The sequence below is a fragment of the Citrus sinensis genome, chromosome 2, assembly GCF_022201045.2.
Source record: "Citrus sinensis cultivar Valencia sweet orange chromosome 2, DVS_A1.0, whole genome shotgun sequence".
Lineage (NCBI taxonomy): Eukaryota > Viridiplantae > Streptophyta > Magnoliopsida > Sapindales > Rutaceae > Citrus > Citrus sinensis.
Window position 1 is genome coordinate 24,802,369 of NC_068557.1, and position 70,784 is coordinate 24,873,152.

The following is a 70,784-nucleotide window of genomic DNA, read 5'->3' on the forward strand; positions in this document are numbered from 1 at the left end:
CAGTGCATGAGTACTATACAAGAATGAAGACTACATTAGATGCATTAAGAGCAGTTGGCAACAACATGAGCGATGAAGATTTTGTACTCTGCTTACTTGCTGGCTTAGGTCATGAGTATGACTCGATTGTTACTACAATCAATGCTAGGCCCGAGAGCACTATGCCTTCTGAAGTGTATGGAATGCTGCTGAATCATGAAAATATGATAGAGCATCAACATTCTGTTAATAACATGGACTATCAAGCTAACCTAGCTTATCAAATAGGAAATCAAAGAAGAAACTGGCAAGGAAACTTCAACTTCAATGGAAATAACAACAGCTATGGTGGAAGACTGCCTGGAAACTCAAATGCAAGGCAGTTTAGTGGAGGAAATTTTAATCAAGGATCAAATGCATCTGATAAGGCCAAAGGCAAAAGTCAGATTGATGAAGATGACCCTAAGGGACCTTGTCAGATCTGCTTCAGGAAGAATCACACTGCTGCTCACTGCTGGTACAGGTTCAAAAAGAATTATGTACCAAATCAAATGCCAAATCGAAGAAGTGCTTATGTAGATGAAAATGGAGGAAACAGAGATGGTGCATGGTATCTTGACAATGGAGCAACAAACCACATCTCAAATGATTTCAATAATCTCAACATCAGCTCAGAGTATAAAGGGAGTGATCAGCTTGCAGTAGGTAATGGAGCTAAACTTAAAATAATTTCTATTGGTCATTTATTGCTCAGTACACTTGAACCACACACATTACCTCATATTAAACTCAATCACATACTCCATGTCCCTGAAATAACTAAAAATTTGATTAGTGTCTCAAAACTTTTGCATGACAATGATGTCTATATTGAATTCAATGAATCATTTTGTGCTGTTAAGGACAATAGAAGGGGGAGTGTTCTTATGAGAGGAATGGCTAAAGATGGATTATACAAGCTGCTGTGTTTGCCTCTTAATTCCAGTCAAGCCAAGTCTGTTCTATCATCATCTACTATCAATTTAAGCCTATTCTTAGTAAATAAAGGTCATAAACCAGAGTCTATGCTTTCTGTAAATTGTAGTGAAAAATGTACAAGTAACAAAGTGCTGGACCTGTGGCACTTGAGATTAGGTCATCCTAATGTGGTTGCACTTAGGAAAACTTTGTCAGCTTGTAACATTTCTTTCGGGAATAAAAATGTTGATTTGTCTTTCTGCAAAGCATGTCAATATGGAAAACAGCATAGACTGTCATTCAAAAGCAGTGAAACCAAAACAAAACATGCTCTGGAAATTATTCACAGTGACCTCTGGGGCCCTGCTCCTACTATTTCAAATCAAGGGTTTAGATATTACATAGCTTTCATTGATGATAAAACAAGCTACACCTGGATTTATGGTTTAGCACAAAAGTCTCAAGCACTTACAGCATTCATCACCTTTAAGAACCAGATTGAAAAAAGCCTTGAGCTAAAAATAAAAGCCTTACAATGTGATATGGGGGGTGAATACAAAGCTTTTGAAACCTATCTGAAACATGAAGGAATATCCTTAAGATATTCTTGTCCATACACCCATCACCAAAATGGAAAGGCTGAAAGGAAACATAGGCATCTTGTAGAATCTGGTTTGACTCTTCTTTCTCAAGCCAACTTACCTTTAAAGTTCTGGTGGGAAGCCTTCTCAAATGCAGCCTATCTTATAAACAGAACCAGTACATCTGTCCTCAATGACAAAACACCTTTTGAATCTCTCTATTCAAAGAAACCAAATTATTCCATTATAAAGATTTTTGGCTGTGAGTGTTATCCATTTCTGAGACCCTACAATAGTCATAAGTTCAGTTTCCACACTTCAAAGTGTGTAAACTTGGGGTTTAGTCACTTACATAAAGGTTACATGTGTCTTAGCTCAAGTGGAAGAATATACATTGCTGCACATGTAAATTTCAATGAAAACTCTTTCCCTTTCCAAACAGATCCAGAGTTCATGTGTACCGAACCAAAACAGTCAGTTGAACTTACAAACACCTTTAGTAAATTCCTCACTGTGTCTTTTCCTTCTGAGAGTCACAGTCATGAGGCAACAGCAACTGGTGTAAATCCATCTGATAGTCAAAATTTGGAAATTACTCCTTCTAATGATCTGAGTTCTGATAACAATAATGAGACTACTTGTTCTGTGCTCAACAATGCTTCAAATGCACAATCAAATACTCAAAATCCTTCAAACTGTTCTGACACATCTGAAACCAACCATCTTCAAGATCAAACTCCTGAAATGCCTCAACTCATACCTCAAATAAAATCCTCACATCCCATGATAACCAGAGCTAAAGCTGGAATCTTCAAACCTAAAGTTTTTAATACAGAAAAAGCCTTATCCCTAAACACACCCTCAAGTGTTACTGCAGCTTTGAATGATCAAAACTGGAAACTAGCTATGCAAGAGGAGTTCAATGCTTTAGTAAACAATCAAACTTGGTGCTTAGTTCCTCCAGAACAAAATATGAAGTTGGTGGGAAATAAGTGGATTTTTAGAGTTAAGCAAAATTCTGATGGGTCAATAAGCAGATACAAAGCCAGGTTAGTGGCAAAGGTTTTTCTACAAACTGAAGGAGTGGATTACCAGGAAACTTTTAGTCCAGTAGTTAAGGCTGCAACCATAAGGATTGTTCTAAACCTTGCTGTTGTAAATGACTGGAAACTAAGACAAGTTGACATCAATAATGCCTTTCTAAATGGGGAGCTAACTGAAACTGTGTACATGCCTCAACCAGAAGGTTTGTAAATCCAGATTATCCAAGGCATATCTGCAAGTTACAGAAAGCTCTCTATGGGCTTAAACAAGCTCCTAGAGCTTGGTTTAACAAACTGAAATCAGTGCTGGAGTCATGGAATTTTTGCAGAGCAAAATCAAACACATCTTTGTTCTTCAAACAGAATGGAAATGATGTAGTTATTTTACTGATCTATGTTGATGATATCATAGTCACTGGAAGCAATAACATTGAGATTGAACAATTAGTTCAGGACTTAAGTAGTACCTTTGCTCTCAAGGATTTGGGACAGTTAAATTTCTTTCTTGGTATTGAGGTAACAAGAAATGAAAACACACTAGTGCTATCTCAAACCAAATATCTAAAGGAGTTACTTGCAAAGTTTGATCTACAGAACTGTAATGGAGCTGATACTCCACTTGCAACAACTGATAAGTTGAGTAAGTTTCTGGGAACCAAATACTCTGACCCTACTCAGTATAGAAGAGCTATTGGAGGACTGCAATATGCTGTACTCACCAGGCCAGAAATTGCTTATGCAGTAAATAAGCTAAGTCAATTTATGGCAAGTCCTTTGCAGCCTCATTGGTTAGCTTGCAAACGGGTCCTAAGGTATTTGAAAGAAACTGTTGACTATGGTTTAAGTTTCAGGAAGTCAGACTCATTTGATTTGATAGCCTATTCCGATGCTGATTGGGGAAGTGATCCTGATGACAGAAGATCTACCAGTGGTTATTGCATTTACTTGGGTGATAACTTGGTCAGCTGGAGTTCTAAGAAACAGAGTGTTGTGTCAAAATCATCAGCAGAATCTGAATATAGAGCCATCGCATTAGCATGTGCAGAAATAACTTGGATTTGCTCTGTTCTCAAAGAAATAAATGTAAAGCTCAGCTGCACTCCATTATTGTTGAGTGACAGTACTAGTGCAGCAGTAATTGCTACAAATCCAGTTCTTCATTCAAAAACCAAACACATAGAAATCGACATTCACTTTGTAAGAGACATGGTTGAAAAGAAAGAAGTAGAAGTTGCATTTGTCTCAAGCAATGATCAAATTGCTGATGTGTTAACCAAACCACTTACTTATCCCAAGTTCAGCTTCTTCAGAAACAAACTTAAAGTCTCTTCCAGAGATTTAAGTTTGAGAAGGGATGTTGAAATATTGAATGAAGCTGAACCTGATTCTAGTCATGTGGGAGTATTGACTGAAGCATACTTGCTGAGCAAGGATGTTACACACACGAGAGATAGATTGAAGATCACACGTGACAAGCTAGAAGATTCCAGCTGGCAAAATAGCTATACAGAGATTCCTCTGACTTTACATAATTGGATGAGTTAGTTAGAAATGTACGGTTATGATTAAATTCTTAACATGCATTTCGTGTGTTTGCAAATGTGATGTATAAGCTGGATGCAGCTAAGTAGCTATATAAACCATCTCTCTGTATTTCACATTTAAAGCTTAATAAAATAGTAATATTCAGCTTCTCTCAACTCTCTTCGATCTTAAGAATTCTTTCAATACACACGTCTCTTTGGGTCACAAAGTAGTAAGATTAACCTTCACTTTAAATCAATGACTTCAAATCGAAACTTTGGGAACTTTTATCTTAGTCTGTAGTGAATTTATTTATTTATTTATTTTTTAACTCTCATAATCGAAGTACAGAACAAAATTTTCCTCCGGAAAATTACAAATTCAAGCACTTAACTCAAATTAACTACATACCGTAACTATAAAAGGCTATATCCAACCATGCATGTCCTAATATCGGCAAGAAGCACTTTGGGTTCTAGAGAAAATCGTGCTACTTTGATCGATCCTGCTAAAATATTGCTCACATAATGGAACATGCGTTTGGGTTTTCATCACTGAAGAGTGTAGTGAGCCTCTCGTCGGTTGCATTAGGACTAGGGAGTGCTTGGACCACGTTCTTAACATAACCAGACGGTGCTTTCTTGTCATAAGCCTGAGCCACATATGGGTACGCCACCAAATTGTACGGCACGTAAGGCCAAAACTCAGCTCTCTTGCCTGTGCTTTTCACTTTCTTTAAGACCTTGTTCGGGTCAACATAGCCTGTCACTGTTACCCGGCTTTGCTTCCTGTTCACCTCCACTGACTTGGCACCTAATTAAGACAGCAATTTAACTATGAGTTAGCTAGCGCTCATTTAATTAACAAGGGCCTGTTTGGACGCTACTAAGAGCACAACTCAGATGTTGAGCATTGAATCATCACCACCCAAAACTCTGCAGGAAATTAATGATTTTACTGTTTCCCATACGAGGAAGCTGAAAATATGATCTTCTTTGACTAGTATATATCTACATAATGGACTTGCTGACAGATATTCTGAGATATATATACCTAGCGCCTAGTAGCCGTAAATAAAGGCCCAAAAAATGAGCTGCTAAAGTTGAAGGGAAGAACGAAACATAAATAGAAATTGAAACCCTTTTGAAAGAGTAGTGTTTGAAATGTTTTTAATTTTTTGCATGAATGATGTGTGTTCACTAATTTAACAGGGCCGGCTTTGAAGAGAGAGAGGGAGCTGGTGTAATAAGATTCACGTATGTATATATGTGTACCTCTAATGGAAGAAACAGCATTTCTAACTTTTCTCTCACACCCATCACAGTCCATTTTCACCTTGATATCAACTGTCTGTAAAAAAAAAAAAAAAAAAAAAACAATATTAATTACTCAATAAACGAAGTCGACACAGCGATCCAGTTTAGAGAGTTAAAAAGGTTTTGGGTCCTAGAGATTAGCATACCTGCATGGGCTTGCGTTTCTTCCCTCTTGGTGTAGTTTCAAACAAATCCAATAGATGATCAAGCACACCCATCTTTTGCTAAAAGCAGAGGCAAATTGAAAGCTGAGAGAGTTTGGAAATAGAGATAGAGATGAAACTGAGGTCTTCTATATATTTATAGAGGGATCCTGGTCCTGGAGCAAGTTTTGTACATATAATTTAAAAATGACAATCGATTATGATAATGACCCGTGTCTCTAAAAATTAATCATGCAACGCATACCATATTTCTTCTGAAATTTGAAAATATCACCGCTGACAACTTGTCATTCGGGTTTGGATTCTCATTGGCTCTTAATTAATAAATAAATAAAATTTTATATCTTGGTCTTAGTTGTTAGCTTTTATGACAGGTTAATGAGGAGCTGTAATCCTGCTGTTTTCTTTGCTCCAAAGAAACCAAATTAAACTTAAACTGTTGCACTCTCAGTTTACGCGGTAGTGGCTAGCTACACAAAATGACACTGTAGTGCCCACTGTTTTTTTTCCGCTCATTTCACATTTCAAAATCAGTCTATTCATCGATTGCTATTAATTAAAATCTAAAATGATGATCGCCCCCATCGTTAAATTTGCGTACTAACCTAGCTGCCTAAAGAGTGATAGGTACAGGGTTATCATAAGTAAAAAAAAAAAAAAAATTATAGATTTAGGGGTATCATGACATTTTGAATACAGGTTTCTTATACGGAAATTTTGAGATTTATTGGAATGCCAATGTGTGAGCGGTTGTTTCTGTTACTCAGAAATTCCAATAAGCTATCAATTTTCATAAATATAAAGATATTTGCATTTTTTTTAATGGAAGATTGACATTTTCTCTTTGAATTTTGTCACTTATCCCTTATAGTTTTTGCAATATGCCATTATCCCTTAATGTTAAAGTTTTCACAAAAATAAGTGATTGGTCTGTGGTTGAAATGAATTTTTCTATGAACGTGTTACTCTTTCTTTATAAATATGTTCGTACTAAAAAAAAAAAAATGAACTCTTTACCAATTGCTTTCATTGCCAATGACTAATCAATTAGACTGTCTTTTGGTGACAGCTAATATATTTATCTTACAGAGAAGTTGAAATGATTTGATCAAGGTCTATGATTACAAGCATCAATCAATAATGTGCAAAGCTTCCCAATGATTAAATTCTTGGAATCATTTTTCTCATTTTTTGTGGTGAAGTTTCTCTGCAAGGGTTCTTGCTGTTTCCTGTGCCGACGGGGATAGCTATTCATATATGTACAAGAAAAACAAAATTGTTTAAATTAAAAGAAATGGAGCCCATATTTATTGCATTATTGCAAATAAGAAAGGGATGTTTTTCCAGTTAAGGGAAAAATGGACGGTAATTATTGAGTCAACCCATGAACACGTTCAAAAAATTTTCAAACATAGCTGCTGTGCTTGGTGGGTTCTTAATTTCCTTTCTTGTAAGTAGTTAACTTATCAAAAAATTAGAAAACCCTACATGCATTACACCATTATTTATGAGTTTTTAGTTAGTTTGCTGAATTTGGGATTTGCTTAAAAATTGGCCCTTCTAACTTATCGCACGCAATGTTCACGTCACGGTTCACAATAAAATTGAAGAATTTGTAATAAGAATAATGATACAACCTAATGTTTATGATTTTTTTAATTAATTAGACAGTTACATAAAGATTGCTTGTTTATTGGCTTACAATAATTTCCACTGGTCATATTCATATTGATCATATTTATTATATATTGAATGAATCATTAATGCCTATGTTATGTACTTGCTAATTTAACAGCCCAAAAAAATCCCTTATTTTATTTTTTTTAATTTAAAGACAATTTACATGGCTTCTTCTCTTGTATCGATTGTTTGGGATGGGGTATTGGGTCTTGTGTTTGATTCTTATCATTGACATGGGAAAAAACAATCAAATGAAACAGTGGCTGTTAAATTATTTCATGGAAGAATACAAAATTTTGGTTACTTTTCTTACAATGATAGGGGGATGAATTTAATAAAATGGGACCAATAATTGAAGAATTATAGGTGAAGTAACTCCTAGAAGATGGCAACTTCATTCCAATCTCTATATCTTATGTGTGTCAAGTCTTTTCTTCACCCAAAATTGGTGTCCACTTGAGGAAATTTCATGGCTTGAAACGCTCTCCCCACCTTCATAATTCAAAAATGTCATTTTCTGTTTATAATTATGCATTAATTATTGAGTTTCATTCATGGTTGTTGGCCTGCACGTACCCACAAAAACCGGCGCTCCCCCGGAATTTCTTTCATTAAAATTATTATTATTTTTTTGCAAATTAATTTATTTGAATTCATTTGGGTAAAATGTTTTATTGCCACCATTACATGCATGCAACAATTTTACGTAAGTTATTTCAAAAATTTTGAAATAGGAAATTAATTTTAAAATGTCTGCAGCCTACCCATTCAAATCATTTGATTAATTAATAACAAGCTGTCTTTCTTCTTAAAAATATCTCCTATACATGCACATTGACAATATCAGTTAAATGGCCATCCTTAAAAACAAATCCCTAATTTCCTCTCTATATAGAAATAATTATACGATTCAATTTAATCGAATACAATACGATATATATTTGGTACCCAAATAAAATTACCAGAACTGATCGAAAAAATTTCTGATTTGAATTTAATTAATGGATTTGGAAGAATAAGATTATGTTTTCGAAGAATCCTGCACATTGACAAATCATGTGCAAGAGACTTGAAATTAATAGAAAAACGAAAACAGATCATGTGCAAAATAAAATTATGAACGTACCACATATCGAGTTGGGGAACGGAAAATGAAGAGGAATGAATGAAATAAAGAAAGAAAAAGGAATAAATAAAACCACGATAATTAGTAAGCTACAAACTAATTCATTAAAGCATACATGCAAAATTGAAATGATGTTAAAAGCTGTGCATTCCCGAAATTTACATAAATATTGACCAAGTAAATTACCGTACCAACTGATTAAGGAAAGTGATAGAGTTTGTAATTACTTATTTATAGCCAACAGCTAGCCGGAGAGCATAATCAATATTGGCCATGAAATTTGAGTTCTGATTATATAATTGAATTTGAAGGCAAGCCAAGGCCAGCTAGGCAGAGACACAGTTAGCTGAAGTTTTGGTAAACGTCGTTTTACTCTTCTATCAATTTTAAAAGTATAATTAATTCAAGATAATTATTCAGCCCTCACTCTCTGATCGCATTTCTCTCACTCTCTCTCTCTCTCTCTCTCTCTCTCTCTCTATATATATATATATATAAAAGATCACATGGTTAAGCTGTTTATTGTAAGTGATCCCTGCGAAATTTTTATGACAAGCTACCTTGAACGACCGTGACAGCCAACTGCGAACACAGACTAAAACACATAGCATTAATTATTTACAGATAAAATCCTTATCAGGATCATTCGTAATACCAAGATGTACAATTCTATAACGTGCTGATCATGCTAATGTCAGGTATGTGCTAATATTTTTACAAAGTATACGACATAAGATCTATATATATAAATATCAACATTGAATCTGTTGAGTTATATCCCTAGTAAAAGAGAGCTTCTTGTGCTTATAAATACGATAAGTCACTCTACCCAATCAATCTTTTGTGATGTATATCTAGAAATCATTGACCAAGTCCTCTCCTAAACACGTGATATCAGAGACATATCCTAATAGTTGGAATGTAGTTTTGGAACAATTGAAGTGTGTTGAATGAAAGGACTGAGGTTCGACAGTAATTTCATTCGAGGAGAGGGATGTTGAGTTGTTTTCTACATTTGCTAGTAAGGGGAGTTATTTGGGCTTATAAGTAAGTTAAGTTACTTCATCCAATAGGCTAATCTTTTAGGTCGGATACCTAAAAATTCTTGGTCAAGCCCACCAACAATATATAAATTCAATAAGATTATCTAATGAAATTACTTAAACCAAAGTTTCATAACAAAGGACATGACATATTGCATGTTTATATTCAAATAGTGCATATTCACTTAACAAATACATCATTACTATGGATTGAATTATGGTACGTAACAAAACATGACGGTGAAAGAGCTGAACGATTAAGGGATTGATTTTAAAAGAGTGCGTATGAGCTTTTTTCATAAAATAAAATAGGTAAATGCTCCTTTATTTTTTATAGTTTGAGTTAATTGTTACCCAATTAGTCATTGTATTTTTTGAAAATTATTCAAAATGTCTATGCCTTTAAAATTTTTTTTTAATTAAAGACTAAAGGTAACTTTACTCATCAACCACCATGCGAATGAGGTTCAAACCCTAAATTTTTGGTTTCAATTTAAGAGATTTTACCAATTGAATTGGCTAGCACCCTCTCATTGTGGTTACTTCTATGTCTATTGCATTTCGACTTTTCAAGGTAAAATTATACATTCATATAATATAACTTAAAATTCTAGTCAAATAGGTATGCACTACTTGAAAAATAGAGAACAATGTGATAAATTTTGATGAAACTAAAGATAGAACAAAAACCTTTTAAGTAATATTTTAAAATATATGGACTAAATAAAATGAGTAATTGACTAAAATTATATAGATTAATTGAACATTTACCTAAATATAAATAATGCAATATGAACTAATACGACAATTATATGTCTGCAAAAGATTTTTTTCCCCATAATAAATTATCATAAATTTCTTATAAGCAAGTCTAACTAGTGGTCCATAAATTGGGTAATGGTGTAACTGCAATATATCAATCATATATATATATATATATTTTCCGGTTATTACCACAAAATGTCACATCTCTTGCCATGATATTCTTCTTTTCTCAAGCCTCGGACATAAACGTGGCAACCTCTAAACCAAAAGTGAAAATATCAAACCCATAAGAAATGTCTGGTTAGAGTATGTGTTTGGTTTTGTTATGTAATCAAGAGCATTTTTTTAATTTTTAGTCCACAGAATGCTTTGATAGAATAGAATAGTTTGAATGAAACGTTTTTAAAGCAAAAGGAGAAATAAATTATAAATAAAATATTTTTGTTGACCGTTCTGTTTACAAATCAACTGTATAGTACTGATGTATATATAATAGAAGAACTTTCAACTTCAAGCCTTTCATTTTTTTTTTTCGTTTGATCTTTCATATATACCTAAAGTTCATCGAATGGAAAATTATGTTGGTGGCTTAGACGTGGTATGTTTATGTTACATAACAAATGAAATGCTCAATTATTGATCAATATGCGTTCCTAATTTATCTAAAATTCATGCACGTGTCTCTTATGCTATATTTTTGTTTGTGAGAAAGAATTATAGATATAGTAATACTATTATAATAGCTTCAATTAAGAGGAAACAACAATAAGATTCCCAAATAATCATACTTCATAGATATAGTAATAATATCAGCTTCAATTAAGAGGAAACAACGTTAAGATTCCCAGATGAAATTTAAAAAAAAAAAAATTGGGTAAAAAAATAAATTGAGCTTACATGTTTATTTCAAGACCGTGCAATGCTCACGTAAGAAAAAGAATGTGCAGTTAAATTTCTTGTTTTTGATATCTACCCCAAAAATTTAATTTTGCTTAATTTAATTCTTTGATTTGGATTTGGTTACTTGGTCTTTTGGACAGTTCCGTCATGAATCAACCTCTTTTGGACCCAGGCCCAAAGCCATCGCAAGAACAAGGCCAGTCAAAATTAAGAGCAAAGCATTCGAGAGCAGCATCTCATAGCTTATTAAGTTTCCCTGTTAATTAGGATATCAAGGTACGCTTGTACTCCATAGAACTATAGGTTCAATTAATGTCTGATTTGGACTCTAAAAGGTTAAAGAAAGATGAATTAACATTCCAAGAATGAGATTTTTTTTTCCATTTTTAGTGAGACTTATTAATTAAAACTTGATTTCGTCTTTTTTTTTTCCTTTTCATGGCAAGTACTTTAATTATGAGCAGATTTCTTCTTGCAAATTAAGAGATGCAACCACTATATAAATGACGAACGCTAGACTCACCATTATCATACTTCTTCAAAGCTGAATTAATTAATTGTTAGTGACTTGACTTAAACTTCTCAATAGAAGATATGGGAGCCAATAACAGCAAATCTTTATGAAATATGAACAACTAATATGATTTGAACTATGCATGCAATATAAGCCCCGTTGCAAACTTTTCTTTATTCAAATAAAATAAAATAAAAAAGCCTCAGCAAAATGAGGACCTTTGTTAATTATGAAGGGATGCTTTACATAATTACATACCGTACTGCAAATTTGGGTTATGATTAACTGTATAGGCTATGCAAGGACTTCATACAATAATACACAGGGCTTATGTACTATTTATGTGAGTAGTGTAAATTATATTAAATGTAACTCAGTATTTGTCTAATACACATCATTACATGACAGTGAGCTAATTAAATTGGTAACAATTTAACTTGCACTACAATTTATGATGAATCGTTACATTAATTTCATCCCAACTCAATGTGAAATTTTTTTTAAAAAAAATCCCAACTTTGTTCACATATATAGCACTATTAATAATGATAAGGATCCTATAGTTTGAGTCCCAACTTAAGTCCCAAATATTGCGTGTCATTCGTCTATTGAATAGGAAATTTCATAGATAATAAAATTATTTAACCACGTCTACTAAATGAATGCCACATTAGTTGAGACTCAAATTAAGACTTATATGTTGGGATATCTAACATTACTCGTAGCATAACTATATTAATAAATAATTTTTTTTTAATATGTGAAAGGAATAGGGGTGGGCATGGGTTGGTTTGGGTTGGATTTTAAGTCAAACCAAACCAAACCATAAAAATTTGGATCCAACCCAAACCAACCCAAATATTTTTAACCCAACCCAACCCAAACCATTTGGGTTTGGTTTGAATTTTATTATCAAAATAATTTTTATTTTAATAAAATTTAATTATATCAAAATTATAATAATTATTAATTGTTATTAATTATTAAATTGATATTAAAATATAAAAAAATATAGTGGATAAAAACTATAAATTTTACAATAACTTAATCCTTAAATTAAAGAATATTAGAAAATCAAAATAAAGTTTAATCACAAAAAATATTATTTCTCAATAAATAAGAACGTACATTGTAATAATAAATTTTCACAAACATGACATTAACAATCTAATAATAAATTTTCCACTTGTTATTTATTTAATTATGTAATATTTGTTTTTATTTATCGTTTTGGTAGTTTTGCGTTATGTTATCTACTTATACGCTTAATTTTAGGGAGATTGTCAGTTTTCCCCCTACAGTAATCAACATATATCATTTTTCCCCCTTCTATTTTTATAATGGCTGAAAACCCTCATAATAGTATAAGTTTACAATATTACCTTTATTTTCAACTACTCTTTTATTTATATTTATTATAAATTAAATAAATCACATGAATAGAAACTAAATAAAAAATAAAGCATTAAAAATAAGAAATTTATGCTTTGATATGAACAAAAAAATTAATAATAATAATTTTTTATACTTATTTATTTTGTGAAAATTTTCTTATAATAAATATATAAGAAAATTATTACTAAAATGATAAAAACAATTATTATAAGAAAACTTGAATGACAAATAAAAATTTATTATAAGATAAATAATAAAATATTTTACCTATACTTTTTACATTTAATTTTAAAATATTACAAAATGTTTATTATAAGAAAATGTTCACAAAATAAATGATTACAAGAAAAAATTTTATTATTAATTTTTTTGCTCATATCAAAACATATATTTCTTATTTTAATACTTAATTTTTTTAATTTAGTTTCTATTCATGTAATTTATTTAATTTATAATAAATGTAAATAAAAGAGTAGTTAAAAATAAGGATAATATTGTAAACTTATGTTGTTAGGGGAATTTTTGGCCATTTAAAAACAAAAAGGGAGTAAATGGTATATGTTAATTACTGTAAGGGGGAAAGTGGCAATCCCCCTTAATTTTATTTACATTATGATATTATATAGTGTGTATGCTTTATGTTTTAATTTCATTATATGGTAAGTAAAGTTTTGTACAGGGCCTAATATGGGCATTACATTCAATTATTGACAAAAAATTAGCCGCCATATAGCATATCGGACCCAGTCCAAGCTGAGTTATTATTGATCACTAGTAGAGTCTCCTGCTCTTTCTATGATGATCCTTCCATGTGGGAGGAATTATTTTTGTAAATAAGAAAAAAAATTTATGTTATTTACAACAATATTTATTTAATTTAAATTTATTTTTACTATTATTTTCATTTTCTAATTGTTGATAATTGATCACGCCGTAAAAAAATTAATGGTGGCCTTTCACTTATTTGTATTCATTTATTTTGTTTTCATTTATTTCATTTGAAAAATTTGAGTATTGGGGTTTTGTTAATGACCCATGGGTAAACCATACCCAACCCATAATGAAATGATTTTCTATATAAAACTCACATTTAACCCATTTTTATGATTTACCCAACTAAAACTATTTAATTTGGTTTGGGTTTGGGTAAACCCATGGGTTGTGGGTTTATGCCCACCCCTAGAAAAGAATTATGTTAAGTAAACCCAAAATACGCAAAAAGATTAGCTTGAAACCTTATTAAAGTATTATCTGAGGCTCTATTAATCACAACAGTTGTTCTAAAAGAACATCAAAGAGCAATCATTTTCGTGATTTCTTGGTTTTATTTTCTGAAAAAAAATTCCCCTTACTTGTTCTACGTAGTTTTCTTTTGCTAATTAAAACTAGTTAAACAATATTACCACTATATAATTAAAAAACGAGTTTATAGAAATATGGGACTGCACTTGAAAAGGGAGATATTAATTTGTTTTCTGCTGTTACTTATCAAGCTAGCTAAGTACCTAGCAGTTATAATGCATTCGATCTTATTCTGTTCATCTAACAATCTTATTTTTATCATGAATTAGATCTTGTGCTTCAAATATAATTAGCATGTCGATCATTAACTAATCATAAATTCATATGGTGATTGTTGCTATAATTAGTACTCTTCAAATCAAGTAGACTTTGGAACAACTCAAATTTTGTTTTGCTCTTTTATTTATCCTCAAATAAATCTTATTAAGATGAAAGACTTTATATTACATAATTTCATATTACTCTTTCCTGCAAAATCGAAATATAATTACAATTTTAATTTAATTCAATCACAATAATTAATCGCAAAAACCATCAAGGGCATTTTCGTAGTTTCGCTTATGAAATACATCAATCTAACAAACTTACGGATCACCCAAGCTGCCACGTGCTATAACTCTCCCGCCAAAACCATAACTAACTCCCTGCACCGCAAAACGATTAATCCCCTTAAAAACCAAAGAACCAAGTTCTGCAACCACAGCGAAATTCTTGAATCCTCCACAACAATGGCGGCGAAACTTGTAATCTCACTCACCCTGCTCTCTCTCTTCTCTCTCTCCTATCCTCTCCCCGACAACTCCGTCTCCGACGCCGTCGAAATCCTCTCAAACTCCGGCTACCTATCAATGGCTCTTACTCTTGAATTCGGCTCCAAATTCTTAACCCCACCATCTCCGTCGCTCACAATCTTCTCTCCGTCCGATTCCGCTTTCGCTTCATTCGGCCAACCCTCTCTTGCCCTCCTTCAGCTTCACTTCTCCCCACTTTCTTTTCCTTCAACCTTTATGAAAACTCTCCCCTACCATGCCAAGATCCCAACAATGTCCCCTAATCACACCTTGATCGTCACTTCTTTGCCGTCCGATGACCAAGTTTCACTCAACGGTGTCAAGATTAATCAGCCGGAGATTTACGATGACGGGTCGCTGAGAATCTTTGGAATAGAGACGTTTCTGGATCCAGATTATTCTGTTTCCGAGTCCCAAGATGGGGCCGATCCTGACCTCACTCTCGGTCAATCTGTTGAATGCTTGGAATCGGTGAGAGGAAGCGAAATGAATTTCGATGACGCCGTTAGGTATTTGACAACTGAAGGGTACAATGTCATGGCTTCATTTCTTCAACTGCAGCTGGTGGGATTCAAGGACCAGACTGTAGTGCTGACTGTGTTTGCACCTCCTGACGAAGCTTTCCAGGGCTATTTTGGTAACTTCAGTGAGTATTCATCGATCTTTCTCAGGCATGTTGTGCCTTGCAAGATTTCTTATCAGGATTTGATTGATTTCGATCAAGGAACGGTGTTACCAACGTTCTTGGAGGGGTTCAAGATTAATGTCACGAAATCTCTCAAGGACTTGTATCTCAACAATGTTCGCGTTAACGACCCGAGTTTGTACTTGAATGACTGGATGTTTATTCATGGTGTTGAAAAGATCGTACCTGAATATGTGCCACAATCATCTCAGATCGGAAGCTCGATGGTGAATCTTAAGTTCTTGACCATTTTGGTAACTTTTTCTTCTCTGTTCTTTTGTATCTTCAGCCTCTAGCGATGTGATGATCAACATGACTAGCCTAGATTAGAAGCGTCTATATTTTGGTGTTTCCCCTAATAGTAATTTGTAAATCAGAAGCTTTTAACTGGTTTCCGTTAGTGAAGTTTCGTTTTAGATTTTATTTTCGTTAGAAGCATCTCTTTTGATCAATTGCTCAGTTTGCCTGAAGACAGAGAGAAGGAAAATGATTGGGTAGAAGCTTGACAGTGGAGCAATGTTTTTATTTGTGCCACTGTACATTAGATACTGTGCAACAAGTCATTAAATGTATGATAAATAATTGTATTTAGGGGAAGCAAGCAGACTAGTGGCTGCATAAAGCAGAACAGAACTGAGGGAATTGGAAACTGTAGTGTTAAGACTGTTAGTCTAACTGTAGTGTTAGTCCTCAGTGAACAAATACTCGAGTTTTCGATGGAGCAAGAACCACGTTGCTTCTGTTTTTTTCGAAACATCTCAGGGATGCCATAATTTGCAATATCAGGTGAAATATAAAATGTGAATGTATCAGAACTTCTCTCTGTTCATTGAAAGCTTGTTCTGGAGCTAATTCATAAAATAAATAAATAAAGGGGCTTTAGAGTCTCTCCTATCATTGACCTCTATCAACTAATGGAGTTTTCCTCAATTTGTCAATCTTCTGAGCCAAAACAACAGCAGTTTCCTCCATTCCCTCATCTCGAAGAGCTTGTTTTAGATTACTAAACAACTGCCCAGGAGGTCGAATACCAATATCCAGCATCTCTTGAAAGTACTTGCAAGCATCATCTAGCTTGTCCTCATGGCACAAGCTATTAATCAATGTCGAGTACATGTGCATTACAGGAAGAACTCCCCTTGCCTTCATCTCATCCCAAATCCTCATCGCCATATCTACTTGGGCGTTGTAGCAAAACATCCTGACTACAATCTCATAGGTACTGACAGTTGGCTCAGTCCCTGGCTTGCGACTCATTCTCTTAAAAACCGAATAAGCCTCTTCTGTTCTTCCAGCCTTTATTAGGTGATGAAGAACTATATCATAAGTTCGAGAATTTGGACCAATGCCACACTTCCTCATCTCATCCATCATCCTATATGCATCATTAATCCTCATTGACCAACAGTAAGCCCCCACAACAGCATTGTAAGTAGGCGCCTCCGGTTCAAATCCTCTCTTCTTTGACTGTCCAAAAAACTGGAGAGCTTCGCTTAACCTCTTCTCAGACCCCAACCCATTAATCAAAGTACAGAAAATATGAGGACTGGGCTTGCAATTCGTTGCCTCCATTTCGCGAAACAACTCAACCGCTTCATCATACCTCTTAGCGCTGCAATGTGCATTAATCATTATCCCATAACTCACAACATCTGGCTCAAAACCATCATCCTTCATTTCTCTATAAACCTCATTCATGCTCAACAAATTCTTCTGTTGCCCCCACCCTTCTAACAAAATCGTGTAGGACTTAATATCAGGATCAAATCTTCTCTTCTTCATTTTGTCAAACACCTCCTGTGCCCTCTCCACATGTCTTGACTTACACAAGGTATCAATCAATCTATTAAAATCCGGCAATTCTTGCTTCAATCCGAACTTGTCCATTTTCTCAAAAGCATCTATTGCTTCATTAACCCTCCTAGCTCTCGCATATCGCCTCGAAATTAAAGCAAATGTGTCATTAGTTAGCAACCTTTTTCGCTTCATTTCACTCACCAAGTCCCATATCAATTTGAATTGCTTAACTTTTCCCAGAGATTCAATCAAAGCATTGTAGCTCTCAGTGCTGTATTTAAACCCTTTTTGCTTCTCAGCCCACCTAAAGAACGATAAAGCCAGAACGCCTGCGTTGCTTAATCTCTTCAAAACCTCAAGAACAAGCGTTGGAGATACCTCAATTGAAGCAACATCAAGTGAAGATTCTACATTTGCAGTGTTGGTTAACACAATTTTACAGATTCTTTCAATTTGGGCATTTGGTGGGTCTTTCTTCTCGATGTCAATAGATACTTGGGTTTCATCTGAAGTAACATGAACTGATCTGTACGAGTTAAGATGATTTCGGAGAGACCAAGGTGAGATTTTGCTGCTGGGTGTAGAATTGAGAATCAAGGTTTGGCCTTTGGCGATGAAAATAGTTGTGCTTTTTAATGAATTAGAGGAAAATGAAAGATTTGATTTTTGGGGTATTATTTCGAGGGATTTGAGAAATCGAAAGCGACCCATTTGAGAGAAAAAGATCAAACTCAGAATCAGAAAAGTGAAAGATGCGAGACGAGGCCTTCACGCTAGTAAAATTATAAATACAATGGCTTTTACGTTACCCCATGCCCCGCAATGCGCTGTTGAGTGAGTGTTAACGAAGCCATTGCCCAACTTCTAATCAAATAAGAATGCGACAACAAATTGTAGAAAATTTATTGTCCAAATCTCACTTAAAAAGATTAGTCTTAATCGGGAAATATATATCATATGTAACAAAAGCTGATTTACTTCGGGCGAAATTTCCTCCGTGAATTCCCATCTGTTGATCGACACAATTTTAAGATTAAAGCCATATCCTTCTGCTAGTCAATTCAATCCATCATCCCACTTCGAAGCTAACGCACATGAAGAACCCCGCATATACACAAACAAAGACACAAGAGACGGAGAAAGCGAGAGAGAGAATTGGACAAAACAAATATGAAACAAGATCAATGCAACAAATTGGAATTTAATCTAAATGAATGGACTGATCCGGTACCCGAAAAAAGTGTCCGTCCATATTCCAATAGAAATATAGAATAGTGGTAGAACATACAACAGCGTGCAATGGCAGGAAAAGTGGGAGATACTCATCCTCTTATTGATCAACTTCCGTTGCTCTGCCTTGATTCTCTCGTCTCCCCTTCATCTCTTGCCCCATCTTATAAACACTATTACAGCCTGTGACTTGGGGGTAACTTCAAAAAATGGCCTAGAAGACAAACGAATGTCTCAATTGACTCTAGTCTTTTTTAACATTTTACAACTTCCGATGCCAAAAAAATTGCATCAAGACTCCGAAAAACCTTCATTCAGCTTATGCGCCTTCACTTGCACTGATTCGACTGGGAGCTCCAGTCATCGAGAAGGTTTGTAATGGTATCTTCCAACTTTGTTGCCTGCTGACCAGGCTTCAAAACATTGACATCACCCCATTGGGTGCAAGGATCCATCCACCAACTCCTTTGGCCAGTGCACCACGCCCCCGGAGCAACTCGATTATGTCCACGCTTGAGGATCTTTTCGTCAATCATGTTCAGCACAGGATCATCCTTCTGAAATTGTCTGGCAAAGACAACTCCACTTTGAACCATTTGATCATAATCAGAAACATTGAGAAAGTGAGGTTCCATTTTTGGAGGATTGTCCCATATCATATATCTCAAATCACTGTTTATGGTTGTGTTCTTAAACTCCGGTGCGTTGCAAATGACAGAGTGGAAATACACTTCTTGAGATAACATTACATTGTTGAAATACATAAGCAGGGTGCGAGGTAGGTTATCCCATCCAAAAACACAAAATTCTAGGAAAGATCGACTTAAGACAAACCACTGTGAACCTGCAATGCAAGAACCCCTTTCAGTGCGACCTAAACAACATAGCATATCAATAAGATAATTTTGATTTTCAAATGGCAAAATAGCATATATTTGAGAATTAGACTTTGCCTGTGAATACTTTAAAAGCATCAGGCGTTGGTCGCTTCTCTGTAGCTTGAAAAATTTGGCTCTTCCTCGCTAAGTAAAGCCCTGGGTCAACTATAACAGGCTGGATCCTTTGAGATCTGCAGCAACAAAGGACAAAGATATTTCAGATTTCATTTAAACTCAGCAACATAAATGACTGAATTCAGCAAAACGGGTTTCCCTACTCTTTCCATCCAAGGTCACTGGTGTGATCAATGAAATTGAGATCTCTCCTAACAGAAGAAAACGCATGGGCAAGATCTGAAAGCAGAAAATAAAAGCAAACAATTAATATATTGCAGAGTCTATGCAGAAAGCACCACAAGAAAACAAGTTGCATACAAGAAGAACATGGTGGAGTTAATGACATCAGATCATTTAGGCACACTAAAAACCATAGAAGAAAATATATCCAAAGCCATTACTCATATTACCAGAGATATTAAAGTATGTTTTACGAGATGGTAAATGTAGCATTCAATCAAATAAGCATACAACCGGAACCACAGGCTCCCAAAATCTGTCTTGTGAGTAATAAGAAGCCCTAATCTTGAGCAATAAACTATCATCAACATCTAAGGTTTTCAATATAACACCTGAAGGAAACATATAAAACTATAAGACCCCCAAGTGTCTCTTGAGCAAGTAAACTTGTCAAAACCTTTGTGGCAGTATATTATCGCATCCACAAACAGCGCCATTGACTATTTGTCTCACTCAATGGGAAAACTTATCCTGCACAATAATCCGGGAAAATCAATCCTTGCTGCAATACAATGGCTTCTGCCCTTTAAAGTGAGCCTCAGATTAGCCACCCAGTAATCATCGTACAATTGTTTATTTGACGAAAGCGATTCCTTCAAATCCATGATGAGTTACAAAAGATATAGCGAAGGTATAGGTGGTTCAAGAAAGTAGATAAATGCTCAGAACATTGAACATTCACCAAAATTTTTTCTTTTCATCTTCATCGCTGTTTTTTCCAGAAACTGAGCTTGAATTTTCCTCATTTATTTCCAGTAGATTTCTGATCCACTTCACTCCCATGGAATATTTGAAGCTTGTACTCTGTTGAAAAAATTTTCCCCTTCATTCAGAAAAGTGGTAATGTGTACGTCATGTCTCCCTCCCTGTGCACCTACCTCCCCATCATTCAGTCTCACCTGCCATACTTCCTTTCCCTCCCTCCCTCCCTCTGTGTGTGTGTGTGTGTGAGAGAGAGAGAGAGAGAGAAAACATAGTTACTTCCTCTATTAGAAGGCAATTCACCTATGGCCTAGATGTCATTGTGCATAGGCTCTTTCAAGATTTATCTCAGAAGTACGCGACTCTTTTCTACCTGCTAACTTGATGCCAATTAAGCCTAATTTGAACACAACAAGTCTCAGTGTGTATATATTATGACTATGGGTACCCCCCATGCACATATCTCACGTACACATCAGCTACCCAGACAATTAAGTCAAACCAAAACTAGAAAATCAGACTTTGATGGGCATGGGCTAGACAATTCACTGTAGACCTACAACTAGCTAGAGACTAGACAATATTAGACACAATATTAGACACAATCTGACAAATAAGTGGAACAACCAATAAATCTAACATCTATTGGGACAAACAGCTTGTTTCAATGAAAGAGATTTTGTCAATTTGGTTGTCAGCCAAAATTAACATTTGGAACAAGCACAGCGACTCTGTAACCCACCAGCAATGCAAGAAAAGTTTAAGTTGAGACCTCAGATCTACATGAGGCCAACTCTGCTCCTACACAACTTATTGGTCCCCCTATGCCTAATTGCATCCTACAGAAACGTTGCCTAATTGGCATCCATATTTAATCTCTTTCATACTCAGTAAACTATCAGAGTCCAAAGAAACTGATATAAACTTAATCACCACAATTCCCCCTCCAGATCAAAGAAAAGGCAAACATACTGATAACTACAGAGATTTGATTTTTTAAGTACGAACTGAAATATATTAAAACAAAATAATAATAATAATAATGAAATGTCTACTTTAAGATAAGAAACTTTTGAGTCCTATGTATCATTTCCATATTTCTACAATAACAATCTTAAATATGACTCAAATACAAAAATCTGAAAAAGCAGATAATCCTTACTACTTTCCTTGATAATTTAGTGTTTTATTATTGTACGCTAAACCAACATAAATTCCTCAAATCCTGATCCGAAAAACTAACACTTTCAAATCCTCCTGTGATCATGACCAAAGAGCAAGCAAAACCCAGTAATAAATTATAATTTAGTAATACACTCAAATCACATAACCACAAATACAATGAACACAGTTCAACAATCTCATCAAACAAAAACATTTAAAAATACTAAAAAGGAAAGCATACCATCTTGAGTAATAAGCGGATAATCCAAAGCACTTAAGGCAATGAACCAATTCCACCCTTTATCAACCTTCAACAGAATAGCAGCCGCACGCAAAACTGCAGCTACATTACTAGACCCCACAAAATTAACTCTGTCAGGCTTCCCCACAACATCAACATTACCAAAAGCCCTTACCGCCGGCACCGACCTAACCGCCGCAGCAAGCTTCAATCTCTCGTCATCAGACGCATCGGCTGCAAGATGCAACAGGTACCGATTTCTGGGATGATATAACGCCAAAAGTAACCGAAAGATCCGATCTTTGTCTCCTGTGCCGCCCGAAATATAGTAAGCAAAAGCAGGTGGATAGTGAGCCCCGTGATGAATCACCGAAGGAAAAGGCCTAGAAGAAGTGAAAGTTGAAAAAGAGTAGAGCAAGAGAAGTAGAAGTGATAGTAATGCAGCTGAAAAGAGAGTGAAAAGCCTTCTCTTTTCTGCACCCATTACAAAATTTAACAATAAAGTTTTGATTTTTCTTGATTTATCATTAATGGGTATCCCTCATTTGACTTCAAAATTGCAGCTTCCCTCGCTATTTGGGGTTTGCTAACAATTGGGTATCAACAAAATTGACTTAACTTCTCGTGGGTTCGAATTGAGGATTCTGATTAGGGTCAGAGTTAGGGTTTTCTGTCACAAGCTGAGATTTGAGTTAATAAAGAAAGACAAGAGTTGAATTTGGGAGATTTGATTTTCAGTTTGGTTTTGATCTGATGAGCAAGCGAGATGAAGACCAAAGCTGTGTGCAAGTTTTACTTTACTTGCGTTTGTAAACAGTTCTCGGGACGCAGATGCCCACTTCCTTTGTCGGGCGTGTCAGCTACTTCCTAGTTGCATGGACGAGCGTGTGTGTAAGACGCGCTTAGTTGGAAGGTGAGGGTTGACGAGGTTTTATGATTTTCAAAGCGATCTGGAACTGTACTGTTTTTGGTCTCTCAGAAAATTTTGCTATTTCCCGTAAAAAATCTCTCTTTTTTTTTTTGTTTTTCTTATTCTGTTAATTAACCAAGAGATTTTTCTTCTTTTTTGGGTGCAGCCGCTTGGGAATCACGGGTTAGCTACCAAATTGGATCGATTAATATGATTAATGATGTTATTTTAACTTATTAATGCTTTCAATCTATAATATAATAATGTCTATGTTATTATTTATAAAATAATACATCAAAATCATACATTGATCAATTTTTTTTTTTTACTTCCGTGTGTATGAATTAAATTTGAAATGTTTTTTTTTTTTACTTTGCAATTTATATCAATTTTTTTTAACACGGTACAATTTAAAAATTTAAAAGTTAAAAACAATCCCATTAACTAATTTTCCCTCCATGTTAATTAAATTAGGAAAGGCAACACAATTACACCTATTATGCACACATAATGGCGACTAACTATTAACCACTAAAGATTCGGATCATTAAAAGGAAAACGAAAATTAAAAAAAGAAGTGTAAAGAGGGAATTAAAGCCTTTTAATTGCACAATAGGTGGTACGCCTGTTGGTTTTCATAAATATTATGTGCCAAATTCGGTCAGACAAATTGCGTTAGATGCAAGTAGTAAAATCAAAACAAAGATAATTGACCCCCCAAAAAAAGATGAGAATGAGAAAAATAGGCCTCGTGTTTATGACCAGGTCAAAAATGGCGCGTGGGTTTACATAAGTCTCCAATTTGTTAATGGTAGGTTCACCATCAATGACCTGAGGCACTTTTTGTCCCTGTCATTTCTGATTCTATGTGGACATAATTTATGTGGCTTTGTAAACGGTTGATAACCTATACATTTTTCGGTTCCTTTCTTATTGTATAATAAGTTTTCCATTGTCTCGCTTTCGATGAAATTGAAGTTTATAATGTGATAATGATGTTTACCATGCTAGTGATATAAATAATTAGTGTACGGCTTGTCACTATGACTAAAGCTCATAAATTTTCCTTTAAAAACAAGAATGAGTTTGACTACGGTTATATTATTGCCGGAGCTTTATGTATCTAGCAAGTAAATGACTTCAATAATTCTAATTGAAAGTTTATTTAATTAATAAAACAAAAACTTAAAAGCCACTTGTAGTTGGGGTAGTGGGTACATATATTTTTGAGGTTTAAGAAGATATTGTCAAAAAAATATAAATCCGAATATGATTTTATTAATGACATCCAAACGAAACAAAACGCCATATGAAAAGGAGGATTGTGCAGCAACACAAGATGGAAGATTTACAGAGTCCGAAGCCATTGTTGGAATGTTATAATTTTTCAAGCATATGGGCTATGTCTGTGTTATATATCCAACACCATAAAACAATTTTTACCTCCCTTTTCAGCATATCAATATAGATTTTGTAACATTCGCTTTGGCCTTCCAAATCATTCTCAATGAGTTGCTCACATTTCTTACCTTCCACGTCGAACATGTCTACATACAACTTCCAATCAGATTTTTTAAAACTTGTTTTTCTTTCTTTTTATTCAATCATACTCAATGGAGCTTCTCACGAAAGAAAAAGAAAGAAGGAAAAAGAACTTACAAACAAATTAGAAAACATAATAATAATAATAAAAAAAACCCCATCAGATAATTGTTAAAGGTTTTGCACTCACCAATTCTACAACATCTCCCTCCACAGGAAAAAATAATAATAATAAAATAAACAAAATACCCTCCCCTGAAAGTGGGATGACTTATTTGGCTTTGTATGCCAGGCACGACGTATAAATATGAAATATTCACTATATATGGTTTCTCTTGGTTCTCTTGGAGTGTTGTGTACCTGCGTATCATTTGCAAGTTCGTTCAACTTCTCAATCCGACTCAACTGAGTCTTCATCACTGCCTTCGCTGTCACTGCTGCTACTGCTCCCGCTAGCACTTGCGCTCCCACTGCTTCCGCTCCCACTGCTACTGCTAGAGCTGGATGACTGCTCATCCTTCTCTGCTGCATGCACCTGTGCTCTAAGGGCTTCTGCTGCATTTGGCCCCTTGTTTGCTTCATCACCACTGTCATCTACGTCAGCAATCTCATCATCAGAGTCGTTTCGGGGTATACTGATGTCAAACCCACCATCAGCCTTTCGTTCAGCAGCATTGTCTTCATCAGGTGATACAGCACCAAAAATGTCATCAATATCTATATCTTGATGTTCATCAGCATCATCATTTTTTGGGTCTGGTGAGCTAATGGTCAAATTTGGTTGCTCAAACGGATCAACAATTCCCTTAACAGTGGCAGCAGGCTTTGCACCTGTCATGTGATTATTATATTTATTATAAATTCAACAATACAATAGTTGCTAAGGAACTAATCCACCAAAGTACAATCATCCCCCCAAAAAAAAAAAACTCATTATGAGTATCACCAAATCATACAGCTTTTCTCCCAAAACAAGAAAATGCATATGGGGTAAGGAAAGTTAAAAAATAATAAATAATAAACATAAAAAGATTTGAGTATGTTATCCAATTGCAGATAATCAAGTTTGACATATCTCATTCCACATGATAACGTGGCCAGGCAATGGTTTAGCTTATTTATTTGTGTGAGTAGAGTACTGGCTTCACATGGAAATGCAGGTTACTAGGTTCCAATTACAGAAAACAAATAGGCACATTGCTAAATAGTACTGTGACCTGACTATGTGTTACAGTTTTTTTGCACTTTGATGCCATATATGCATGCTTCTTTTTATGGCTTAAGATTTTATGCTTACATTCAAAATCGAAGTGCATATAAAGCACCATAGTGGAGTGAGAAGCTACCTCCTGAGAACTAAGGCTTAATGAATTTATACTTGGATTTGAATTTGGTCCAGGTTTATAAAAACTCAGCTCCATGTTTAGATGCACACAATGCAGTAAGAAAAGCACCAATTGCCAGATTTTGTATATCTACAGTAGGATGCTTGCTGAGGAAAGGATCGAGAGAGAAGAAAAAAGAGAAAAAGAAGACGATATCTTTGATTTTAAGTTTTAAGAGATCAAATTATCTTCAACAGAACTTGAATGGATGAGAAAACCAGTAAGGCATCTCCTATGAAGTCATGAAACCAACAGTTCTGCGGACCTGGTTAATATTAGGTCAAAACATAGGAAACTGGATGACAGGTAAAAAACAGATGAAAGAGACATGAACCAACAGCAACATGTTAAAATAATGAAAATCACATCTAAGTATTGAAAGATGGTGTTCTGAAGCAGATTTAAAAGCAGTGCACAAGATGGCAAGAAGAGAAAGCAATTTCTGCTTTTGACAATCTTTTCACTTTTAATGAAATTATGCATGAAGACTTCTAATGCAGCATATTTCATTGCTAGTCATATGTTGCATCTTTTGGAACTTGAAATAATGCCAGAAAACTTTCAGCAGTAATTTATTTTTCCCAATGAGAAGGTCAGTACGGGAGCCGCAGAAGCAAATTAAACAAACCTGAATTCTCCAGATGGCCAATATCAATTCTTTCCACCTGAACCTGTTCAAAACCAGAGCAAGATAAGGCTTAAAATGTGAAAAGAAAAGAATCGTGTCAATACAGGTATCCTTTTCTATATAGAATTAGAACAGAGAACACAGTAGGAAACACAATCCTCAAGCTTGGAATATGATTCTGTGCAAGCAATACACAAGTTATCAGTACACGTAATCAAAGTAAGGAAGAAAACACAAAGATTCATAGATGTACAAATATATCATATATATTGGGTCATTGCCATCATTACTCAATACACTATATAATATCCACATTATGTAAACACACAAGAAACAGGAATATATCTTATCTCAATCTTATCTCAATCACGGGCAAGACATACTACAGCTGTCAGTTCAACCAATTAAAGGATTGACGCATGCTGTGCCATTTTAACTCTTATTCAATTAAGACAGTACTTATTGTGTAGCTGATCATAATACCTTACTCTCTTACGACCAAATCAATGAAAAAGCTCATCCTTGAAGTTCCAACCTGGAGGGTGATTTTTCGAAATTAATGCAATAGCTTTTGGTCACCATTCAAAAAGATGAACCAACACTGAAACTTTTGGACATTAGATACAGCAAAAAGAACAACTCATAGCCTGTTTTTAAAATCCAATTCACCATCCTAAATTTTCTTCATAAGCAACAATTAATGCCAAAAGAAATCAACTACTAATAGGAGCTCACCGGCACAGCAGGAATTGTGCTTTTACCCACTTGAACTGGTTTCGAACCCTTTCCAACTGGAGATAATTTTGGTTCCAATACTGCCCCAAGCTGAGCAGCAGTAACAGCAGAAGTAGATTCCCCAGGCTGTCGAACATGACGGAGCTGCTTCACGGCTCGGTGAAGTCGCTCCAACCGGAATGTTTGACCATCAAAAAACAACACGGCATCATTTTCTTTGTAGTCCTCACTACTTCCCTCAAATGTCACTTTGGGTTTCCCTATTTGATTGTTTTGAAACTCCACAGAAACTCTATTGTCCTTTTTCTTGTGCAAGCTTCCAGGCTTAGTCTTATCAATTGAAGCCGGCTTAAATTCATCTACAACAACGCCCGAATTCAAAACAAAATTGGATTATAAGAATCAATAAAATCAACTCCAATTCGATAAAATCTATAGCTCAATGGTTCCTAATTTTTTTTTTAAATTACTTTTCATTCGATTTGAAAAGGATAAACCAAAACTGAGTTGCTAACAATGAGCAAATTGATCCACAAGAATAAAAAAATTTAAAAATAAATTTAACGTCACTGTTTGGCAGCTATTTTCTCAGCAACCAAACACACCATTCGTGGTCCTTTTTCGTAATTTATAAAGAAAAAAAAAAGGTTTTCAATTCCAATCTAATAAATTTGAAAAACTGATAGAAAAAGAAGTCCTAATTTAATCATAGTTGAACTTTTACTTGTTATTTGATTGCAAAAACAATTTACCAAAAAGAAAAGTCAAAATGTTAATGAACTGATCTGCAGCAATGCCAAAACAAAACAAAACAAACTCGTTCACAACAATAAACATAGTCGAAATTCGTAAACTCATTGATATATCTGAAACTCTGTTTGTTTAGTTGTTTCGAAAAGCACTTTTCAGTACCAAACAGACCATTATCGATCCTTTTCTCCCATTTTTCTTCTCCCACAAAACGAAAGAGAAAAGTTTTAACTTACATCGTAGAGTGCAGTATTTATTTGATGAATCCTCCTTGAATGAGGAACCGAGAGTCAGATTGTACCAGCGATCGGGCTCGGGCCCCGTCTTCGGCTCCTCCTTGGAGTTGTTCGCCATTTGCGATAAAGATCAGGAGATTGTTGGAAAAGAAGAGAAGAGCATTAGGGCCCCACCTGCACCTTGTGCTGCTGACATGGCAAGATGTAATTGGATGTTACTCCAACTTAGTAACTGGAGGGAGGGACGTATCGACTGCAGGGTGTTTTGTGAGGAAGATGAATTTGGAATCTGAGTTCGGTGTGGGAGAGTGTAGGATATTAAGTTGCGGATGGTGTAAGCTTGTGCCACTTGGAGAGGGGGCCCCAGTCGATGGGGTGATTGTGTGACGTGGATTTGAATGATTCAAAGAAAGTTGTGACAAGTCTGAGGAGGCATATATCGAATAGATGCTCAGACGCCACTGAATACCTGAAGCACTGAACGGGGCGGGGCGCGGCGCGCACGTGCACTCAAGGACTTACAGCCATCTGGTCGAGTTCATGGTTCATTCTTCGAGTTATTCGAATGGCGGTGGCTAAGCTGTAATTTACTTAGGGGGAATTGCGTGGGATATACTCTATTTCTTTCAAAATACTCAATATATACTTAAAATTATAACACTCTTAAATTTAACACATATATACTCTAAAAAAACTAAAAAAAGTATAAAAATAACTACAACTAAATCCTCATAAAACTAAACCCAACTCTTAAAAGTCGGATAAATAGTCGAGAATACTCGACTTCAACCAAACCATACACAATTAGTAATTCAACATAAATTCTTGACTTTTTCATGTTAGTCGGGTAAATAGTTAAGAATACTCGACTTCAATTGAAAAAAAAATTATCTGAAATTTTTTTGATTTTTTGAAGTAAGTCGAGTAAAGAGTCGAGAATATCTTACTTTAATTTAACTTACCCAATATCCATTCAGCAAAAATTTTCGATTTTTCATTGAAGTTCAATAATTGGTTGAGAATACTCGACTCAAATTGAAATGAAAATTTTTCTTTTAATTAAGTCAGGTAAAAAGTCAAATATACTCGACTTTGGTTGTGTTATTATGTAGAAGTCATAAGAGAGGAAGTAAACGTAAATATATGATTTTTTAAAGTTATTTTTGACTTTTTACACTTTTACGAGGTATATGTATATAATGGAGTATAGATTTGGTATTTAAGAACAAATGGATCATATTTAAATAAAAAACCCATTCACTTACAGTGGAGTAAGAATTTTTAACTACAAATGTAAAGTGGTAAATAGTAAAAAAAATTATTATTTATTATTTATCACTTTGCTTATGTAGTTAAAATTCGTACTTTACCGTAGGTAAACTCCAACACAGTCAAACCCTATTCAAATTCGTTGTTGTTTGTTTTTCGTGGACTGTGGTATTATAGTAATAACACTAAACATTATCTTATTGTTATCAATTTTTTTTAATAGTAATAGAATAAGAATTTAAAAAAAAAATTCTCAGTAAATAAGATCGTTTTTCTGTACCCTTATCAATGAAAAAAAAAAAAAAGTAATAGCATAAAACATTAGGTTGCCGAATTTATAATATTGTAATATCATAAAACCATGTCAAATTTATGATATTGAATATCAAGCTAATTATATTTTACCAATGGCTATTTAGGCCTTGGTTAAGTTGGAGGATTTGTTTTCTCGACAAAATTGAGATTATAAATTCGAATTCTTTTAAAGACTCGAAAGAATTTTTGTTTCCATAACGTAAATAGATGAAAATACGAATTTTATAGCTAGCGTCTTTGTCAATTTCAATAGCCATATAAGTTTTTTTTTTCTTTTTTGCAATGGAATATAAGATTTTAAACTTCGTTTCTTGTGCAAGTGCCATTTAGTGGCTTCTTAAATCTATCCAAATAAGAAGGATTTAAAAAAAAAGAAAGGGATATTATCAATTTACTACCAAAGTTTTACTGACATATCATGTCAGTACCAAGGTTTGCCGAAAAGTGCATTTTACTACCAAAGGTTTGCGCGGTTATCATTTTACTACCAATCCATTAACAACGTTAAAAAATTACTGATGTGTTGCTGATGTAATAAGGGCATAAAAGCCATTTCCGAAAATAAGGGCATTAATGAAATTTTGAGTTGAAGCAAAACACAGCGTTTTGACAGAATATTTAAGCTAAACCCCCTCTCTCATTCTGAAACCTTCGTCTCCGATCTCTCTTCATCGCTGCTGAGTGACGATCAACTTCACTGTGAAACCTCCGTCTCCGATCTGTCTCCCTGGCAACTGAGTGACGGCCGACTCCACTAGTGAGTTGCTGGATCTGCCTTTTTATTCACTTATTGTTCATTAATTTTTTTGTTAATTAAATTGTTTTTGTTTTTTGTTGTGAATAATACTTGAATTTCATAGATTATAATATTAATTTTGTAGCATAATTTTTTGTTAATGTGTTCTTTGTCGTTGTCCATGGTACTGACATTATAATTTTGTTAATTTTTTGTTAATTCTGTTATTGTTGTAGATCTAGGTTTGAGAATTTTTCCTTATTTATTGTGGATCTTGTTACCAGTATAAGAATTTCTGTTATTGTTTGCTTGTTATAATTAAGTTGTGAATTGTGTTATGTTCATATTACTAGAATTAACGTTACTAATTTTTGTTCACTGGTTGCTTTTTGCAGATCATGTTACCAATACAACTACATATAATCTACAAAGGCAAGAACCATTGTAAAGGGTTGATTGAACCAGATGAATGCAGTCTGCTGCAGCTGAAGAATGAGGTGGTGAAGATTACAAGTGAAGACGGGTTAACCACTCCTGAAAGTGTGCAATTACTTGTCACCAGCCCAAGGAATAATGTGGAAGTTATTGTAGATACTGATGCAATGTTGCGGATTATGTTCACGGCACATGACTCATTACAAGTGCCAATATTTAAAGTCAGTGTGTTGCCAACCCTACGTCCTGATTTAGAACTTGGTGGAGTGATACAATCCCTGCTACATGCCTTAGGAGTTCAGCTATCTGCAGAGCAAGTTGCATGGGTAAATGAAAGTGGAAATGAACCATTATCTAGGCCTGGAGGCATTCATGGGCCACAAACAAACCTTGCTGAGAATGTTGGGTGTGAGACTGATGCTAATGAAGATGAATCACCTTCCAAGAGTGAAGGCAGAGATGTTAGGAATGAGAATGTTCAGCAGAATGTTGATGACAATGACGATGATGATTGGTTGTCAGATTTTGAGAAGGAATTTGCTGCTGATGGTAGTCGTATAAATCACCAAAACATAGCTGAGGATGCAGGAGTTATGGATGATGGGGGAGCTAGCTCTGATGATGAATCAATTGATGCAGATCCTCAATTTTTGGCGAATACATCTGACTCAGATTTTGATTTGGGCACTACTCAATTGAAAGATTATATTGAAGTGCATATGTATAAGCCAAGGCATGATGGTAAGCATAGGCTGAGGTTAGGAGACGTGTTTGATGATGTTGACCACTTTAGGAAGGTGTTGGGTGAAGTGATGGTGGATAAAAGCTTTGAAATTACAAAGGTGTACAATGACCGTAGGAGATTTTACGGTAAATGCAAGACTGATGGCTGTCCATGGTATGTGGTGGGAGGTAAAATCAGGGGTAAGGGTGGATTTGTAATTAAAGAGTTGCAGAATAAGCATGATTGCAGACAGACCGAAATGTCAGTGAATGTGACCAGCAAATGGATAGCAGAGAAAATAAAGAGCAAAGTCGCTGTGGATCCCCATGTGAAGATTTCTGTTCTTCACGAGTTTATGCAATAGACATTTGGTGTGAGGATAGGGAATTTGAAGCTATATAGAGCTAGAGAAAGGGCAAGGACAGACATTCATGGAGACCATGCAAGGGGCTATGAGGATCTCTTTCAATATGCTGCAGTGATTCTGAAGTATGATCCAGGTGCAATTTGCAAAGTACTTTGCGATACAGTAACTAGGCTAGAAAAAGTGTTATTTCAGAGATTTTTTATGGCATTTCCAGCCCAAAGAAATGCGCTTCATAATGGTTGTAGGCCATACATTGGGTTAGACGGATGTCATTTGAAATCAAAGTATGGTGGAGTTCTATTAGCTGCTGTAAGTATGGATGCTAATAATGGAATGGTTCCATTAGCAATAGCAGTGTGTGAGATAGAGAACACTGAAACTTGGACATGGTTTTTAGAAATTCTGCATTCGTATTTCGATAATGGATCAGATCAGATCACCTTTTGCAGCGATAGGCAAAAGGGTTTGTTGGGAGCAATTAGGAATACATGGCCTACTGCATTTCATAGGCCATGTGCTAGACATATATATTCTAACTTCTCTAAAGATCATCCTGGAGTTACTTTGAGGAATCTGTTTTGGAGAGCTGTCAGTAGCACTAATAAGTTTGACCATGCAGCTGCAATGGAAAAGTTGAAAAATGAGAAGTTAGAGGCATGGCAGTGGTTGGAGAGAGAACTTGTTGGGTTTACTTGGTCAAGATATGAGTATGACAATAATTGCAAAGTAGATCGCACAAGTAATAACACTTCGGAGTGCTTCAACAGCTGGATCTTACCCCATAGAGAGAAGCCTTGCCTGACTATGCTTGAAGAAATTCGATGCATGTTTATGACACTATTCACAAAAAGAAGAAAAGAAGCACAATCTTGGTCCAATATTCCACCTCGAGTGAAAAAGGAATTAGATGATGCTTATGAGACCGGAAGCAAGATGACTGCAATGGCTTCTGGTGATCTTCACTTTCAGGTATAAATCTGAAATATTTTTGTTTTCAAATATATTTTTATATAGCTGAACTGTGAGTATATCAAGTTTAAAGTAAAACACATATTTATAATTGCTTGAAATTACAATCTGAATTCACTTGTAGTAGAGAAAGAGTTATATGTATAATATATGTTTTTTTTTAAATTCTATTGCTCTCAGGTTAAAGACAAGAGTTATTATCCAGCGAGGAGGTTCATTGTTGATCTGGTGAGCAGGTCCTGCGACTGTGGTCATTGGGAACTATCCGGACTCCCATGTGCTCATGCTATGGCTGCAATTAGTCATGCAAGACACACAACAGAAGAGTACCTGCCAAAATACTTCACGAAACAAGCATATTTGAACACTTATTCTGTGATGTTTAAACCAATTCCTGATAAAGTTACTTGGGAACCGTGTGATAGACCAAAACTTTCTCCGCCTGAGATTACTAAGAAGATTGGAAGGCCGAAAAAGTCAAGGAAGAGGGCAGCCACTGAGCCAGTGAAAAAAAACAGATCATTCTATGTATGCTGCTCCTTTTGTGGTGGGATGAACCACAATGTCCGAAAGTGCACATTGAGGCCATTAATAGCAAGGCAAATAAGAGCTCAGAATCAGGTATCAATGTATTACTTTTTTAATTATTTTTGTGTATACCAAGCTTAATTCTTTATTAATTTTTGTTGAATATGTAATTTTAAATAGGGTCTCAGTGGGCCGGGAGAAAGTTCTAATACAGGAACTACTTCGAAGAGAAGAAAAAGAATGGTAAATGTTGGTTTGAATATGGAATAATTTTTAGTTTGTTGTAGTTTTGCATAATTTTTTTTATATTTATATATTTCAATTTAAATAGGTTATGAGTAGTCCAGACGAGAGGTTTACGCATAGTAGGGGAAGAAGAGGTAACAGGGGTCGAGGTAGCAGCGTAAGAGGAGGTAACAGGGGTCAAGGTAGCAGAGTAAGAGGAGGTGACAGAGGAAGAGGAATGCCATCTAGAGGTAGAGGTCGAGGTAGTAGAGCAAGAAGAGGTAATGTGGTGTTTTTTGATATTGTTATAATTTTCTGAATGCTTCATAGATACTGAAGTTATATATATATATATATATATTTGTGCAGGCCGATATGAAGCTGACAATCTTTCTCCAAATCCAACTCAAGGCTCATAAGCTTCACAGGTCATAGATGGTTAGCAGACTGTTATTGTTAGGATATTATGTATCTGAAATGCACAAATTGTCACTAGTGCATTAGGCTACTGTGGTGTTTTTTTTTAAATGCACAAACTATTATTAGTGCATTAGGCTGCTGTGGTGTTTGTTGATTGCACAAACTATTATTAGTGCATTAGCCTGCTATGGTGTTTTTTGAATTCACAAACTGACAGTTCTGCGAATAGGCATTTCCAGCACAAACTCTTATTTTCACCATTGATAATGGAAGTACTTTAGATTACTTTTGACTTTGCTTACATATTAAATTACTTCTATTACATTACTTTCTCATAAATAAGCCTATCAAGAGGCCACAAATAAAAACTATGACCAATTTTAACTTTGCTTCAATGCTTCGTAGTCTTTCATTCATCTTCAGTACATCTTCATTTAGGTTCAAGCCATAACTAGATGTGCTGTTACGCATTTCTAAATCTTCTTTTGCTGCCCATTGCCAAAAATTACACTTTTTATACCTGCATATCCAAAATAATTTGTTAGGATTTTCCGACGTAGTAGATACCATAGCACATGCCTGTACTCCACAGTTGCAATATTTAGGATTGCAGGTTACTTCTGCAGGTTTCTTAGCTCGACCCCTAGAACTAATGCTTGTGTGGCTGCTGGAGGCCATTTTTCTGTCTGAATTTATATGTGTGAAGGGTGAAAAATTGTTTGGTTTTGACTGAAGATAGGAAAGAGGTGGATATTGTGTTTTCAATGAATTCAAGTATTTGTTGTGCCTTATTCTTGTTGTTTTTGTATGACAAAAGTGTTTAAATTTCAGTACTTTTGGTGTGAGGTTGCTGGTGTTTAGTCTGAGGTTGCAGGTGTTTACTATGGGGTTGCTGGTGTGTTTCAGAATTGCTGGTGTTTAGTATCAGGCTGCTGTTGATATAGGGTTGTTAGGGTTGAAATGAGGCCACTGGTGTATTTGAAATAGGGTTGTTAGTGTTTAAGTGAGGTTGCTAGTGTGTTTGAAATAAGATTGTTGCTGCTGAGATGGGGTTGTTAGTATTCAAGTGAGGTTGCTGGGGTGTTTCAAACGGGTTGATGAAATGGTTTGAAATAAGATTGTGTTTGAAATAAGTGTGTTTATAAGGCTACTGTGTTGATTATGACAGTGAGGCTGCTGGTGTTAATGAAATGGTTTGCTAATATGTTTGTAAGCCTGTAAATTCTAGCTTTTATAAGCCAAGAAAATAGCCGTTTTTGGTTCTAACGGCTATTTTCTTGGGCATTTCTTGTAATTTTTGCTTCTATTGTTTCTTTCTTTTCAAAGGTTAAAATTGTCTTTTACGTTCCTGGGGGCAGAATCGTCTTTTAACATTATTTCCGTTGAGCACTAACATTTTATTAACGGATTGGTAGTAAAATGATAACCGCGCAAATCTTTGGTAGTAAAATACACTTTTCGGCAAACCTTGGTACTGACATGATATGTCAGTAAAACTTTGGTAGTAAATTGATAATATCCCAAAAAGAAAAAAAGAAGAAAAACAGATGGCTTCTTAAAGGGCCTCTACAATCAATTCCTCCCATTTAATCCCATTGATCCACTAGCCCATAACAGCCCGTTATCCCACCTTATCCTCAAATGCTAACGTGTCCTCGATCTGGAGCCAATCTAAATACTAAACGACCATTGGCTTGTTCAAAATTAAAATCAGCAACTACAGACTAAAACGACGTGGCTTTACCGTAATAACTAAGATAAACGACGTCGCGGGCTCCTTAATGATGCACATTAATTAACATCTTTTTGCTTTAATTCAGCTCCAGCTTAACGACTGTATCGGTCTACTCCAGTTGCACTGCTGCAACGGAGGCTAAGCAACAAGAAGATAAAGTTAAAATTAAATTTTATAAATAAAAAAGACAAAAATGGTGAATTTTGGAGGGAATAAGGTGGGCCAAGTGGTGGCAGGAATTGGCGGGAACGGCGTAGGCCAGGTACTGGCAGCCGTTGCCGTCTCTCTTTTGTTCCGCTTGTTTACTGGACCTGGTCCGGCATTGGTAACAGATGACGACTCTGCCTATGGTGACGACGATGAAAGAAACGACGTCGCAGAAGCTAATGGTGACGGTGAAGCTCCGGTTGACGGCAAAGTCTTCCCGGTCACCATCCGTTGGCAAAACATCACTTGCTCCCTGTCCGATAAATCCTCAAAATCAGTATGCTTTTTTTTTTAATTCCTAATTTATAATTTCTCCAGCATTTAAATTATAACCTAAAACAACATTTTCATTATTTTCATTTTCATTTTTCCACTATATTCTTAGGAACCAAACTAGAAGTTATTTGTTTGGAAGTAAGAAAACGTGGAAAACTGTGATTTTAAGAAACATTGGGTTGGTTTTGGTATTGCAGATTATAGAAAATTAGAAGAAATTTTTTATGTTTTTAACGGTTGCCTATCCATAGGTGCGGTTTCTTCTAAATAATGTGAGTGGAGAGGCGAAACCTGGAAGATTATTGGCGATAATGGGACCGTCAGGGTCAGGGAAAACAACGTTGCTGAATGTTCTGGCGGGTCAGTTAATGGCATCGCCACGATTACATTTATCCGGCCTATTGGAAGTCAATGGAAAACCTAGTTCAAACAAAGCTTATAAGTATGTTTTCATGGAGAAATCTTCTAGAAGCAAGATGGATGTGTTTGTGATCAGATGTTGAGCGCGTTGTTCATATTGCAGGTTTGCCTATGTGAGACAGGAGGATCTTTTTTTCTCTCAGTTGACAGTGCGGGAAACACTCTCTCTTGCAGCTGAACTTCAGCTTCCAGAAATACTTTCTGTGGAAGAGAGAGATGAATATGTGAACAGTCTTTTATTCAAGCTGGGCTTGGTAAGCCTTAGTTAATATTTTATTTGGAGTGTAGGTCTTGTGAGTTGAAGAAGTGAATATGATTATAGTATACATTTTGTAGATACTTTTACCCCTTTTCTAGTTTTAGTTTTCTTATCCAAGTGTTCTTTTGGGTGGTTGCTTTAATTTTCGTTCTTTAAAAGGTCAGTTGCGCTGACTCCAATGTGGGTGATGCAAAAGTTCGTGGAATAAGTGGTGGTGAAAAGAAACGTCTGTCGCTTGCTTGTGAACTGATTGCTAGCCCATCTGTCATATATGCTGATGAACCCACAACTGGTATGCATCTTTCTGTAACTCTGCACTTATGATAGGTATAAACTGCTTTCCAGCTTTGCTTTCTTGTACTGGGTCTGTCTTTCAATGGGGCAGATTTATAGTGTTTTCAATCAACCTTTGATTTGGTGATAGAAATGATTGACTTCTAAGCGATTCCGGTTTTTCCATTCTGTTCTAAAATTACTTGTGGTGCATTCAGGGCTTGATGCCTTCCAGGCAGAGAAAGTAATGGAAGCTCTGCGACAACTCGCTCAAGATGGACATACTGTAATTTGTTCCATACATCAGCCTAGAGGTTCAGTTTATTTCAAATTTGACGACATTGTGTTGCTAACAGAGGGCAAACTTGTCTATGCTGGTCCTGCTCGTGATGAACCATTGGCATATTTCTCAAGATTTGGGTATTTAGCTAACCCCTTCCTTTGTTGTATATTTATTATGTTAATGCTTTATCTGCACGAGGACTATGGGCATCACACAGTATTTATTACCAAAGTCATTTTTTCCCCCTTCTTCCTTGATGTATTTTTGAAATTATTTGCTAGCAAAGGGATAGAATACAGAAATCTTCATGTTAAATTAAAGTTATTTTAGGATATATAAAACAGCCTCCAAAAGTGGAAGAAGCAGAACTTCTCTCCCTACTCAAAGTGAAATCTCCAATGCCCTTCTATGTTACTTGCAACAAATCTTACTTGAAAAAGGGGGAAAAGGGGGGGAGGGAAATTACTTATGAGGAATAGGCTGCTTGAACTTTTATGAGATTGGAAACAGTCTGGAGATATTTCTTTGGTTTTTGAACGTATGGTATATTTTAATATTTAACTCACTTGAATTTAAATTTATACTAGAATGATAGGATTTTATGTACTTAGCAGCTAATTTTTGGCCTTGTAGTTCATTCATTGGATTCAAATATATATAACTACTATGAGAACAATGGATCCTCTTGGCCCCTGCTCCTGCCATTTCATTTTTAATAATGGAGATTATGTTTCTAAAGCTTTTCACTGACTATCAACCCTGCTAGTTCCAATGACAATTTGTTGGTGAGAATGCATGTTTGGTTACTGTATCGTAACTCAGTTGAAAACGCTGCTTGAAATTAATGATGGTTAATCCAACAGGTATACTTGCCCAGATCATGTGAATCCTGCTGAATTTCTGGCTGATCTCATATCCGTAGACTACAGTTCTGCTGAAAGTGTGTACTTGTCACAGAAAAGGATAGATAGTCTTGCCGAGTCATTCTTGCAACGGTCATCAACAATTCTTTATGCCTCTCCACTTATTAGCAGAGAGGGCTACAAAAAGAGCAAGTTACAGAAGAGGACTATTGTTAAGAAGAAAGGAGGCTGGTGGAGGCAATTCTGGTTGCTCCTAAGACGTGCCTGGATGCAGGTTGGTCATTAATTCAACTCTCTCTTCATAGATTTAGTCTCTGACCTGCCTAGGAAAAGGAAAGAGGATCCTAGTATTACTCTCCTCAATACATGGTTGGACTCAAGTACATTGCATTCCTTTGTCTCACAAATTGATTGCAACCAAAACAAAAAGAAAACATACTAAGCTCCACTAAATTGTATGTTATTCTACTTTGTTTGGTATATTTTCTTGGTTATTTATATAGTTGCTTCATTAACAATTCAGACAGATGCTTTTGAAAACATAGTTTATTGCAATTTCTTTAACTTGGCTGACAAGTCATTGGCAGTGGAGTAACAAGAGGAGAAAATCACTAGATCAAATTTAATGAGTTCTAGAAAACATTATGTTCTTATTTAATATGCTTCAGACATTGAGTGCTAATCATTATGCTTTTCTGATTAATGATTAGAAATTGCATTTGAATGAATTTCTCCTTATATCTGAACTCCATTGACTGACTAGGCTTCTCGGGATGGGCCAACGAACAAAGTCCGTGCAAGAATGTCTATTGCGTCAGCTATAATATTTGGGTCAGTTTTCTGGAGAATGGGAAGATCTCAGACATCAATACAAGATAGAATGGGATTGCTTCAGGTATAAGATGCTATTGAGTCCTGTAAAGCAACTGCCCTTCTTTATGATTCTTTTGTGGCAAACATTGATGAGAGGAGAGTATGTAAATGTTTCAATATAGGCTGTCAGTGCTGCCATAGGTGGAGTGACAGACTATAGTAAGCTATTGATAAAAAATAAAATTTTTAATTTAAAGTACTCCGAATAATGGACTCGAATTTTCCAATTCTTGTAGTGAAGTGTGGAGGAATTATCTGCTTGTTCTTTAACTCTGTTGGGTGATGTACCCAAGGATTGAGGTCTGGAAGTGTCAGCATCGCATGTTCAGTGTATGCTTATGAGTGATTCAGAATGGAGGACCTAAATCTTGTTCAAAAAATTTTGTAGCTTTGCACTTCTACCAATACTCAATGCTTAATTTTTTATCGACAAGGTATTTTGGTTCCTCTTTGAGACCACTTCTGCTTTCTCAGGTTGCTGCTATCAATACAGCAATGGCTGCTCTCACAAAGACTGTGGGTGTGTTTCCTAAGGAACGTGCAATCGTGGATAGAGAACGTGCAAAGGGGTCTTATGCACTGGGGCCCTATCTGCTTTCCAAATTGATAGCTGAAATTCCTGTTGGAGCAGCATTTCCATTAATGTTTGGAGCTGTGCTGTACCCAATGGCTCGTCTTCATCCTACTTTGTCCAGGTTTGTTTCTCTTGTACCATTTTGATTTCTGGCTCTGGATTTCTGTTCTAGGATTTCCTTATCTTTTAGCTATATCATGGAGGTTCGTACTTCCATGAAATGTAAGAAAATGTAAATCTGGAATTCAGATTCTAGCCATTGATTTGTATTTTTTCATTTTTCTCTTTTTCCTGTAGAATCTCCTAGTTGTTAAGCGTATGATTCGTTGAGTGTTAATTTACCACTCCTCCCCACTGTTTTTTATTTTTAACTCATTTGGAGATGGCTCATTTTTCATGTGTCTAGATTCACGTAAATAATTTAATCTTTAAATGTACAGAAATAAAGCTGGCTGAAAATAATGTTCCCATCATAATGGATGAAACTACTGACTTATGATTCTTTGACTTTCTAGATTCGGGAAATTCTGTGGAATCGTGACTGTGGAATCTTTTGCTGCATCTGCAATGGGTCTGACAGTGGGGGCTATGGTTCCAACCACAGAAGCAGCTATGGCTGTGGGGCCCTCTCTTATGACTGTTTTTATTGTTTTTGGAGGATATTATGTCAATGCAGACAATACACCAATAATTTTCCGTTGGATTCCTCGGGTTTCTCTGATAAGATGGTACACATAAATCATTACTCGTCAATATGAAAGTGTTTGTTATGTATTTGTTAAATATCAGACTTGATGATGCATATGAATAATCCATTGTCTTTCATTCTCTTATAACTCACTTAGTTCTTCACGTGCTTTCAGGGCCTTTCAAGGGCTTTGCATCAATGAGTTTTCGGGCCTTCAATTTGACCATCAGCATTCTTTTGATATTCAAACCGGAGAACAGGTAAGGGAAGGCAAGAAACCTGTCTGTTTTATTAAAAAGATAATGGAATGCAAACAGAATAAGAAAATCATCAAAATGACCATATCTTACATAGCACCATGGGAGACATTGTAAAAATCAATCAGAAATCATGGTTTCATAACCTGGAAAATGGTAAGAATAAAAAAATGGCTATTCACTAGCTTTTTCATAAACTATTACTACATATCTACGGTACTACCAGGTTGATTTTCAGAGATATGTATTCTCTATTTTGAGCTGCGTAAGTTTTATGGTACATACATTCAAAAAAAAAAAAAAAAAATTTATCGTATATAAATACCTTGTACTTGAGTTTCTTATGGATTATGTAGCATGTGGCTGTTAATAACCATTTCCTGGAATCTTAGTTCCTGGAAAATTAATTCTTACTTTAAGGACACATGCCATGCCTGGTTCAAGGTAATGTACATGCAATTAGGTGTCGTTTTCCTTTGTTTCTCCTTTTTTATTGAGACGTACCTCGGTAGGATTGACAGTTAAAATATGCATTTGCTAACCCAATCTTTGTAGGATTTCAAGTTTAGGTGGGGACTTTTAATACACACACAACCCACTCCCCCAACACAAAAAACAAGAAGTCCTTGTTGACCTTGTAAACACATGAATTGAACTACAGATGTTTTGGAAAGTCAAATCATGCAATGGCAGATTACTTGCCCCCCCTTTTTTTTTTTTTTTTTTTTACTTTATTACTGGAAATGCAGCGTTAAGTATCATCAGTTGGGTTGAAAACAAGTTATTTTTCTTTGTTGTAATTTTGCAGGCACTTGAACGGCTGTCCTTTGGAGGAAGTCGCATTAGCGACACAGTGATGGCTCAAAGCAGAATCTTATTGTTTTGGTACTGCACCACTTACCTTCTCCTAGAGAAAAAGAAACCTAAATACCAGCAGCTTGAGCTACCTAACCCGGAACAAACTCAGCAAAAGATACAGCTCGAACCGCTAGAAACCGACCTGCCTCCTGAAAAGGAGCAAATAAAATCAACCCGGCAAGTTGAGTCAGAGTCACCACCACTTGATATGTATAACCTAGAAGGTTTGTAGTTGTTTGGGCATTGTGTAATGTTGTTATGAGCTGAGCCAATATTTATTAATCTATCTCATACAGGTGCTAAGTAACAGAAGATGTCTTGCAAATTGCAATAGCTAGCCAATAAGGGAGGGCCTCATGCCTTTTTTTGAGCCAGTGAGCTGCATGCATTACTCTTTAGCACGAATAACATTAGCAGTTACTCTGCTTGTGTGAATCTTCTGTATATCGAAAAACGAATTCCTTGTATAATTCTAGTTGTAATGAGGATTAATTCCGAAGCTATTATCTTTAGATTTCCTTTACAAATGTGTCGAAGAAGATTGCATTGGATGAAATGTGCTTGCTCTCTCTCTCTCTCTCTCTCTCTCTCTTTTATTGTTTGAAAATATTTTTCCAATTGAAGAAGAATTAAAACTGCTTTTAGTCTTAGAAGAAGAAGCACTTAAGAGGTATTATTAGCCTTAGCTGAAAATCAATTTATTCTTTTTTTTTTTTTTTTTTTGGTTTGAGAATGCATACAACTTAATGAATTCATATCCTTAATTAATTGATATATGTATTTATTTCGATTTGCATGAGAAGTGAGATGCTATATACATATATCAAAACATTCTAGTAATGGTCTAATGGAATGATTGTAATCCTCTAGCTGGCTAGCTGGCAGATTATTAATTCAACACGCATTGATTCATGTTGCATTACTTTTTTTTTTTTTTTTTTTTTTTTTCTTCTAATGTATATAACTCCAGTTCATCATTGAGTAGGCGCCGCCGCCTGAAGTCTTTTTCACGCGGAATCGGAAGAAAACGGTGAAAATAATAATCATAAATTCATAACAATCAATGGGAAAATGGATGGCCTCCTTAGAAAAATAAAAGTCATGTTAAATGCTTAAAACTTCCACGTAGAGTGAGAATGTTAAAAATGGAGTTATTTGTATTTTGAATGACATTTTGAACACTCTAATTATATTAAAAGAGTGAGGTTACTATTTGAATTCATAAAATTTCTTACTAAACTCATTTACTTTCTATACCCATTATCAAAATTCAAAAACAAAAAATTAAAATTTTCACTTCACAAACCTCTCAAAATTCTCAAATTAACATCAGTCAATAACTCCTTTTCTTACTCTTTATTTTCTCTCTAAATCCACAAAATTTGCTTATGCAACAAGCCAATAATCAACCTCCTCCTCCTTCTTCTCTCTGTTTTTCTTTACCGCAACAATATTTTTCTATAGAAACCAGACAACAAATTCTTCACCGTAACAATCCCAAATTTATGTTTTATCCAACTTTTTTAAATCGGAAATATTTTTCTTTGATTAGAACTTGAGAACTCATCATAGTTCATTACTGGTTTTTGGAAAGTCTAAAACCTGATCATCATTCTAAAATCTTTAACAGTCTTTCATAGTTTTTTATATGAGTGATCGAATTAAAGAAATAGATTTACAAAATAAATTGGGTGTACGGTAAAATGATATTAAAATATAGGTCTAGTGAGTAAAATTATGTATTCAAATAGTCTCACCGATAATAAGTTTTGATCTTACTAAAATGTTCTTAGAGTAATTAACTAAGAAGTACAACTTAATTCAATTAAATCAAATGAAATTATTCTCAACGGTTAACACTCATTTACTATGAACTGTAGTTTATAGTGATAAAATGGAGAGATTAAAAGCAATAATTTTTGTATGAAGAATTAAAAACAAAAAAAAACGAGTACTGTGTGAAACAATCGCCTATAGAACCGAGCCAAATGAGAAACACCATTTATTGATAGTATTTTTGTGATTTTATTAAGCGTACTGAGTAAAAATTTATAATTTAAATTTAGTAAGTGCATGTCCTGCGCATTAGAGTATTGATAGTATTATTTAGAGTGTAAATAACTCACCCAAATATAAAATCTGAACGAGTATATGAATCTTTGGAAACCCTTTCTTTGCAATTTGCAAATCTAAATAAATCCATGAATTTGAATAGAGATACATTACAGACTTACTAAACTTTATTAAAATCAACTTAAATTTTTAACAATGACGGAATAAAAATTTAAGTTGATTTTAATAAAGTTTAGTAACTGTTAGCATGCTTAATTATTCCTAATTATTTAATTACTTGCTTTCTTTCTTTCTCCCTCTTTTTTTTTTTTTTAATTTTTTCTTTTCAAACAATTTTTTAGTGAGAGTCAACTTCTGGAAGTCGTGACATCAAGTTTGGATTCAAGAGAGAGAGTTTGGACAGAATTTTCTTCCCGAGTCTATTTTTAAAAATCGACCAACCATCCATAATAATTAAAAATAAAATTTCAAAAAAAAAATAAAAATAAATAATGGAGATGAGAGAGAAATAAACTATAATGTTACTACAAAAATCTTTTTCTTTTTTTTGGTAGTCTTTGGACATTAACTATAATGTTAAGGGATGCGACAAATTCAGAATTGTAAACTAATTACTTTCCTGCATAATTTTTCCTGAAAGAATAATTGATCAGTGATTAACCTGAAGCTTTTCTGCGAACGCTATGAATTCCTTCCCAAAAACACCTTAATAATATCATTTTTTTACAACTTTAGTTTGTAATTCTTCAAAATAACACTTCAAATTAATCAAAGTTCTTGAGTTTTTAAAAGAATGCATTAATTTAATCAGCTTAAACAAATTTCTAGAAGCTGAAAGAGTCACCATGTTTAAAACTTATCGACGTCAATGGTGGATCGCCTCTTTATCAAAAGAAAATAATAATAATAATAATAAAATAAATTTATATATATAGTAACAATATAAAAATTAAGCAAACATGGAACATTCAATGAACTCGAATGAAAAAATCCGTCGTCCTACGCATGAAGTCAAGGCCAATCCTAACTGCCACTGCTCAGGAGAATTTTTGAACTTTTAAAAAATTCTGTGTCTCCGGGGACGACGGAAAGAAAAGAACCTTCTTCACCATTTGAAAGAGTAAAATTAACGACCACTACTAAATCTAACTATATAATCATTCAATATTTCAAAATAAATTTTCTAATTTTATGGTATCTAGTCAAAAATAGATTAGGTCCTTTTATAGAAGCTTCATCACTAATTTTCTTTTCTTTTGGGGGGATAAAAACGTTTTTTTTTTTTTCTTTTTTTACTCACACTTGAAAACCCATGCATGAATGAAGCCTATGATGATTTAATTACAGAAAAAAAATAAAATAAAATGTGCACATCAAAAAATTCTGAAACGCGCTTGTCTTTTTTTTTTTTTATAGATATTATTGTCTAATAATTTTCATCTCTTATCTATGACATGAAATAAAAGAAATTTGATATCAATTGCCTTAAAATGCTGCTTTCGTACAAGCAATTTCAAAAATTATATAACATTATATACTCCATCTTGTGGGTTTTGTTTTTTCATTTAAACAAAGCTGCAGCTGCTAGGTGGCCCCGCCACACATCGACATCATGATGTGACAGGTCTCGGCGTCTCCGGATCCACCACCCCATTGTTTACGCGCTGATTGATAATAATTAATCATTATCATCAGGCTGCAGCTGTCCGTTGAGACACGGTTTTGCTGCGAGCCAGGTTGCCTAATTCGTAAATAATAAGATACGTCATCGCTTAATCACATGCTTCCCGCTTTATAAATGCACGTTGCCAAGACTTAATTTCTCTCAAAACGAAAGACATTCACAACATCAATTTCACTCAAAATCCTCACGCACAATTCAATGGAGTCAACTTCTCTATGTTCGTCATCTCTTCCCTCTCTATCAATTTTCAACAGATCGAAACCCCGGATCAAGGGGGTCTCATTAGCTAGTCGTAAGGTTTATGCATCTGCTGGGCATAGGAGCGATGCACACGACAAAAACTGTCCCGGCGGCGGCCCCCGGCACCGGCTGGTCGATGAGAACATGATCGTTCTCCGGAAAAGAATCCATGAAATGAAGATGATCGAGAGGAACTACGAGCCGCCAGAGAATTGGATGGAGTGGGAGAAAAAGTATTACACCGGCTATGATTCGTACATATGTGAAGCAATGGGAGTTTTGCAAGCACAGTTGATGAATACCAGGCCAAGCTTCGCTTTGGGGGTCTTGGCTTTGATTGCTTTGAGCGTCCCCACTTCTGCTGCCGTGCTATGCTTTCGTTTGATGGAGTTAACAAATGGGATTTTAGCTGGGATTCAACACGTAGCATAACAAAAAGTTTTAGACTTTAATCATATATAGTATACACATACAAGTACTGTAGCATTGGAACGAATTATTTACTTATTTTTAGTCATCTCTTTTTATAATGAAGTTCTAACTAGGCTCTATTAATTTGCTTACTGGAAAGAAATTAAACTTGCATCTGCTAATTAAGTTTTGCTCATGATTTTTAGTTGCTTGGTAGTTGTACGCAAATATTATCGACTGGTGTGTGCCTTGCACGTATATAAAGTTAATTTTGACAAATTCACTTCACTTGAATTGATGATGATCGTAGGAAATTAAAATTTGACTATTTGAGAGTACTTTTCCGAAAAACCGGGATTGTTTAGGGTATCATGGGCAAATATATATTTTCTCTATATGTATATGTTTTTTAGGGACAGTTACAATAAATATGATGTTCGCTAATTCACTTAACAACTCTACCGCTTGATTCCTTCGAAAAGTATTAAAATATATTTAAAAAAAAAAAAAGAATCTATCAAATGAGATAGACATTAGAGATGGGGACAAAATGTGTTAACCAAGATAGTGGTCTAAACTCAACTTCACTTATATGTCCTTAATAATTCAAATAGAACCCTTTTGATGTGTATGTTAATGGAACACATCTCTTGTAACATCTCTCATGTCGCTAATGACGAGAGGCTTAGGTTAGTTTGCAAAGTCAAACAACTAAATCATGATCGATTATGTGTCCGAAATGATTAATATTCCATTGTTGGATTGTATATAACATAAGAAACACGTTTTATACTCTCCGAGGTTAAGTAAAACATGCATGTTTTAAACCAACTGTAATCATTGAAAAAGGCAAATTGCTTTCTTTTTGGGGAGGTGGTAATATGTTAATAACATAATAACTTGTTTGTAACACAACTGCTCACTTTTTATCCGATAGAAGTATGTCGCATTTTTTATGTTTTGACTTTTAATGAGTAATTGATTATCTTTTGATCAAAATTGATTAGAATAATTTGATCTCAATTTTGATCAAGTGATGCCACAAATATTTTAGAGATATATTCTTTTTTGTTAAAGGATATTTAAAGACTTAAATACGTGACACAATTATAACACGTTTCATAATTATGGGGGAATTGGTGTTTGAGAATCTTGACATAATTAACGGATGCACTAATTTTGATATGACTTGTTAACCTAAATTGCCACATCTATAGTTTCATTATTATTATTATTATTATTATTATTATTATTTGATAGCATAGTTTCATTAGTTAACAGAGGATGAACTTTTTTTTTTCCTTTTTTATGCTTTCTTGACACATGATAACTAAATAATCAAAAGGCTAAGAATTAGTATTCATTTGTTTTTTAATATCCAATACCAAAATCGTTACTTTTGGAACAATTGACTTTCAAAAAATAATTGCAAGATAACTAAATAATGAAGGTGTTGCACGATATTTCAAAGTTCGTAGAGAGAAAATCCAGTTAATTCAGCTTGATCAGTGATCACCAAATAATAATTTTTTGGCTTCATAAGTTTCATAATACACGTGCGGATCCAGGGATGTGACTGATTAATAGGAAAATAGATTGATCTAAATAATTATAAAAGAAAAACACAAGTGTCCAGCCTCAATCTGAGGGCCTTTTCTTCATCAAGACAGCCTTGATCGAGGTCTTCATTGATCTAGTGCGTAGTCCAGATCAGGCTGCAGTCATAATTTACTTGGTTTATTAAATTTATTATAATGGATTATACATATAATTCAATGGGAGAATGTTTAAATTCCTTAAAATGTTCAAATCCAGATCAGGCTACACCAATTTTTTTCTCACCAAGAGCACTCGAGATTAGTACCAACAGCAGCTTGATGATCACCAAGCTAAGTGCTGGCTGATGATGAGAGAAGGTAAAACATAAAATGGATGTTTTTGAGCTAGACAATCAAAGAAACTGAAGAAAGCCATTATAGAGAGAGCTTAATAACTTAATTGCAATATGCAAACACACAACTATCTAACTTCAAGAAGAGAACAAATTGGAAGAGCTTAAACAATCCTAAAGAGAACGCATTTAATCTTTTATTAATTTGAAACATATACACTAAAATTTGTACACATCCAAGCAACAGCTTGAGTCCCCTTACTGTAGGGATGAGACAAATAGCCTTTCTTTAAAACGTGGTAACCTAGTTATTTCCCATCCATACTATCCAGCCGTATGTGATAAAAGGTAGCAGCCGCAGGATACATTTGATGCATCCTCCACCAAGTTCCAAAACCAAAGCAGCTGATAGCAACAAATATGCACATAAATGCCAGCAAGAAGCCAAAAGTTATGTTACAGATTCCATCCAGTTAAGGTCCAGGTAACAAGCTCTCCGATCTTCAGATTTCCTGCCATCGAAATGCAGAGTCAAAACATGCATCAGCAGTATGAATATTTAAAATTATCCTCGATATTTAACATTAATAGGTAAGATTTCCTAGAGACTTTGACAATTAACTAGCCAACTAGTACCCAAAATTTTCCCAAGTCAGGATGCAAAGTGTTTCATTCACAAATCATGTGAGAATCTAGTGAAGGTGAAGACCAGAAAACTCCCCAAGTAGAATCATGATCATGATCACGATGCAAATGTTTCATTTACAAATCATATATAAGATTTAGGTAAAGATAAAAACCAAGTACACTCTAAAATCCTAAGTTGAATCATGATGCTCGTGCTTTCATTTACAAGTCAAACAAGATTCTTGTAAAGATTAAGTGCTTAAACAGCTTTAAGTCGAATCAAAGATGGAAAGTAGTTTTTCATTTTATAAATCATGAAAGATTATCAAGAAGATCGTAGAAACAAGGATAGTAAGTAGTTAATCATTTTTATAAATCATAATACATTAATACCCACACAAAAAAAAAGAGTTCAAAGACATGAATCAAGTATTTCATTTACAAAACGTATAAAGCAACTAATTTAAGATATAAAGGCCTAAAGATTGTGGAAAGGGGGAGCTCCCTTCAGTCCAAGACGTGACAGCCATGACTAAACGCAGCTCCTGCTTCGTTGGATCAGAAACACATCATGATTCTACATTTTCCATTGATGAGCTCTTGAACCAACGAGTCAGCAGCTGAGTGTCAGCCTTTCACTGCCTCGAAGTGAACTGAAGAGAGCTCCTTCATCCATATCCCCTAAAAATAAAACGAGCATGTAATACAAAAACAAAACAGGAATAAAATATTAAAACAACATTAAGGGCTTATTCCTTCATTTTGTTTCTGATGAATTAGGGTTCCCTTTGCCTCACAGGCAAAAAGAAATTGTTGGGTTTAATTAATTTACAAAAAACAAGAAAGGAAAGAAGGATTCTCTTGCAAACCCTAGCTAGCCATATCGAGGGTTTTCCATTAATTAATAAGAGCGAGCGAGAGAAAAATTGTTTAGCTACGGATGGTACGAGGAGGAAGAGATGAGGCTGGGGTCGTATAAATAAGAAAAATGTTTTGACTGGTGAATGAAATTCCGACATGCAAATCTATGTGCAGGCTGAGAGAGAGATTTAGGGCAGGGTCAGGCATATTCATGATGATGATGATAACTAAGCCATTTGACAATAAATGGAGAGATTCTTCTTGGCTTTTCAAAAATTAAAAAGGAGACAACACCACACATCACGCAGCACTATAGGCTTGCCCTATTTTCGCACTGTGCTAAAATATCATTTCAATACAGCTGGATGGCTCGAAATTATCAAGTGAACTGTAGAAGCTTTGCAGTACAAACAGTTGCCCTCTACCACACGTTCAAAGTTCAAAGCCATACACATTTTGCCCTTTTTCTCTTACCTTTGTTACGGCACTGTATACCATATAGAGACCTGCTGAATCTATGTGGGTTACGGACTTTCAGTTTAATTTCCAATAAAAACTACTACAACTGTTAGAAAGCACCTCCGAACAGGGAAAAAAAATAACTGGGTAATCAAAATAAGTACCGTACCTCACAGCAAAACATTGCTAAATAGTCAATTTTTATTAATTTTTTAATCATCTGAAAATACTAAAATGATGCGTACCCTAGTCACAATCCTTAAAATGTTGAAGAATTTAGAGAAACAAAAATAAACAACTTTTATTCTCTGATATGATTCAAACTTCGATTTTATATAGAAATTAAATGTCCGAAAAGGAGGTTATTTGGAGATTCTTTCACATTTTTCATTTCATAATAACCACGATTAATTCTTGCTATATTTGCATTTTCCATAATGGCTATGATTCTTGCCTTATTTGACTGGGATAATATTCTTAATTTTGACCATAATTAATAAGAAAAAGAGATATGATTTAGAAATAGGCTGAAAAAATTTAATCTACGACAGGATAAAATACACTACTTAGCGTGTGTGTTTTTTTTTATCTTTTAATGTATCCTTTATTTTTTAAAAATAAAAGATCACATATTGAAAAATTAGTTATTATTTGGAACGACTATATATCAAAAGTCTAATACTAAAATAATTATAGAGATTTTCCTAAATTTGTTTGTGTCAATAAATAATTTGAAATGACTCACAAAAGGTACGGGTCAAATATCAATGATATGAAGCACTTCTTTTAACACTATTTTAATAACCTAATGATTCAGTTTTATGGATAAGTAAAATATCAGACTTTCAATCCTAAGAGGAAATGGGATATCGAATTCTCAATTTGAAATGAATAAACAAAATTTCATACACGATTTCATAAATACCATATAGAATTATGCGAAAAATCGTATTCGAAACAAGTCATATGTACAGTTACGGAGAGATCTTTTATACCTTTGGAGGAGATTGACCATAAAATGTGAAATTAAAAATGAAAAAGGGACTCTTAAAGCTTTTTCATGCTCATGTCATGTCAAAGTAATCAAAGTACTGCTGAAAAAAAAAAAAAAGCCAAATCCGATCAATATGATTCCTACGATATTCATTTTCATTCCTATTGAAAATATCACCCCTTTTTTAGAGCCAAATAAATTTTCTTTCCCAGTTTTAAAGTATGTGGTCTTTGGATTCAGACATTGTGCTTGAATCTGTTAAATATTAGACCGGAACTAGGGCATCAATGGATAGGTTGGCGAGGCAATCAATGAAAGAGACCCTTTAAACAATAGAAATAGTATTCGAACGATTATTTTCATCATTTACTTTTGTTTTACTTAATAGAAAAGTTTTGGTAAGAATAACTAATACTAGACCTTTTAAGTAACATCTAATTTTAAGAAAAGGAACTTTCTCCTTTTTTTTCTTCCTCTTTTTACGTTCATAATGTAGCAAAAAAATTGATTTGATTGTAAATGAAGTGAAAGATTGGCTTCATTGTCTTCATTAAACATGTAATTCTATATTGACGAGTCATTAAGCAAGGAGAGCCAAAAAAAAAAAACACAGAGAGGAGGCTAATATGCAATTATTTGTTGCATAATCAATTTCATTACGTAAAAATTACTACTATTTTGTTTCACCATTGAGTGTCACTAAAATGATTAAAATAATAATTAAAAATTATAACATTACTTTATGAGAATAATTTAACCTGAATATGAAATCTGAAACATGTTTGTGAAATGGAAAGCATTCCAAAACAATAATAATAAGAGAAATTACCACTTGTATATGCTTAATTTACTTCATTATTAAATATATTATAATATTTTTAGGATGTATTAATTGTCCATTTTAAGTTAATAAAATGTATATGTTGTCAACTAAGCTATTAGTTGTCGTTTGAATGTGATGATGTCAGATGGATAATATAATCTTTTTATAAGAAAATAAGGGATACAAGTGATAATTTAAGAATGAGCAAGTGATAATATGATAATTTAAAAGTATACAAATGATATATTTTTTCTTCACCTTAATTTGAGTTTCAAGGATAAAATCATCAATTGACTATCAATTTTGTTTACTTTCAAACGATAACTAACATTTTAAGATTATGATTCTCTTATGATCTGATCTTTTCTTTAGTAAAAAAATATATGTGGGTGATTGGTAGTTAATAAATAAAAAAAATAAAAAAAGTTAAAACTTACTCATATATTATCACTTAAAGACACATGACACAAATTTTTTTAAAATTCATGAGAATTCAGATAAGAAGAAAATATTTATCCAACGTTTTAATAGATAAAAGACATATTTTATTAATTTAAAATAGACAACTGATAGATATTAAAAAATATACAAGTTATAATTTTCTTTATAAATAATATATTTTACTGTAGTATACGCACTTATACATTATTTCTCTCATTATTTCTCTAAACGATAACGTACTACTGTTGCAACGTACTTGAGATGCATTTCATAATCTAATAACTGGTTCTCAAAGCGAAAAATGATATACGGCTCCTCGTCAAATTAACTTTTGCGTACAAATAAGGTGCTGAAACAAACAAGAGTGTAAATCAATTTCAATACCTGCAAGCCTATATTCTCACGCCTGGTATCAGATAAAATACAGCCACACCTGCTCAAATCAGAATAGAGTACGCATGGACATGTACTACGCTCTGCTTTGTGAAATGACAACTGATTAACAACTATTGAATTTCCATTTCTGGTTTCAATCGAACCAACCAGTTCTAGCTCCAGCAGCCTAATTAGAGCATGTAACTAAATTATCTCCAGTGCAACCAGGCGAGTTCCTCTCCAACGATAAAGCGAGGCCATTGGCGGTGGCCACATGGCCGTGTTAATTACGACAAGGGTGCTGCGTAATGATTGTACGTTTTGGCAGATTGGGGTGATGGCAATGCATGCTTTTGTTTCTTTGGGGTTATCGATTTTTCAGATGACTTGAAGTAACAGTAAGTAGTTTTCGCTTGGCCATCACACTCCACTGCCTTCAAATAATTGATATTAAATGCCCTGTGCGAGTGGGACCTATGATATACCTAAGAAGCCGGAATCATGATAACTCGGGGTTGTACGATCACGTATTGTCATTTCACTTTTTGGGTTACTTTTCTTCACGCAATTGTTTCCTGTTTCGGTCCACTTTACAATTCGTTTTTCAAGCCATCTGCATTCTGCAGGCTATCTGCTAACACTAGCTGGCTCTTGTACAGTTGTACTTATCTTCCCAAGTCTTTGATGATGGATATTGGATAGTCAAGGTTCGGAGTGAAGTGAAGTGAAGTGAAGTTGAAATATTACGAGTTTATTAAATAAGCCACTAATTTTGTAAAATCCTTGTTATTATTTTAAAATTTTAGCAAAAACATATTTATGACCCTTTTTTTTTATAATTCCTACCGTATAAATAAAAGCTAGTTCAATGTTATATTTATTTTTAGGATTCAGTTATGGTATAACTGTAATACTATACTATAGTTACTTTCGGTCATTGAATCTCTTCTAATGGTTATATTCAATAATTAAAAATAATTATAATATGATACCACAGTTATACTATAGTTAAATCCTTATTTTAATTATTGTATAATAAAATAATTTTTTTGTGATAAAAATTTATTAAACGTACGCACTCTGTTTTTTTATATTTACTTCTACTATCTAAATGGAATGACTGAAATAAACTTTGTGCAAATGAATTCTTCATTTGCAGTTTGTTTTACGACTTTAAAGAGTAAAAGGAAATTAAATTATATAACATAATTAACTTTCAATTCACGACCTCTTTTGCCTTTGGTTTCAAATCCAAACACCTTCATTTTTTTTTTTCAATTTTTTTTTCTGATATGTTTTAGGCTTTTAGGCTACCTTTTGAATTGGGGTACTGGGCTGGTTGTGGGGAAATCTCATTATCCATTATCCATTTGCAAGGTTGGTCCACTTGTACTTTATTAAAAGCCCATCGTGTAAAAGGCTTATCCTAAGTCCTAAATATACCCACAAATTACGTCTGACTACACTGACGTTCAGCACTATCTTTCCTTGAGATTTTATATTAAAAGTTAGGTCAATCATCAATTAATTATTTAAAATTTAAATCTTACAAGAAAATTATTTAATTTTTTTAATTTTATACAACTTATTTTTTTTCTTTTAACATATCATATTGCTAATTAAAACTTCTGTTCATCCATATATATATATTAATAAAGTTCTAACTGGAGACTTATTATTTTAATTCGTTGATGATGTTAATTTGGTTAGAATTTAAATAGTATATTTAATATAATACATATGTAATCTCACATTGTTATTGCTAGTTAAGATTCTAATAGGAATCCCGCCCTGATTCAAATCTAATGGCCTGCTCTCTCTCTTTTTTTTTTTTTTAAATCTACAAATAGTGTGGGTCAACATGTGCAGATTTTATGAGCCGTTTGATGTCTAATTTGTATCCTGAGCTCTGGCTAAAGTGGATCCCTCCTTAAAACTTAATTATTCTTATTACTATAATATTTTAATACAAAAGTATCGAAGTACAATGCATTATTCTTTTTTAAGGCATGCATTGGTATTTAATAAGGCTTTTGCTATCTTACATGCACGTAAGGTACAGCCTCTTACAAGGTTGGTGGGCCCAAGTGTGATCCACATATGAGTTTTGTGAGAGGTTGTACCTTACGTGCATGTAAGGTAGCAGCTCCCATTTAATAAACATTAAAACAGGACAATTCATAAGGCATGCATTGGTATTTAATAAACATTAAAACAGGACAATTCATAAACACACTTTTGAAATATAATTTTGTGAAAAATCTTCTCAAATTTTACCCCTAAAAAATTATATGTTTAATTTCTTATTAAATTTCTAACTGTTAATTCAAAATTAACGAATGAACATAATCAGTTATTATATCAAATATTTATAATTGCCATTACAGATATTACATCATATATTTATAACTGCTATTACAGTAAATAATTATACTATATTTATAATTAGATATATAATTAAGATTTATAATATTACATTAAATTCTATGAAGTATTTGGTAAGACAAATAATCCTCATAAATAAATGACACCTCACAAACGAACGATATTAACTGACACTTACAAATATTGTATTAAATTTTATAAAATATTTATTCAAATAAATAATCCTCGTGAAGAAATGATATTTTTATTCTATCCGAATTTTACGAGAGAAAATTTTTTATAAATAAATCCTCACAATTATACGTAATACTTGATTGAGAGAGTTAAGTACATGAAAATTCCAATCGTATCCTCACAATCATGACGGCGGTATGGATAAACTTTGAGGGTAGACTAATCAGATAGACGGCGGTATGGATAAAAATATTTAAAGCACGGAATCACCGACACGAAAACTACATGTTATTGGGGGAAAAAAATAAATAAACAGACAAAGAAAAAAGGAAAACCACAGGAAAATAAATAATGATCACGTGAAAGTGACATGAAAAACAATTTTTTATTTTATTTTTCCGGCGGGTAATAACATCGCAACGCCTGAGAATTAATAAAACCAAAAGAAAGAACATAATTTTTAACTTATTACGTATAAGTCCCGTGTCGTCAGAGCACGCTGCATGCCTGTTACATTGCATGCTAAATGCTAATGAAAATTCAATAATCCAGTTCTTCTAATATCGCCGAAATTATTTTATCCGAAAGTTTTCTATTTAGGGATACAACATACAAGCATATAACAGTCAAGGCTCTTAAATTTTACTAAGGAATTTGACAATTACAAATAAAGTTTTGCGGCCCACGGGAGGGACCTTGTAAATAAAATTATAATTCATCTCATTGTTTTGTGATTTTCCAGAACTACAGGGATGCGGATATACTATTGCCATATTTTTGTTTCAAAAAATAAAATCTGCAAATTGTCTTAATTTTGATGATGCCGATTGCCGTCATAAATTTAGATCTTTCTCGTGAATCTCCATTTAGTTTGTTTCTCTTCGCTTCTCTCCTGTAAGTACTCTTTCTGTCTTTCCTTTAATTTACTGTTTAATTCTAACTTCTTCCGTTGAATTTGATATCTTTGATGGTAATTTCTTAGTTTCTTGGCCTAATTGTTGTTGTTTTGGGTTAGTTGCTTCAATTACGCAAAACCCATGCTGCAATTTTTTTTTTCTTTTGTTAGTTTTATGGTTATGAATTATCTGTGAAACCCTTTTTGTTTTTTATTGTAGAAATTCTTAGATTGAGTTGTACGCATTTTTTTTTTTTTGTAATATGATTTGATTTGTCGAGTATTTCTTTCCATGTTTGGCATACTGCAGAAAGAAGTATTATTAGTGATCTTCAAGTGAAAAGGAAAGATGTCTGGTTCCTTTGTTGGTTTGTTGCACAATAGAGTAAACTCTAGTGAGCAAAATGTGCTTAGCGCAATTTTACCTTTGTTGAAACTTCTCTCCCTCACAGTTATTGGGTTGATTCTCGCACACCCAAGACAGCAAATGATTCCCAGGGCAACATTTAGGCTGCTGAGCAAGCTTGTTTTTGCCCTATTTTTGCCGTGTCTGATCTTTACTGAATTGGGTGAAAGCGTTAATTGGCATAACATTTCTCATTGGTGGTTTATCCCGGTTAATGTGTTAGTAAGTACGGTCATTGGTTTTTTCCTTGGGTGCTTGGTGGTGATCATATGCCGCCCACCTCCAGAGTTGAACAGATTCACTATTGTCATGACTGCCTTTGGAAACAGCGGAAATCTCTCTCTGGCCATTGTTTCATCTGTTTGTCATAGTAACAATAGTCCGTTTGGCGCCCATTGTCATAGTAGAGGGGTAGCTTATGTCTCTTTTGCCCAATGGGTTTCTGTGATTCTTGTATACACCCTTGTTTATCACATGATGGAGCCCCCATTGGAGTATTATGAAGTTGTTGAGGAAGGGGAAATCATGGAGGAGGAACTGGCAGTTAATAATGATGTTAGTCGTCCTCTACTCGTAGAAGCCGAATGGCCGGGTATTGAGGATAAAGAAACTGAACATTCCAAAACACCCTTTATAGCCAGAATTTTCAATGGCATCACAAGTCTTTCTCAAACCAATTTTCCTGAACTTGATCTCTCAGCGGACGGTGCTTCAAACAGTCCCCGGGCGCTAAGGTGTTTGGCTGAACCCAGAGTTGTCAGAAGGATCAGGATTGTTGCCGAACAAACTCCCATTCAACACATTCTTCAACCCCCAACAATTGCTTCTCTTTTAGCTATCATCATTGGGACTGTGCCTCAGCTGAAAGCTTTTTTCTTTGGATCTGATGCTCCATTATCTTTCATCACCGACAGTCTAGAGATATTAGGTGGTGCAATGGTGCCTTCTGTGATGCTTGTTCTTGGGGGCATGCTTGCTGAGGGGCCAAATGATTCTACACTTGGGTGTCGAACTACAATCGGAATAATAGTGGCAAGGCTGGTTGTGCTCCCGTTGATAGGAATTGGGATTGTTGCACTGGCTGATAAACTCCATTTTCTTGTCGAAGGTGATTCAATGTTCATTTTTGTGCTTTTGTTGCAGTACTCAACTCCAAGTGCCATCTTATTGGGTGCCATTGCGAGTTTGAGAGGTTATGCAGTTAAGGAGGCTTCTGCACTTCTGTTCTGGCAGCATATCTTTGCACTCTTTTCCCTCTCATTATACATTGTTGTCTACTTCAAACTACTCTCATATATTTGAGGTTTCCCAATATCTTACTGCTTTCTGTTTGTGATTGGTTAAGATGTAAATGCTTTCATATTGATGCTCTCTACTCTGTTCATTAGAGTAGATCATTTAAATAAGACAAACTTGTTTGTTGGCATTGTATGCTTTACTGGACGGTGGTTGCATGATTCTTCTCTCTTCATGTTGATATTGTCGACCGACTAAGTCTAGCTTTTTATCTGAGAATAATATTGGTGAGTATTTTGGTCTAGACAGGAGAACAAGAACAAGCTAAGCCGCGCAGCAAAATAACTTGTGAGATTGAAGATTCTGAGTACAGATCTCTATGGTTTTAACTTCTGGAATTAACTTGTTTTTTCAATAGATTTAAGTTAAATGTTTCATGCGCAGGAGAGCAAGTTGGACAAAATACTTTGCTTTTAAAATGTCTCCTGTTTCCTTAATAGTAGGAAAGGTAGGCTGAAACATCATTAGCGGAATAACTGATTGCTGTGAATGAGATTATCATTTATTTCTAAAGGTGGAATCTTCCAGTTACTCCATTGCATTGACGCCTTGCTAGATGACGCTCAATCGGCAGCTGTTATTGCTGATACTTAAGACGTCGGTGAGTTTTCTGGCCGACTATCGTCCTTGGAAACAACGAATTTGCTATGATACTGGAGGGTTCTTGGTATGGATACAAGAAATTTAAAACCCTAGACATAAAAACTTGGAGCCTTAACTGTTAGACTTGCAAATTTTTCTGTTCATGCTTTATTTAATGCGTTGGATTGTGAAAGTCGTGGACCCGTATCAATATGCACCTCTATCATAGCCAAACCCGGGCAACAAAATCCTATTTATTTCTTGGTTCAACCCTCTATGGTAGCATACATATTAGCTATTGTTATTTTAGAGTTGAAAGATATTGAAACCGTTGGTTTCATAATGTTGAACCCTATTTATCAGCGGACTGGTTTTGGGTCTTGGCTAGTGTAGCATTCAGTTTGGTGTGCTAGGCAAGGCTAGCTGAGTTAACTGTAGCTACTGTGCTTCAGGCCCAACAATAAAACTTTTGGCAAATATATATACAATATAGGCTAATGCTAAGTTACATGCATGTACCTTACAACCCTCTTACATGAATAGTGAATGATGTGGGTCCACTCACTATTCATGTGAGAGGGTTGTAAGGTACATGCATGTAACTTAGAGAGATCCATACATATAAGATTCTTGGGAAATTAATCTAATTTGGCTTTAAAATTATTGTGTGCTAGTGGTTCAAGTTCAGAAAATTATGAACTGAAAGTGACCAAATATCAAGTCCACCCATTTGAAGTTTCTGTATAATAAGCTCCAAATCTATGCAAAATACCATTTGACATGCAAATACACATATAATAATAAGCTTCAAATTGTGGAGGAATTTTTTTTCCTTTACGCATGTACACGAGAGAGATGAATTTTTTGGTTTCCTTACAGTCCTGATTATGAGTTTAAATGCGACTTCCCTTGCCCTATCCCATCAACAGATTCTTAAAAATTCCTAGTGTGTTATTAAAATTCATGGTCCAATTTAGCCAGAAGCACATGAAATTCATGGGCTACTATTGTGTTATTAAAAGTCTAATGGTGTCATTATGCCTTGTAACTCTTGTCCTCCTCATCCTCCTCTGGAGTCTGGTCTGGTCCAAGATATGAATCTACTTGAAACACACGAGTCAAAATTAGTATGGTCTTTCTTCCGACAAGAACATGCTTTGAATTTGAATATGTCTTTTTTTTTTTTTTTTTTTTTTTTTCCTTTCAAAGAATTTTGCAATCTATTACTGAAGCACATGTAGACTCTCATATTCTCTTTTTTTTTTTATAACTAAAATACCTTTTAGCTTTATTAACTGGAAAAAAGTTGACTCCAATATTTGATGATAAGTATAAGTATAATATTAAAATAAACGTAGGAATATATAAATTTAAAATAATTTTAATATTTAAAAATATTTTAATAATTTATAGTCTTATATTATAATTAAACAAAGTTTTATAATGAATAGGAACATAATGTTAAAATGAATATGTAAAGATTTAAATTATTTTTAATATTATAAAAAGATTTTAATATTATTAATTGTAATTATATTTTATTAAGTATAAAGTCTATTTAACCCAAATATTTATTTAAATTGTAATTATAATTATTTAAAGTTTCATAGTTGATGTTTTCTCGGTGCATATCTCATATTATGGGGCCATGAAATCTGAGGAAGATATGTGCGTGAAAAAGGGAGAATCGTGCGTAAAACGTGGCCCACGCATGTGACATAGTTTGGGGCCGTAAGCAAATTGACTTTCCCAAGAAGATGCCCCGAAAATCAATAGATTTTGTGCGCGCACTTTGGACGACGGTAATTAAAATTAAAGAAAGTAGACACTAGACACTAGAGACTAGACCATACCACCAACGTTGCATCTATGGAGATCCTTAATGATGGTTTTTATTTATAGTGTTCTGTTAATTATGAAGGGTAGGTTTAGGCAGTCTCCCTTTGTTTTGATTTTCTCCGTATATATAAAAATATTGAGGGGTGGACCGCTTGTGCTCACGAATATAAGAGCGACAGTTTAAATTTTTAAAAATTTATTCTTTTTTAATTAAATATAATTGAGTGAAGTCAGTTGCTGTCTTTTTCTTATAAAATGTAAATATAATGAACAGCTCTCAATATTTTAAAATAAAAAACTCAAAGTTGAACTAATAAACGCTAAGAAAATCAAAGGATTAACATTTTAAAGGAAGTGGAAATATTAATGATTTATTAAATATACGTAGTACATACGCATTTGTAGGACTGTGAACTGATGCGCATTTGTATTTGGAATATGCGGAGAAACGTAATGAAAGCAGCAAACTCCACGCCTTGTTTGTCATTATTCAATAAATAATATGATTACGAAGCTAATAAATCATGCCTAATAATAGTTCTTCGATTCTCTTCATATTGCCTGTCCCCCCCCCACCACCCAAAACGACAAGCTAGAAAGAGACCTCGGTGGATCATAGAATGAGAATCTACTGTTTCACGCGATGACGTAATTGCTTTGCGTTTGGCCTTGTTTTTGTTTAGGTCCCATTTTATTATTATTATTATTATTTTTATTAATACTAAGATCGATATTCGTTACAATTGCGACACCTTCAACGTTTTTTAAAAATCGGTGGCACATTTCATGCCTCTAATTCCTCTCATTTCTCTTCAATCTGTGCTGACCCCACGTTTATTTAATGAGACGACATCTCTTAATTCACTTATCTAAATCATTTTATGTAATGCGACACTATCGTAATAAAATTAATTTATAAACAACTAAATATGGATGATGTATATTTTAATCGTGTACATAAATAAATTTCATAGTAATAATTTCAAAAAAAATTGAGAGATTTTTTCTGAGTTCCAGTATAATACGTCGTTATTGTTTTTTAGTCTTTATTTTTTCTCTTTTTAGTGATGTCCAAAGTATGAAATCAAAGAATGTTTAGTATGGAAAGCATTTCTTAGGAATCCAAAGATTGTCTAAGCATGATTTTATAATATAACACAAAGATTGTCATTCATTTATATACATAAAAGCCATTAGTTTACACTCCATTACACAATTTATGATCTAATATCATACTTACCTCGTATTAAGGTCATTGGAAAAACTAAATACCAGCTAAATTTTCAAGCATAATATTCTCTGAACTCATAAAACATAATTCTAATAAGTATTGTTGCTCATATTTTTTAAAAGACATTTAAACACATAGTCTAAATATGTATTATCACGGGGGATCCAGTTATATTGCAACAGTAGTACGGTACCACTGTTACTTTTAGTCATTAAATTTTATTAATACAACTGTACAACCATAAATTCAATGACTGATTGTAATTATAGTACCATAACACTATTGCAATATAATTTTATCCTGTCACAGGGATTAAAATTGAAGCATCACACTAATAAATGCAAAGCGATAGCGCTGGCGAAAAATATTGCTCTGTAGATCATAACGTATATTTTGTCATACTTATGGTTCATGCACATTGGAAAGGTAAAAAGGGGGAAAAAATAAAAAATAAGAAACGTAAAATCAAATTGAGATAGGAAGTTTTGATAAAGAAAAATCAAAGGCCAGAATCGGTGGCAAAATTTTGATTGGTGGTCATCGTTTTGAAAACGGATAAGTAACAGGAGGAAAGTAAGAAAGATGGCCAACTGCCCAACTTTGATTTGATGGACCGACGACGCGAGGACCGTGGTCCGTGACCGAAGCCACGCCGAAGCCTCCGACACGCAACTTGACTTCTGTCCTACAGCTTTCGAACAGCAAACAGCCTGAACCCGTTTTGTCTTTTATCTTACTACGAAACAAAATCAAATCTACTGAAAAAGGGGCTAAAAAGAAATGAAATGAAACGCAACAGGAAATAAAAGTTGGCCTTAATTCCGTTCCATCAGTCATTTATAGACAAAATATTTTGAGGGAATATTCAATATTGTGTTAATTAGGAAATGTAATTGAAATATCGTTTAAAGAAGTTTTACAATTAAAAATAAAATTTTTCTAGCTGTGGAAACCTGTTTTTTAAAATTTAAATTGTAACATAGAAAATTGAAAAACATAATAAATATCACATCCCAGCGCACACGCTTTAAATTAATTAATGAAATTAACTTACTAGCAAAGGACAGACAATCAAGAAAACAATATTCTATTCGTACGAGGGGGAGTGTGAGTGTCTCTCTTCTCTACGATTGTGGTAAGTAATAAATGAGAAGTGAACAAAAAAAAAAAAAAGGCACTTGAAGCAAGCAACTTGCTCATAAGGGTATAATTGTAAATATATACGATTTCGTTGACACCAAGACTAGTATTGTCAAAATTCAAAAAAGCCCAAATCGGATCGGATGCCCATTAGTTGGTGTTGAATCAACAAGTGCTACGCAACAGTATTTTTATGTATTTGCTGGAATATTTTTATCTTTGAAGAACCAAAAGGAAAACCCTTTTGCCCCGCCAGTCGCCACCCTCCCTTTTCTTTCTTCCCCTCTCTCTCTAGAGTCTCTATAAATAAGACCCTTTCTGGCTTTCTCATCCACACGCATTCACAACCATCCAATCCCAATCCCTCCTCTCCCATTCAGAAGTAAAAAAAAAAAACTCTTCATTCAATCTTTTCATCAAACACCCCGCTGTTTCTCTTAACATTCCTCTGAATCCCCTTCCCTGTAGAAATGGCTATCGCTATTTCTGCAGAGAAACTGTCTTCTGTGGAGACTGGTTTGTCTCCTTTATCTTCCCCTCCGCCGGTGATTCTGACCCAAGACGAGCTCAAGAAGATTGCTGCTTACAAGGCCGTTGAGTTTGTCGAATCCGGGATGGTTCTCGGCCTCGGCACCGGCTCCACCGCCAAGCACGCCGTTGACAGAATCGGCGAGTTGTTGCGCCAAGGCAAGCTCACCAACATTGTGGGGATACCCACCTCCAAGAAGACTCACGAACAGGCCGTTTCGCTCGGTATTCCTCTCTCAGATCTTGACTCGTATCCCGTCGTTGATTTGGCAATCGACGGCGCTGACGAAGTCGATCCCTTCATGAATTTGGTCAAAGGCCGGGGTGGGTCCTTGTTGAGGGAGAAGATGGTGGAGGGTGCCTGTAAGAAGTTTGTTGTTATTGTCGACGAGTCCAAGCTGGTGCCTCATCTCGGAGGGAGCGGCCTGGCCATGCCCGTTGAAGTGGTGCCGTACTGTTGGAAGTTTACGGCCAAGAGGCTTCAGGATTTGTTTGAGGATTGTGGCTGTGTTGCCAAGCTCAGAACCACCGGTGAGCAGCCGTTTGTCACCGATAATGGCAACTACGTTATTGATTTGTATTTGAAGAAAGACATTGGCGATTTGAAAGTTGCAAGCGACAACATTTTGCGGCTTGCCGGTGTTGTTGAGCACGGGATGTTTCTTGATATGGCTACTACTGTGATTGTAGCGAGCGAGCTCGGCGTTACAATTAGGAATAAATAGTGATTTTTTTTTAATTTTTAATTTTTAACGTGTCGAGTCTAATTCCCAAGTGAATTTGGGCACATTGTCATTGTTATACAAACACAAAAAAGGGATTTTTGGGTCCATTTTTTAAGAAACTGATGAATTCTCCTGTATTAGGAGGTACTTCCAAGTTTTGTTTGAGACAGTTATTAGAGGATTTTAGGTGATTCTGAAGATAACTGAAGGATGAGTGAACAATGGTGTATCACAGTTATCATTTTCTTTTCAATAGTTATTTCCATGTTATATTTATTAACGCTTTGGAATTGACTTGGTCAGAATTGATACTCGCTGTTCCTTTTTTAAAGTGTTATTTTGGATTGCCTCTTTCTTTCCTTGTGATTGATACTTGTCAAATTGCAATTTATGTTTGACAAAAATGAGCTTGGTATCTAGTTCTGTGGTACAATCGAACTTTGACTATGGAATCTGATTGGAGATGATTTTTGCCGTGTATGTTTCATGCACAATTCTTATTTAGTATGCCTTTGTTCACTTTCTGGGTGGGCAATTTTTGGTTTTGGCCATGAATTGTGAATTGTATTTCTGTGTTCTCAGGAGCAGAGTAAAATTGCTGGGGTGGGGATTGTGTAGTAGCGCTAGCACAGGGCCATGATATCATTCCTTTGATGTTAATCTACCGAAGTGCTGAGGGGAGGCATTTGTTTACCATGGCTTGAAGTATCTTTTATCAATTTCAACCTGTCGGCAACTTGTATGATGCTAATTTAACTGAAAATGGCTATTGAAACTCTTATGCTGAACAAGTGTTGATGTTTCATTATTGGAACCATTTGGAACACACCTTAAAATATCCCCAAACTTGGTAAGCATTATTTATGTGAATTAAGCTTTTTTTCTGATTATTTGAAACGATTTAATATAATTTTATCTCGTTTATTCTGGATATTAGTTGGTCTGTAGTTGTTCTGAATGTGCTCTGGGCATGGGAAACTCAAGTTTCCCATATTATTTGGATTGCCAACAAGCATGCATATTCATTGAGCATATTTGTACCACAGGCTCGATTTAGTGAAGGTTGTTTATCGGGCATTCTCATCATAAGCCACCAAAAGGATTTTGTGTTTTGTAGAATTTGTTGAATATGTGGTTTGTATGAGAAATCATTTAAGAATTTAAAAAATTGAGAGGATTATAAGGCCGGCAGGCTGGATATGCCCAATGCTTCAAGGGAGCAGTTGGACCAATCTTCAATGAAGCAGATGCAGTCGCAACTATGAGATTCAAGGGGATACTAAACTGCAACAGGTCTGTGTAGTGTCAAGATTACTCATGCATGACTCCACCCCTCCTGTGCTGATTCCTGATAAGCTAGCTTGTGCTCGATGTCTTTCTCTTAATAGAACAGTATGTCTTTATGTCTTTCTTTTTCTTGCTGTAACTAGGTCTTACTCTGTTGTATTATGACATTTCAGAAGAAATTAAAATTGTGCATGTTAAAACTGTTTGCTACATGTTTTCTTTGTGCCATTATGGATACCTGTTGTATGGATCATTTGGGTGATCAGCTTCCTGTAAAATAGTGGATAATGCAACCTTCTGGATTGAGATGCAAATGTACTACTTTTGAATAAGGAAATTTTACAAAATGACTTGTATATTGTACCATATGCTTAAGATTTGCACAAAATATGCTCCAATTTTGTACTCTTTTCTTTCTCTTTGAAGAAATTAGGTGGCTTGGGACTTGGCCTTCTTGATAAGTATGATTTTTCTCTCTTTGTTCTTTTTTGATGGTCACGCCGTGCTTATCTTCTTCATGTGGTTTGAATTTTATCATGTGTCTGATTCTTTTGAGTAGTCTTATTTTCTTTGCAGGCAATTTTGTGCATGCTGACAAAGAGTTAGGATGTGAATTCACTTGGAAGATTATAGTTTTCTCTTTCTAGGAATTGAACGGTCGTGTCATCTTATGCCATCTTATCCCTTAAACAAAATATGTGAATAACTTAATCGCTATAATAGCCGATGCATTATTCCAAGGAGCAAATGAGTTGGGGAAATATCCATGCTGCTTTAACTTTTTAGTTCCATTACATCTTTAACTCTTCAACATCACGGTTTGTTTCTCTTGGATTTGGATAGAAGTTCAATCCCCTTATCAGCCTTTCTGACTGTCACCACAGTGTTATTGTTGCGAGTCGGCTTGGATTCACCATGAATTACCATGGCAGACTAATCTAGTTTTTCTGATTAGGTTAAAACGATTTAGGTTAAATTTGTATGTAGATGTATCTATTGTTTTTTATTTTTCTCTTTTTTCACTCAGAGCCAAAAAAAAATATTTTTTTTCCACCATTATTGTAAAATGGGAAGATGGTACTGCTACAGCCCAGCTATCCCAAAAGGAGTTCTAAGTGTGTGTGTATTCATTCCTAGTTGTGCAGAATTGTTATACCTGTGATAAATTCACTCAGTTACAATCTGTATTAGTTGAATCTGTCATCTTCCCAAACAGATAAGCTGTTGCTTGGACACTACTTCAAGATATTATTGCATGAATGTTATTATTGTGCAGGAGCCAAGAAATTAGAACATGGACGGAAACAGGTTTTTGTGCTCGTTTCTCTGTTGCCTACATTGAAATTTGAATGCCTGGATATAAAAAATATCTGCTTCTGTCAGAAAAATCCGCGGCATCTCCGAATTTGCCTAGACAAGCAGATAACAACATGCTGCTGATATTGCCAGTCTATTGAAAATACTTTGGGCCTAGATTTTGGACATAAGGATGGAAATATTTTTTGGGCCCATTAATATGTATTACCCGACGTCTACAACTGTGTTAATATATATGACGTTTGGGCCTGTTGCGGGCTGAATTTTTTTTTTTTTTCTAATTTCAATATGAGAATGAACATTTTTCAGATGTTATGCAAACATGATATTAGATTTGATTAAATGCGTTATCCCAAAATCTATATCCATGCAAAATAATTTGTGAACCATATCTTGTATACAAAAAATGTATACTGCGTTCTCTTTTTTTTATTAAAAAAAAAAAAAAATCCCCCCCCCCCCCCACCAAAAAAAAAAGGTAATAGTAGATGATGTAAAATGATTAAATTGAGTTATTTTTATTGTTTAGACCTCAAAAAAACGACTTTTAGGAAAGCTAGGCAGCTAGCCGCAATCTAATTTCGGAATCAGAAGTAACTCTAGCATGGACTAATACATCATTATTAGGTTAAGGTGTTTATGTGCCTCCAAAGGTATGGTCAAGTTTAGATTTATTTAATTGGTTATTCAGACTCTCGACAGGAATAAGAGGCCTAAAAAATGAATTGAAAATTTATCCATTCTTTATCTTTAAAAAATGAAAAAAAAATGGTTAAGATTATTATTCATTTTGTTATATCATGAGGATCTTTTAGTTGAGAGTTAGTGATTATTAGGTTTTGGCATTTTCTCTTGTGCATCATGTCAATGGGATATAAAGTGCTTATAGATGTATCCCACTTTTTGCAACACGTATTATTCTTTTCTTTATAGATGGAAAAGCAAAGAAATTGTATGGGAAGCAGTTCATAGAATTATGATTTTAATTTGAGGAAAACGATAGAGGATGTGCTTTTCAACTTTTTTTTTTTCATGTTTCATTTTTACTTTTTTTCTCTCTAGTGGGCACTAAGTTTCTCTTTGTCACTTGCACTCAAAGTTGAAATTAAAATTGTGTACACTGCATCAAGAAAGGAATAGCTTTGTCATTAAGGAAATCCATTGGATATTATTTCTCATTAACAAATTAGGGAAGCCTCCCCCTTCAGTGCTTAATGAAAGAAGCACCAAAAGCAATTAGATAAAGACCATTGAAAGTACATAATCAAGAATATTGAAGAGTGTGTTAATTAATTATATTATCATTATTTGCTTCCTCGTAATCGAATATGCATAATTAGCAAAATCCAGTGAATCATTCCCACCAGGTAGCAACTTGGAGAAAGTGAGCAAGTTCATTTCAAACCTGAAAAATCAAGTTAATTGACGCATCCACTTGAAGGCCCAATGGCCAACCTTAGCCCCTAAGTATAAAAAAGAAATATCACCTTTATTTTTTTTTGTAAATCTAAAGAATGCTAAAGTGAGAGAGAGGAAGAAGAAGAGAGTTTGGCAAAAACATTCACTTAATCTCTATTTTTTTTTTATAAAAAAAAGGTCATTAAAATTCACAAATCTCTAAAATTTGTTTTCAAAAAAAGAACAAATTTATTTTTTTGTAAAGAGAAAAAATTCATTTAATCTCTAAAATTTTCGGGAGAAAGAAAAATCTTTAAGCTTCATTTTTTTTTTCATTTTGATGATTTCATTTATTAATTTTAGATAGAATTAACTAGATTCACCCTTAAAATTTGGGGCAGATGGTTTCAGCATTTGACATTTTTTTTTTCTTGAAGCAAAACAAGCAATATGGTCCCAAGCTACATAAAAAGAATCACCCAAATTCAGAAGACAAATACAATTGACTGATAACAAGAATAGCTACGAGTCATCAATTCTATCTATTCATTAAATTTTTTGGACCCAATTCAACCAACTTGTTCTGAACCATTCTCGGCCATCAATTAGATGGGTTTCTCACTTCATCATTTTGACTTTATAATTTCCTTATAGAATTAATAATGTTACACTGACACTAATGGCTTTTATATTCACGTTCTGATGAAAAGGTATTGCCTTCAACCTTCATGTGCATACACATGGAAAGCATGTCTATCTACATAACAACTACCCCAATCCTTTTGGACAAAATAAAAAATAAAAAAATTCCCCCAATAAACAAAGAATTAGAAAGCCAAATACCTTTCAAACTTATATTTGACCCCAATTAAAAAAATGTGCAAACGAAGATTAGGCATGAGTTGTTTCACTCTCATGCAAGCAAAGGAATCGAATCCTTCTGTTTCTTTTTGGACTTATATTTTTCTCACCGTGCGTACCAAGTCTGTTGTTTATACATTATATACAAATCAAACTACCAATAAATATATATTAATGCTTCATTTAAATATGTAAAATTAGGTCAAATTAATGGGACAGCTAGTTTCATTTATCGTATGCCTATTGTAATATTATCACAAGTTGCATACTAGATAATATATATATATATAAATTAGCGTAACCAGCAGTTTAATTAGTGAGAAATTATCTACCGTATTTGTTTTGCCTTTTTAAAAAATATACAGACATTTTTTTTTCTTTTTTAGAGCACCACTTGAAGTTTTCTTTTTATTGCACTTGTCCACTTCTGTCTAGCCGCTGTTAGAACATTGCTGATGTTAGAGGGGTAAAATAGACATTTCATTCGAATACCTAAAATTATATTGTATTATGCTAATTTTTTTTAAAAGAGTAAAACGACGTCATTTAACGCGATTTGAAAATTAAAAAAAAATTGATGTTTAACCCAATTGAAAGAGAAAAAATAAATACAAAATTTTTAAATCTAGCAAGCAACAACAAATACTATTTTCCTCTAATTTCTAGCATCTACCTTTGCATTTAACTTTGTTGCTTGAAAAAATTTAAATCCAGCCAATTTATCTCCAATTTTCATTTATTTTGGGTTAAATTGTAATTTTCGTTTAAGGGGTAAAAACGTCATTTTATTAACATTATGTTAAATCCACTAACGGAGGTCATATATAAGTGGACGAGTGCAATAAAAGGTAAACTTCAAGTGACACGATGAAAAATAAAAAAAAATATTTATGTATTTTTTTAAAAGGTAAAATAAATAGGTGGACGGTGAATAATTTTTCTTTAATTAGCATTGAAAACCTAATATGATAATGCAAAATGCATGAGTCAGCATAATTATTCAATTATTTTTTATTACATGGCTTAATGATTATTTAATTTGTCCTTGTAAGTATTTTGGTCATTTCACCAAAGAAAATGACTAGAACTAGGAGATTTGGACATTACTTCTTCAAAGAGTATCTAATTCTCCAATTTGATGTGGACGTCAAACTACTCCGGTGTGGCTATTTATTTATAGCGGGCAAGCCAAGAATAACAATAACGTACGCTTTGGTATTTTACTATTTTTTGCCATTTGCGGTATAGGGGGATAGATGGAGACTTCTCCTCATTCATGTTATTTGGAGTAATTTGAAAAAAAAAATGTTACTTGGAGTAATTGCTTTCATTTATAATATAAATGAAGCATTTGATTAATGATTATGGTTTATACTTTATAATATAATATATTATAGTATCCTTTCAACATAAAAAGGGAAATATTACGTTGGACTTTCACACGTGTATGTCACTATCAATTGTCAAAATATGAAGGAAATATAATGTATCTATGACTTTTCGACTATAAATTTAATATTTATATTTAAATATAAAATTTAACTAAGAGATCTCTGGCTTTATTAAAATTATAGATAAATTAAAAAATAAAAAAAATTCTAATATAGTCTATTTGTCATATGTTATATTAAAATTTAGGGTCATTCTATAATGCCGTAACTAAATTTACGGCATTGATGTCGTAATTGATGTGGACTGTTGGATTTGAATAAAAAATCTCTATCATTAATTTTAAATAAATAGGTAACCTGTTACCTAAGTAGCATGTAGTTTACCTAAGTTTCAAGTTATATTTACTAATTTTATGTGTGATTTACAAGTTTTATTTAACATTTACAAGTTCATGTTGATTTACAATTTTTATGCAACATTTATAAGTTTTTGTTTAGTTTATAAGTTTTTCATGCAATTTACAACTCCATCATTAATTTACATGTTTTCCCATCAATTTACTAGTTTTATATGTG

At 34.3% G+C, this 70,784-nt stretch overlaps 9 protein-coding genes and 1 non-coding gene across 11 annotated transcripts; 5 read left to right on the forward strand and 5 right to left on the reverse strand.

Annotated features, from left to right (window-relative positions):
- Positions 1-4,382: 4,382 nt before the first annotated feature.
- On the reverse strand, positions 4,383-5,714 carry LOC102629909 (heavy metal-associated isoprenylated plant protein 22). Its single transcript, XM_006468766.4, has 3 exons — positions 5,547-5,714; positions 5,359-5,434; positions 4,383-4,897 (listed from the first exon to the last, which is right to left on the reverse strand). Exons 1-3 carry the CDS (start codon positions 5,616-5,618, stop codon positions 4,605-4,607), a joined length of 441 nt encoding a protein of 146 aa, XP_006468829.1. The 5' UTR covers positions 5,619-5,714; the 3' UTR covers positions 4,383-4,604.
- Positions 5,715-14,707: 8,993 nt separating this feature from the next.
- Positions 14,708-16,061, forward strand: LOC112497200 (putative fasciclin-like arabinogalactan protein 20). Its single transcript, XM_025094948.2, has one exon. The coding sequence runs from the start codon at positions 14,850-14,852 to the stop codon at positions 16,059-16,061; it is 1,212 nt and encodes a 403-aa protein (XP_024950716.2). The 5' UTR covers positions 14,708-14,849.
- A 423-nt stretch (positions 16,062-16,484) lies between these two features.
- On the reverse strand, positions 16,485-18,590 carry LOC102629628 (pentatricopeptide repeat-containing protein At1g71060, mitochondrial). Its single transcript, XM_006468765.4, has one exon. The coding sequence runs from the start codon at positions 18,271-18,273 to the stop codon at positions 16,660-16,662; it is 1,614 nt and encodes a 537-aa protein (XP_006468828.1). The 5' UTR covers positions 18,274-18,590; the 3' UTR covers positions 16,485-16,659.
- Positions 18,591-18,733: 143 nt separating this feature from the next.
- LOC102629140 (beta-glucuronosyltransferase GlcAT14A) lies at positions 18,734-22,969 on the reverse strand. Of its 2 annotated transcripts, none has more exons than XM_006468763.4 (4): positions 22,135-22,969; positions 19,949-20,024; positions 19,746-19,861; positions 18,734-19,666 (listed from the first exon to the last, which is right to left on the reverse strand). In XM_006468763.4, the coding sequence occupies exons 1-4, from the start codon at positions 22,616-22,618 to the stop codon at positions 19,122-19,124; spliced, it is 1,221 nt and encodes a 406-aa protein (XP_006468826.1). In that variant the 5' UTR covers positions 22,619-22,969; the 3' UTR covers positions 18,734-19,121. The 2 variants fall into 2 exon arrangements, with proteins under 2 accessions (XP_006468826.1, XP_006468827.1); XM_006468764.4 differs by having other exon boundaries at positions 18,734-19,636; positions 22,135-22,965.
- A 1,741-nt stretch (positions 22,970-24,710) lies between these two features.
- Positions 24,711-28,835, reverse strand: LOC102628877 (uncharacterized). Its single transcript, XM_006468762.4, has 4 exons — positions 28,321-28,835; positions 27,335-27,693; positions 26,600-26,642; positions 24,711-25,417 (listed from the first exon to the last, which is right to left on the reverse strand). Exons 1-4 carry the CDS (start codon positions 28,436-28,438, stop codon positions 24,978-24,980), a joined length of 960 nt encoding a protein of 319 aa, XP_006468825.1. The 5' UTR covers positions 28,439-28,835; the 3' UTR covers positions 24,711-24,977.
- A 7,278-nt stretch (positions 28,836-36,113) lies between these two features.
- Positions 36,114-42,430, forward strand: LOC102628589 (ABC transporter G family member 7). Its single transcript, XM_006468761.4, has 12 exons — positions 36,114-36,527; positions 36,778-36,968; positions 37,050-37,200; positions 37,365-37,497; positions 37,697-37,898; positions 38,625-38,898; positions 39,388-39,519; positions 39,972-40,192; positions 40,587-40,799; positions 40,935-41,019; positions 41,825-42,098; positions 42,171-42,430. The coding sequence occupies exons 1-12, from the start codon at positions 36,237-36,239 to the stop codon at positions 42,179-42,181; spliced, it is 2,178 nt and encodes a 725-aa protein (XP_006468824.1). The 5' UTR covers positions 36,114-36,236; the 3' UTR covers positions 42,182-42,430.
- A 3,330-nt stretch (positions 42,431-45,760) lies between these two features.
- LOC102628295 (uncharacterized) lies at positions 45,761-46,481 on the forward strand. Its single transcript, XM_006468760.4, has one exon. It carries the CDS (start codon positions 45,830-45,832, stop codon positions 46,301-46,303), a length of 474 nt encoding a protein of 157 aa, XP_006468823.1. The 5' UTR covers positions 45,761-45,829; the 3' UTR covers positions 46,304-46,481.
- Positions 46,482-49,327: 2,846 nt separating this feature from the next.
- Positions 49,328-49,439, reverse strand: MIR156J (microRNA MIR156j). The gene has a single exon (NR_161567.1). It is a non-coding gene; the product is annotated as a microRNA MIR156j (primary transcript).
- Positions 49,440-56,049: 6,610 nt separating this feature from the next.
- LOC102628002 (protein PIN-LIKES 2) lies at positions 56,050-58,039 on the forward strand. The gene is made up of 2 exons (XM_006468759.4): positions 56,050-56,206; positions 56,518-58,039. The coding sequence occupies exon 2, from the start codon at positions 56,557-56,559 to the stop codon at positions 57,913-57,915; it is 1,359 nt and encodes a 452-aa protein (XP_006468822.1). The 5' UTR covers positions 56,050-56,206; positions 56,518-56,556; the 3' UTR covers positions 57,916-58,039.
- Positions 58,040-62,916: 4,877 nt separating this feature from the next.
- LOC102627714 (probable ribose-5-phosphate isomerase 2) lies at positions 62,917-64,230 on the forward strand. Its single transcript, XM_006468758.4, has one exon. The coding sequence runs from the start codon at positions 63,172-63,174 to the stop codon at positions 63,952-63,954; it is 783 nt and encodes a 260-aa protein (XP_006468821.1). The 5' UTR covers positions 62,917-63,171; the 3' UTR covers positions 63,955-64,230.
- The last annotated feature ends 6,554 nt before the right edge of the window (positions 64,231-70,784 follow it).

Excerpts from the sequence above, each read along its gene's own strand:
- LOC102629909 (XM_006468766.4), bottom strand. The coding sequence starts at position 5,618 with ATGGGTGTGCTTGATCATCTATTGGATTTGTTTGAAACTACACCAAGA. Across the intron at positions 5,435-5,546 it reads AGAAACGCAAGCCCATGCAG|ACAGTTGATATCAAGGTGAA; the intron begins GTATGCTAATCT and ends TTTTTTTTACAG. Across the intron at positions 4,898-5,358 it reads TGCTGTTTCTTCCATTAGAG|GTGCCAAGTCAGTGGAGGTG; the intron begins GTACACATATAT and ends TGTCTTAATTAG.
- LOC112497200 (XM_025094948.2), top strand. The coding sequence starts at position 14,850 with ATGAAATACATCAATCTAACAAACTTACGGATCACCCAAGCTGCCACG.
- LOC102629628 (XM_006468765.4), bottom strand. The coding sequence starts at position 18,273 with ATGGGTCGCTTTCGATTTCTCAAATCCCTCGAAATAATACCCCAAAAA.
- LOC102629140 (XM_006468763.4), bottom strand. The coding sequence starts at position 22,618 with ATGGGTGCAGAAAAGAGAAGGCTTTTCACTCTCTTTTCAGCTGCATTA. Across the intron at positions 19,862-19,948 it reads AGTGACCTTGGATGGAAAGA|ATCTCAAAGGATCCAGCCTG; the intron begins GTAGGGAAACCC and ends TTGTTGCTGCAG. Across the intron at positions 19,667-19,745 it reads TGCTTTTAAAGTATTCACAG|GTCGCACTGAAAGGGGTTCT; the intron begins GCAAAGTCTAAT and ends TATGTTGTTTAG.
- LOC102628877 (XM_006468762.4), bottom strand. The coding sequence starts at position 28,438 with ATGGCGAACAACTCCAAGGAGGAGCCGAAGACGGGGCCCGAGCCCGAT. Across the intron at positions 27,694-28,320 it reads TAAATACTGCACTCTACGAT|ATGAATTTAAGCCGGCTTCA; the intron begins GTAAGTTAAAAC and ends GCGTTGTTGTAG. Across the intron at positions 26,643-27,334 it reads GCACAATTCCTGCTGTGCCG|GTTCAGGTGGAAAGAATTGA; the intron begins GTGAGCTCCTAT and ends GGTTTTGAACAG.
- LOC102628589 (XM_006468761.4), top strand. The coding sequence starts at position 36,237 with ATGGTGAATTTTGGAGGGAATAAGGTGGGCCAAGTGGTGGCAGGAATT. Across the intron at positions 37,201-37,364 it reads TTTTATTCAAGCTGGGCTTG|GTCAGTTGCGCTGACTCCAA; the intron begins GTAAGCCTTAGT and ends GTTCTTTAAAAG. Across the intron at positions 37,899-38,624 it reads GCATATTTCTCAAGATTTGG|GTATACTTGCCCAGATCATG; the intron begins GTATTTAGCTAA and ends TTAATCCAACAG.
- LOC102628295 (XM_006468760.4), top strand. The coding sequence starts at position 45,830 with ATGGAGTCAACTTCTCTATGTTCGTCATCTCTTCCCTCTCTATCAATT.
- LOC102628002 (XM_006468759.4), top strand. The coding sequence starts at position 56,557 with ATGTCTGGTTCCTTTGTTGGTTTGTTGCACAATAGAGTAAACTCTAGT.
- LOC102627714 (XM_006468758.4), top strand. The coding sequence starts at position 63,172 with ATGGCTATCGCTATTTCTGCAGAGAAACTGTCTTCTGTGGAGACTGGT.